This window comes from Citrus clementina, unplaced genomic scaffold, assembly GCF_000493195.1.
Source record: "Citrus clementina cultivar Clemenules unplaced genomic scaffold, Citrus_clementina_v1.0 scaffold_9, whole genome shotgun sequence".
Classification (NCBI taxonomy): Eukaryota; Viridiplantae; Streptophyta; class Magnoliopsida; order Sapindales; family Rutaceae; genus Citrus; species Citrus x clementina.
Genome location: NW_006261964.1, coordinates 7,182,793 through 7,254,497, shown reverse-complemented (window position 1 = coordinate 7,254,497; position 71,705 = coordinate 7,182,793). Strand labels below are relative to the sequence as shown.

The 71,705-nt window shown below is 34.2% G+C and overlaps 7 protein-coding genes and 1 non-coding gene across 9 annotated transcripts; 4 read left to right on the top strand and 4 right to left on the bottom strand.

Annotated features, from left to right (window-relative positions):
- Positions 1-15,869: 15,869 nt before the first annotated feature.
- Positions 15,870-21,537, top strand: LOC18031705 (histone-lysine N-methyltransferase family member SUVH9). Its single transcript, XM_006420328.2, has 2 exons — positions 15,870-18,281; positions 21,062-21,537. Exon 1 carries the CDS (start codon positions 16,204-16,206, stop codon positions 18,211-18,213), a length of 2,010 nt encoding a protein of 669 aa, XP_006420391.1. The 5' UTR covers positions 15,870-16,203; the 3' UTR covers positions 18,214-18,281; positions 21,062-21,537.
- A 176-nt stretch (positions 21,538-21,713) lies between these two features.
- Positions 21,714-24,828, bottom strand: LOC18032341. The gene is made up of 4 exons (XM_006420327.2): positions 24,514-24,828; positions 22,768-22,838; positions 22,317-22,452; positions 21,714-22,094 (listed from the first exon to the last, which is right to left on the bottom strand). The coding sequence occupies exons 1-4, from the start codon at positions 24,686-24,688 to the stop codon at positions 22,009-22,011; spliced, it is 468 nt and encodes a 155-aa protein (XP_006420390.1). The 5' UTR covers positions 24,689-24,828; the 3' UTR covers positions 21,714-22,008.
- A 601-nt stretch (positions 24,829-25,429) lies between these two features.
- LOC18032521 (putative F-box protein At4g17565) lies at positions 25,430-26,695 on the top strand. Its single transcript, XM_006420326.1, has one exon. The coding sequence runs from the start codon at positions 25,430-25,432 to the stop codon at positions 26,693-26,695; it is 1,266 nt and encodes a 421-aa protein (XP_006420389.1).
- A 15,068-nt stretch (positions 26,696-41,763) lies between these two features.
- On the bottom strand, positions 41,764-41,845 carry TRNAS-AGA. Its single transcript has one exon. It is a non-coding gene; the product is annotated as a tRNA-Ser (tRNA).
- A 1,768-nt stretch (positions 41,846-43,613) lies between these two features.
- On the top strand, positions 43,614-49,260 carry LOC18032469 (glutamyl-tRNA(Gln) amidotransferase subunit B, chloroplastic/mitochondrial). Its single transcript, XM_024183806.1, has 9 exons — positions 43,614-43,686; positions 44,177-44,867; positions 45,238-45,447; positions 45,961-46,101; positions 46,211-46,414; positions 46,932-47,129; positions 47,861-47,929; positions 48,236-48,352; positions 48,848-49,260. Exons 2-9 carry the CDS (start codon positions 44,226-44,228, stop codon positions 48,926-48,928), a joined length of 1,662 nt encoding a protein of 553 aa, XP_024039574.1. The 5' UTR covers positions 43,614-43,686; positions 44,177-44,225; the 3' UTR covers positions 48,929-49,260.
- Positions 49,261-49,566: 306 nt separating this feature from the next.
- On the top strand, positions 49,567-50,738 carry LOC18032859. Its single transcript, XM_006420323.2, has 2 exons — positions 49,567-50,266; positions 50,413-50,738. Exons 1-2 carry the CDS (start codon positions 49,830-49,832, stop codon positions 50,576-50,578), a joined length of 603 nt encoding a protein of 200 aa, XP_006420386.1. The 5' UTR covers positions 49,567-49,829; the 3' UTR covers positions 50,579-50,738.
- Positions 50,739-50,815: 77 nt separating this feature from the next.
- On the bottom strand, positions 50,816-53,939 carry LOC18033015. Its single transcript, XM_006420322.2, has 7 exons — positions 53,520-53,939; positions 53,161-53,230; positions 52,919-52,974; positions 52,716-52,791; positions 52,515-52,551; positions 51,385-51,499; positions 50,816-51,303 (listed from the first exon to the last, which is right to left on the bottom strand). The coding sequence occupies exons 1-7, from the start codon at positions 53,804-53,806 to the stop codon at positions 51,060-51,062; spliced, it is 885 nt and encodes a 294-aa protein (XP_006420385.1). The 5' UTR covers positions 53,807-53,939; the 3' UTR covers positions 50,816-51,059.
- A 406-nt stretch (positions 53,940-54,345) lies between these two features.
- LOC18032444 (DNA mismatch repair protein MSH1, mitochondrial) lies at positions 54,346-70,994 on the bottom strand. 2 transcript variants are annotated; one of them, XM_024179135.1, is made up of 22 exons: positions 70,666-70,994; positions 70,048-70,189; positions 69,424-69,521; positions 68,654-68,729; positions 68,258-68,377; positions 67,283-67,330; positions 65,903-65,967; positions 64,600-64,685; positions 63,139-63,303; positions 62,790-62,911; positions 62,567-62,672; positions 62,355-62,430; positions 61,864-61,922; positions 61,675-61,742; positions 61,105-61,278; positions 60,188-60,394; positions 58,142-58,398; positions 57,915-58,058; positions 57,166-57,205; positions 56,139-56,435; positions 55,039-55,764; positions 54,346-54,840 (listed from the first exon to the last, which is right to left on the bottom strand). In XM_024179135.1, the coding sequence occupies exons 1-22, from the start codon at positions 70,785-70,787 to the stop codon at positions 54,613-54,615; spliced, it is 3,426 nt and encodes a 1,141-aa protein (XP_024034903.1). In that variant the 5' UTR covers positions 70,788-70,994; the 3' UTR covers positions 54,346-54,612. The 2 variants fall into 2 exon arrangements, with proteins under 2 accessions (XP_024034903.1, XP_006420379.1); XM_006420316.2 differs by having other exon boundaries at positions 62,790-62,899.
- Between the last annotated feature and the right edge of the window lie 711 nt (positions 70,995-71,705).

Genomic DNA, 71,705 nt, shown 5'->3' with positions numbered 1-71,705 from the left:
CGGCCTTCCATTATAATATGACCAAAAAATGCAATAAAATGTTATAAAATTAATGAAAGATAATGAGTAATGCCCTAGATCCCGTGTTTAAGTCTCAACTACGAGAATGTACATCTATCTAATCACGAGCATGTCTTATTTATCAATACAAAGAGAACTAAACACAACAAATTAACTTGTTAATTTGTATAAACCAATGATAATTTCTCGATTTTTAAAATTTTTGTGGAGTTATGGAAGCTAAATGTGATTTTTGTTCATAAAATATATCATAATAAATAATTTAATTTCCCAAAAAAGATCGGTTTATAAATGAGTTATGGATAATAATAATCACAACGAAGACCGTAGATGTTGTTAGCATAATACCAATACTTTATGCAATAACAGTTTTTGTTAAAGTCTAGTTAATTTTGTTCTATTTTTTTTCATTTGTTGATGTTGATAGGGAATGATCTCGAACTGCTTCCTTCTCTGGTGAGCAGAGCTTTAGAGCACTAAACTTCTCCTTGGCAAACTCTTGCAAACACAACAATTAATCAGGAGACGTCGGTGGTTTTTCTGATGTAAATCTTCCGACGCTTAAGTCAACAATTTAGGCTTACTTAAAAAAAACTATGCCACTGGTCTTATGGCTTTGTTGTAATTTTTATCCCTTAAATCTAAGAAAGTTATCAAAGAAAGCTTAAAAACATAATATTCAAGTGAATTGTTGTACAGATGAGTTCAATGTCTGAGTGTCCAACCTCTTACTGTCATTGAATGTCCCTTTTATAACTTGCCTGGGCGTTCGATCTCCACTACCCCACGTTCACCACTATGTCAAGTGTTTCATCATGAGTGTATTAGCACCATAATCATTGCTAAGTGGGTTTTGTGCCTGAAATCTCTAGAAAGAATGCACGTATCGATAACTGTCATTGACTAAGTCTTTTTGCCCTAGACCCACCAGGATACCTTCTCACATTTTGTCCCACAACCACACCATATAGCTCCCCGCCTACGAGCAAGCGGCTCCTGCACATGGATACCAGACAGCTCCTCGTCATCAAAGAAGCGACCCCTGCTCGGATATATTTGGTCAGGACACTATACACCCAAAACATTTGATGTCAAATTTATTATCTAAATATCAAGCTATATTAGGTTTTTGATTTAGCACCCTCAGCCCGGTAGCCGGAATAATAAAGGGCATAATTAGAATATGCTTTAAACTAAATTTCCATATCCATTGACTCCGTAAAATTTCTTCTTTACGTTGATAAAATTTTAATTTCTGAAAAGAGCAAATTATCAAGATTAAAAAACAAAATATTAAATTTTCCCCTAAAGAGTAAATAATATCCTTGTGTAAAAAGGCCACCGACAAAGCACGACAACATGTCGCCGAGGTCCAAAAATCTGTAATTAGATTTTTCTTTTTCTCCTTCTTGAACCCATGCTTTAAATGTTCCAAATTCATACCGCACTATATGGATGGGTGGAGATATTTCTTCTCTATAATTTGTGTAAACACATCCCACTTTGAAAAAATAAGAAAAAAAAAATTTAAGTATTATATTAAAAACCATATTACTTTTAAAAAAATCATATAAAGAATAAGTTTGAGCAATTATTTAATTAAATCTTTCTTATTTCCTTTTTTTTGGGTGTGTTAAGTCTTTTAGCCCTTTTTTTATATATCTCTATTTTTTAACATAAGTTTAATCTAATTAACCATTTTATCTTTTATACGATAAAATGACCAAATTGTTAAAAAATATCTAAAAACACATGCTAGCTGTAGGTATCTAGTTTATGACCTGTATAATCTAGCACTTGAAAATAATTTTCGATATCTTCATATGTAATTGAAGCACAATAATTTTCGATATCTTTATACATAAACGACAAAAAATGGACACTTCATCAATTAATTAGCTAACCAATATTTGTTGAGAAAATTTTGGTTATTTCCTACGTATACTCTCCTATCATTAAATTATTGATTTTCACATGTTCATTTAGGTAAATTACTCGTAGGATCCAACGAAGAAGAATGTGCGAATTGGGAAGTCAAAAAGTGTGAATTAGGAAGTAAAAAATTCCCTGTATTTATTTAGTGAAAAAGAAATCCAGTAAATGAAGGAAAAGCCGCAAAAGTTAAATTTGACTATTTTATTCTTATTTAATAAAATGACCAATATATTGAAAAACATGCAATGTTTGCATAAAAAAAAAAAAATCATGTATCCTAGACTGATGATTGTTTAATAAGTTGGTCAAACATTGTCTTGTCAATTTCATGGCAGAGCTATTAAGGGAATAGCTATATATTATGTTCGATTCAGTATGGAAGTATAAATTTGCCCTTACTGAATTAATTATTTCATTAATTTAAGTTCAATTTTTTTTAAGAAAAAAAATATCATCTATTTATAATTTTTAGCCCAACTGCCAAATTGAATAGAATTCATTAAACAAATAACCAATCCAGTGGGATCCATTAAACTCGTTAGTAAAATAACAAAATAAATAAATATCTAAAATTATATTTTAGTTTTTCATGATTTGAGCATTTTCCTACCTCTCTTAAAGGCTAATGGTGTGTTTACTTACCAACAATGGGAATGAAAATTTTGGAATCAGAATCAATGACGCGTTTACTTACAAAATTATACTTATTCTGATTTCTATTCTTAATTTCGATTCCAGCCCATACTGATTAGTAAACACACCATAAAAATTTTGATTCCTAACTAAAACATCCTAAAACCTAGAACGCACACAATTGTAAATGTATTAAATATTAACATATAAATATTATAGTATTTCTTTTGATATTTTGAATGTTTTGTTCTTTACTTGCATTTTATTTTAGTAAAAAAAATTTACCCCGTGAATTCGATTTTCCGACCATCTCGCAATGGCACTCAATCCATTTGGGGAAACAGTCAATGCTATATCACGCATTCAGGTTTCTTTGTATACTTTGATATATCTATTTTCTTATGTGATACATTATTCCTGGGCGTTTAGGCAGGAACTCAAGTTGGAGTTGGCATTGCAGCTTTGTTTGGACTAGAGTGCTTCGCGTGTTACATTGCTGGTGAGGTCATATATAGGTTAAGATTTTCAGTCACAGGCTACTACGTTTGAGACTTGAGAGTTGCATCAACAACAGCTTCTAAAGTTGAATTGATGAAACCTTCTCGCCAAAGACTAAATGAAATAGAGGGAAAAGAAACAAAATTCCTGACGGGTATCAGTATTTTATCACAGCATCTGCTAAATCTACCAAATTTTCAATGCCAGACTCACGAGCCAATTCCTTGTCAATCTCTTCAAGAGTCTCGATTTGCTCACTCACAAAACTGGAATTTGAGGAGAAATATTATTAGTTTACTCTCTAGACTATACCTTCAAGCTCATATAAATTACTCAACCAAGCACTTCAGTAAACAATTTTGTACCGGACTGGAATGGCTGGAGGACTCTTCACACTTATCGGTATATTGTATACAAGCTCAACTCGACTCTAACCAAAAAGAAAAAAGAAGAGGAGAAAACTGAACGTTACAAGCAATTTAACGGACAGGGCTGAAGTAGCTTAACCTAGCGTGAGGGAAGACAAGACCAATAAACCCAAAGAGTCTTAGACATCAAATGGCAACTACTCAAACATGCCAAATTCCTTTCTATTGTCTATCTACCCACCCATTCTCTGCTTCAAAGGAACTATGCAAAAGGTGTAGGTTAAGGTTAATTTTATCCCATTCAATCCCCTTGGGTAGGGTTCGAATTCGCGACCTTTTGTTTCCAACACGAGATTTTACTACTTCAATTGGATGGCATCCCAGAAAAACCTGCTTAAAACTGGATAACATAAACTAACAAGCCTAAAATGCTGAAAAATTCACAGCCTTATTTACATGACCAAACATTTTAGAAAAAGTACCAATCTAAGAAAACTTCTTCCTGAAGAAACATTGATCAGTAAGCTTTGTAACTTTTTACCCAAATTCTCTAACCAATCACAATTTCCATACACACACACACACAGGTAACATAAACGCAAAATGCAAACCAACAGATATGCTTGTATACTTAATGCATAATTACTTTGTCTGAACTTCATCACAATAATACATATCGATCAAATACAATATTATTGATTAATTAATAACAAAAATAAACAAATCTATAATAATTCGAAAATAAACATTGAAAGAAAGAAAAAATTAAGCATCAAACATGCATGGTATCCTTGTGTGAGTAGAGCTATTGGCACTCCTCTAAAACTATCATAACCCCTTGTTTTTGGAAAATTATTATTTTAACGGTGATTAAAATTGTCTGAGCTGTGTTTAATATTTATGTACTGCAGTTATTAAACTAAATTTATTGTGGAAAAAAGGTTGTAGTTATAAAATAAAATTAAATAGTGTCTAGTAAATATGAATTTTAAATAATAATTTTAACAAAAATAATAAAAATATTTTGGGAAATTTTTAGCCTACTCCCAAATAAATTGACATTTTGCACCGCGCACCCAAAAAAATTGACGTGTTGCACCGCGCCTCCAATTCCGTTAATTTTTCAGTTATTTCTAATGGCTCCGTCTAATTTTTGATTGAATGACAAAAATGCCCCTCCATATGAAAATTTTTTTTTATCTCATTTAATTTTTTAAGGTTTTTTTATCAATTGCAATAAAAAAATTTTCTTGTTACATTACATTGTCACCACTATTATTTTTCCTTTAATTTTTTTAAGATTTTTATTTCAATTGCAATAAAAAAAATTTCTTGTTACATGTACATTTGTCACCACTATTATTTTTCCTTTAATTTTTTAAAGATTTTTATTTCAATTGCAATAAAGAGAATTCCCATTAAAATTAATTTAAGGAATGAACTTCTAATTTTACCCCTCCATCGTTAAACTTAACTGAGAAAATAACGGAATTGGGGGTGCGGTGCAACACGCCAAATTTGTTGGGGACGCGGTGCAAAATGTCAATTTATTTGGGGGTATGTTAAAAATTTCCCAAATATTTTTAGTTTTTCAATACATAAATGACAAATGTGATTAATTTTTTAACTCCTCTATTGAGTTAAAATCTCGTTTATAATAAGAAAATTATTTAGTCTCAATATTATAACTATAGAGAAATTTTACTTACATTGAGCATTTAGCCCAAGCGAAGAACCTATTTGAGAACAAGCCCAATAATTATGGAGTAGATTTCTGAACTAGTTATTGCTCAGCAGATTTTTATGGTGTGTTACAAATATATGTATTTAAAATTCCAACAAATTGAAGATAATAATATACCCGCAGATGTAAAATCCTAAAAAGTAACATGTCAGTTTTAAATTATAACATTAAAATATAATTTTAAAATGATGATCTACTGAGCATTAGTGTCCACTATATTGTGAGCATTGTACACGTGGCAGAGTTATGTAATTCTCAATAAGTGTTTAAGCTGTGGATTTATGGGATAGCGCCATATGGCATGATCACTGATCATACGGAGAACATTGTCATCCATGCGGATGCAATGGGAAGAATACTGATCTCCTCTTACTTATCCCTGATTGTCTGCATATGCCATCGTCTCCTTCCCGTAGCCTACAAAATTATTTAAGAGGATCTTCATTTCCTCCCTTAATAATAATAAGGGATACCCAATTCTTAAATAATTGATACATTTTTAATTTTTAATTTTTATTTAATCATAATAAAATTAAAAATTAAATAAAAATAAAATTTGACGATATATCTTACATTAACATTAATCCATTACAAAATAAAAATCACCATAATAATTATCTTCGTTAATCTTCATAATCCTCTAATAAAAAAAAAGAAAATTACTTTTATGTCAATAATGAAATAAATGAAATGGATAATCAATATTTGTAATAAAAGTATTTACCTATTGTGCATTTTGCTCCTCTCGTTCTTCCTCAAGAAATGTGGCAAATTGAGGGATAGCCTCAAATTTCAAATCTAAAACAATAAAAATAATATAAGTAATGCAACTTATAAATGAAAATATTAATAATTATATAATATAATTACAATATAAAATAAACTCTTACTGCCATTACAAGCTCGTAGCCAAATTTGACAACACATTAAAGCTTGTTATGGTATTTTACCACTGGTGGTAAAAGCTGATTGAAAAACAACAATTGTAATTGGAATTGCCAAAATATCTCTAGTAATTCATGCCAATACAGGATGCATATGGAAATTTGTTTTCTACTAACTCAAAATATTAAAATCTTTCATCCGTGGTATAACTTTCTCATCCAAATATGAATCTAGTCAATTAGGCCCAAAAGTTTAATAATATAAATATGTGATATTTGTTATTTATACCAATATTTAATATTTTATAGTCTACATTTTATTATTTATTTACTAATAATTTTAAAAATTAAAATGGAGAAATGAGGAGGGGATGAGGATTCTACCTCATCTTCATCCATTCCCTAAATAAGAAACTGGATAAAAAAAAATTGTCATAATTCTTTTCCTGAATAAGAAAATAGATAAAAAATTATCTTTGCATCCTCCCCAAATGGAAAAGATCACCATCCCCGTGGAATTTCTTGTTAGGAAATTGAGTTTCCTCCCAAGATCTCTCCAAGCAATTTATCAAGCAATAAATTAATAAGAAAAATGAAATGGAGAATATATTAATCACATAACACAAGATTTACATGGAAAACTCCAAATCCAGAAAAAAACCACGGCCGTTGTCAAAAAGATAACTAGAGAAAAAATATTCACTATGTGAAAAATTATTACAACCACACTCTCATAAATTTTCTCTCACCCAAGCCCCAGATACACCCAAAATACTAAAATTTCCTAATACTCACTTAATGCTTAACTTGCATTAGATTTTACAACTTTGAATGTTTATCTCTGGGAATGCTTAACTTGCATTAGATTTTACAACTTTGAATGTTTATCTCTGGGATAATTAGAATGAAGGAAGGGCATCTCCTATTTATAGGCAAAAAACTTGCCTAAAAGTCTTCAAGTTTGATCAAATTTGGTGGCTTACCCACCAAATTTGATCAACAAATTTGGTCATGTTCAACCATGGCTTCAACCATGGCTGCTCCCATGGTTCAAGAATGGAGGCTAAAGTCTTTATTTTGACATTCTCCCACTTGGAGATTTAATTGAGAATCAATCAATCTCCACACCACCCTTGTTGTCTTCACCTTTAGTCATAATTCTCAACATAGAGAATTATCATATTCTACCATAAAGAGTATACCACTTAGAATTAATTACCAATTCTAAGAATTTTACATCGGCACATGTCGAAATATCCTGCTGAAATTTATGGTGCAACTTCCATGTTGGCCTTCCTGAAAGTTTGTCAGCCATCGACATAAATTCCACCACACACCCTGCATTAATGCCAACCATGCCTTGTGTGCAAATCTTGTGGACCCACTAGTAGTAACACATCCCCTTTCATGGTACTAGCGGTACACCATGAGGATGTCATCATCATCCATTTTACAAGGGCCCATCGTCTCCCACGATGATGAGAGACTTACCACTAGCAATGCTTTCAGTATCTGATCTGGAGCCACTTGCCGATTCTGCTCCATTTCTACTATGACAATCTCTTTTTAAGTGCCCCGATTGTCCACACCCCCAGCAGACTCTTTTCTTCTTAGATTTATCTTTTTGCCAATTCCCTACAACTGCCAAAGCCGAGACATCTGTAGTTTTAGTACTTTTACCACTCAATCTTCTTTCTTCTGAGAGTAAAGTACTAGTAACTTCTTTAAGATCTATTGTCTCCTTCCCGTACATCAAAGTAGGTAACAAGTGTTTGTCGGAAGTTGGAAGTGACCATAGTAACCTAAGCGCCTTGTCCTTATCTTCAATTTTAACTCCAATGGCTTCTAGTTCTGACACAATACCATTGAGAACACTGAGGTGATCGAAAATTTTTGTACCTTCAGCCATTCGCAGTGTGTGAAATCGCTCCTTCAGGTACAATCGATTTGAGATGCTCTTTGTCTGATACAACTTTTCTAACTTCTCCCAAAGTTCTTTAGCTGTAGGAATTTTTCCTACATTTGCAAGAACATTTTTTGCTAGACACAGTCGTATGGCACTTGCAGCTCAATCATCTAATTCTTCCCAATCTTCATCACTTATACTAGCTTTTCCAGAACCACTACTGAAAGCAGGGGATGGCTTCCCTTTTAATGCCTTGTGTAACCCAGATTGAATCAATACATCTTTGACTTGAACTTGCCACAAGCCAAAGTTAATTCTCCCATCAAATTTTTCTATTTCAAATTTCACCGGACTTGAAAATTTCAATCCTGACATATTTGCTTTGCAGATCAGCTTTTACTTTTCACCACGGACTGTTTGGATTGGCTCCCACTGCTTCACGTGAATAGTACCGTATACGTGAACAGTACCGTATACGTGAACAGTGCCCCGACACCAAAACTTCAATCAATGAATCTGATACCACTGTTAAGAAATTGAGTTTCCTCCCAAGATCTCTCCAAGCAATTTATCAAGTAACAAATTAATAAGAAAAATTAAATGGAGAATATACCAATCACACAACACAATATTTACGTGGAAAACTCTAAATCCGGAGAAAAACCACGGCCGTTGTCAAAAAGACAACCAGAGAAAAAATATTCACTATGTGAAAAATTATTACAACCATACTCTCATAAATTTTCTCTCACCCAAGCCCCAGATACACCCAAAATACTAAAATTTCCTAATACTCACTTAATGCTTAACTTGCATTAGATTTTACAACTTTGAATGTTTATCTCTGGGATAATTAGAATGAAGGAAGGGCATCTCCTATTTATAGGCAAAAAACTTGCCTAAAAGTCTTCAAGTTTGATCAAATTTGGTGGCTTACCCACCAAATTTGATCAACAAATTTGGTCATGTTCAACCATGGCTTCAACCATGGCTGCTCCCATGGTTCAAGAATGGAGGCTAAAGTCTTTACTTTGACATTTCTACCATCCCTACTCATCCACTAGATCATTACTCTATAATTTTATTAAAACTGCTTGAACTCTGTTGGTGAACGCAAGACCTCTTGCCCGGATGTTCTTGAAGAAACCATATGTATTTTCAGAACTTGTGATAAACTGATGGCACCAATAACTTATTTAACAAATTTTTAAAAAGTCAATGCAATTCATTTTTTCTTTAAATAAAATATGAGTTATATTTTAAGATCACTCCCTCGATGTTTCCTATTTCATCACCATTTTACTTCAGTAATTTTTTAAAAACAATTATACCTGTTATAATTATTTGTTAAATCAATTATAATACACTATCATTTGCTCAATTTTTTTTTAATTTTTAGTATATTGTCTAAGGGACTTGGCAGACTCAACAATATTTGACCTCAAACATGTTCTCTATGTTTTTTGATTAAGATTAAACCGACTTTGATCCAATAATCGCAATGGGTAATTATAAGAAACCTCCCCTGAGATTTAGCGTATTCTCAGTTTGATAGATTGTATCAACGTATTCTCAGCCACCTCCCCTGACATCTGTAGACAATTTGTTTGCCCATTTGTTGCTTAATAAAATAACCAAAATACCCATAGGCTGATAAAAAAATTACTTTTTTTACACATATTAAAGAATTGTTGGTAAGTAATTCTAGGTTTGTTTTAGCGCCAAATCAAAGTGATTACATTGAAAATATTTTTAATGTCCTCTCACAACTTCTTTAAAGTGTACTGCTCAGGGATTATAGACCCAACTTTAAGCATTTCTCTGTCAACCACAGCCTCAATGTCTGTGTAAATAAGGCTGAAAAATGGTTCAATGAGAAGGAATTAGTAAATGTTCAAAACATGCAAGATTAGGTTCTGAATAGATTAATTGATATAAGCTCCAGATTGCAACAAAAAAAAAAAATTCACATTTGGCCACTTTGACAGCAAACAAACTATACACTTCAAGCTATCCTCAACATGCAATTCTATCTTTAATATAACTACAATAAAAATGAGCTCAAAACAATTTCTATGCCACTAATCAAACTACTTCTTCGCATTTGATAACCATTACAACCTTCATTTAAAGCATCTTCATTGTTGAAGCTTATTTTGCTTGAATTATAAAGATAAACAACTGCAACAAAGCAATGACTCCAAACCCTATTGTCTAAGCTCACTGCTCCAGTGAGAGAGAATGCAACAATCCATAACATTTTTTCAACCCAAGACACGTCCATACCATGATTAAGATAAAAACCAAAATCAATTATCCCAACAAGTTGTCTCCAATATTCAATTACATCTGTAATTTAACAAAAAGTACCATGAATCCCTGTTCAACAATTAACAAATCTTTCATACCCATTTTCATTCATACACAAGGTAGCATAAAAAATCACGAGCCATATTCAATCAAAATGAAGTAAACATACATTGACAACAACCATTATCTACAACTAACACCAATCGATAGAAAAAAAATCAAAGCAACAAAAACACTCCCAAAAACATTTTGAGACCCATTATTCATATTTTACCAAATTGACTGAATCCATCTAATAAAACTAACATGCACCGTAATAAGTCATTTTCATACCTCATTCGCGGCTCAAGCAAACTGAGGTTGTCAGTGGGTTGACGGTGAAACTCACTACTGGTCGGCATCCTTACACTTGGTGGTCGTGATTCAGCTGTCTCCGATGTTGGCATCTTCGGCTTCGTCATCATTATCTCCAAATTGTGGCACACTTTTTCTGTTAAACCATTGCAGAGAAGACGAAAGAAGATTTGTTTTTCGTAGCTTTGGTTTGAATGAAGAAAGAAGGTGTCCATTTTCATATATATATATTTTTAGTGATAATGTCTGTTGGTTAAACTCTTGCTTCCAATTTTACACAATGGGTATTAAAAAGTTTCACACCAATTCCAGACTCAATGTGATATCTTCACTTTTGTTTGAATTTTTTTATCATTAAAAAATTCTATTACTATATTGCTCTCATCCCAACGTGATATTTTCACTTTTGATTGAAACTTTTTATATTAAAGAGTTCTATTACCATTTTTCCCTTACCAAATCAACTTATACGAAACGGTCTACAGACGTCAGGGGAGGTGGTTGATAATACATTGATACAACCTATCAAACTGAGAATACGCTAAACCTCAAGGGATGTTTCTGATAATTACCCACAATGGCAATTGATTTTATTCTTTTAACATTTTTATTATATTATTAACCCAAAAAGAGAAATTCCCTTTAAGAAATTTGGTATACGATTCTTCCCCTAGTGGGTAATTCCGAATTCAAAAATATTCCCTATCATTTTAATCATTTCAAATTCCCACTTCACTTTCTCCAACAAAGTGGAAGAAAAAGTTACTTTGTCTTGATGTTTGTGCGGGTATTCTTTTTGTTTTAATATGAACACGTGGCAAACTCTATCTTACATGCATGTAAGATACATGTCTCTCACATGAATAGTGTATATGTGGGACCCACACACTATTTATGTGAGAGGCATGTATCTTACATGCATGTAAGATAGAGGATCCCTGAACACGTTATTAAGTCGCATAGCTTAATAGATTTAATTTTAATACACTATAAAATTGTGTGATTTAATAATATTTGAAATTAATTTTCTTAAATCTTACAATTTAAAAGCGTGTATGCATAAAAAAAATAAAGGCATCTGCACTAAAAAAAGACTATATATGTGTATATATATGCACATATACATAATAATTTTCTAAAAATGATATACTTATTTTAACAAAGTGAAAATGCTAGTAAAATATAAAAAACAAATATTTCAATACACTAATAGATAAAAAAAAATACAGTCTCTAGTGTATTGAAATTTATACTTTTTTATATTTTATAATGCGTTTACTTCAGAGAATATAAACGAGGTGGAATAAGAATGGGCTGGAAATAAGAATGTGCTGAAATGGGAATGAGATTCCAATGTTTACTTGGCAAAAATAAATGGGAATGAGAATGTGTTGGAATGCCATTGATGTGTTTACTTGACAAAATAAATGAGAATGGGGAATGAAAATGAGAATCAATTTATCAAAATACCCATAGTATTTAATAATGTAATTTTCATTAACTAGATAAATGTATAAATATTATTATAAAAATGATATTAATTAAAAAAATAAAATTAATAATAATAATAAATGTTAATAATGATAATATCAATAATAATAGTAATAACAATAATTAATAATAACTAAAATAATAAAGTTAATAAAATTTAATAATAATAATAATAATAATAATGACATTTAAAATAATAAAATTAATTGTGATTTGAACGAGGGTAATTCAAAAAATATGAAAAAATTAAAAGGATACAAAAGTCAGTTCAGGGAATGAGAATCCCCATTCCCAACCTCCCATAGGAATGAGATTCTCATTCGTTATTCACAAATTATGTGGAACTTATTCATTTTATTCTCATTCCCAAATTACATTTTACTAAATAAATATGGATTTCATTCTCATTTCTTCAGTCTCATTCCTTAAATTCTCAAGTAAACACACTATTAGTATACGTCCTTACTTTTAACAAAGTGAGAATGTCCTTACTAGAGAAAACTCTCTCTCTCCCCCTTATATATACATTATCCTTCTTTAGTAAAAACATTCTCACTTTATTAGAGTGAAGATACACACTAGAATATAAAAAAATACAGATTTCAATGCATTACATACTATATTGTTTTGTTTGTTAATGTATCAAAATAATATTTTTTTAAATTTTTTTACTAGCATCCTCACTAGAGAATGATTATATATATATGTGTGTGTATCATTTAAAATAATTTATTTTGAATTAGAATTAACAAACAACAAAATCTACTCAATAAATTAGGTCCAGTTCATTGATATAACATAAAATTATAACAAGATTGGATACTTGGATAGCTTCCATGAATGTTATTTACGAGATTTTTTTTGGGATAACACAATATTACTGTTGCTTAGTCTTTTTTAGATTAAAAATTAGGCAGTCTCATTTTTTTTTTAAAAAAAATTAACATAAAAATTCAACGTAAACTTTAAGAACTTTGATGTCCATGGAGTTGGGGTCAACGGCTCGTAGGTTTCTTAATTTCTCACCATGTTTCATAAATTAAACCCTATCTAGGAGTAAACTCAGCATTCAGGATTCATCATGATAAGATAGGAATTTCAGAGGGCGGCCAATTTCGAGTTTATTATATGTACAAATCGTTATTCAAAAATTTTGTTAATATATTGTTTTTTGACAGTCTTTTCAGTCCATAAAAATATAAAAAATACATGAAATATATTTATATACAAAAGAATCTGGTGGTTATTTTGGAGTTACAAAATTGCAATCAAGTTGTATTGCAAACAAAACATGTATTTTAATATATTATTATTTTTTGTTTATCAAGGCATTAGAATTCGTGATTTTTGTCTTATACCTTTGTCATATTTTCAAATAACAGGAAATTGATTATATATATAAATAGGGGTTGGTTGGGTTTGATTTAAAATTTTGACTTTAAATCAAGATTTTTTTTCTCTCCATTCACATAGTTAAAAATAGTGTATAAGTTTTCAGCTATCGATTTTGTTGAAAAATTAAGTTTTAATCTGGGTAAAAGCTTGTTTAGTCCCTATATTATGAGGTTAGTGTCCATTTAGTCCCTGTATTTTTAAAAACACCTCAAAACGTCCCTGCTACTAAATATTGACACTTATGCCATTATTTTTTATTATTTTTAACTTGCTTTTACAATATTACATTTTTACAAATAATGTTTCCTTTTTTGTATATTAATAAAACATTAAATTATCAAATTAACTCAAAAATAAATAAAACCAAAAAAGGTAAATATTAATTTTGTGGAAGCTTCACGTATGTCTAAAAAATTAATATCGTAAAAAATTACATTATCAATTTTTGTAGAAAAATTAATATTTTAACTCAAGAGTGTGTTCCACAAAAATTAATATATATATATTTATTTTATTTTATTTTTTGGTGTTAAACTGGTAATTTATTTTTTTCTTTTTAATAATGTCTAAAAAAATTATTATAATAGGGTTATTTTTTTCTTTTTAATAATGTCTAAAAAATTATTATAATAGGGCAATATTATAAAAATAAGTTAAAAGGAACAAAAGATAATGGCAAAAGTGTCAATAATTTAATGGTAGGGATGATTTGAGGTATTTTTAAAAATATAGGGACTAAACGGGCACTAACTTCAAAATATAGGGACTAAACGAGCTTTTACCCTTTTAATCTTAATTAAAAAAAATTAAGTCAAGGGAAATCTACCCCATGATATATCAATTTTCACTAATTTCCTACTCGCTGTTTTAAAAAAATAAATTTAACTTTGCTCCACTTAAGGCTGTTCCCCCAAGACCCTAACCCTAACCTTTAAGAATTTAAACGTGTTACACTTTCATTGGGAAAAGCCATGCACCGTTCCTTAAAATATTATGACCTCAAATTTTTAGACCCCGGGGCAGAGATCAAATAAACATGATTACGTTTTGTTTTCATGATCATCCGAGCCTGAGCAGGAATAAAGATACAACGGTTGATGTTTAATGGATGAGATAATTTTTTTTTAATAAATAGGAGATTAATTTTCTTCAATTCTTATTCCCAATCTATTTCTCAAAGATAAATAAAGTTGGGGTTTGTAGGGACCATTTTTAGTGGAGTAATATTAGTTATTTGTTTAAAATATGAGATAGAGAATTAGAATGGGATAAAATTAATCTTAAATATATTTAATTAGTATCATATTCTCATTCAATGAAATTACGATATGTTTTATGTTTTTTATGATTAGGGTTAGAGTTATGTGAATATCGCTTTTAATAGAGTAAAGTTAGGTTAATTAATCAAAAATAATATTGGACATCTCAAATTTTATCTTATCTTCAATAAATAAATAAAATCAATTTAACTCTGCTCCACTAGAAGTGGGTCCCACATGACGTTAACCCTAATCACCAAAGATTATTTAAACATATCGTAATTTTTTTAGATGAGTGTACACAGTATTAATTTACTTGTGGTCCACACAAGGTCACAAGCGTAATTATGATATACACAAAAAGTATGACATGTCATGATTTTATTAAAAGAATGAAAGTGTTATTAATAAAAAAATATATAATTTTAATGTTTTTATTAATATTTTGTCATATATACATTTATAATAATATATAAAAATATAAAAATATGGTTTTATTAATCTTCTAATTAAAATACATTAACAACCAACTTTACTTATCGTCAACACAAGGTCACAAGCGTAATTATAATATGCACAAAAAGTATGAAATGTCATGATTTCATTAAAAAAATGTATGCGTTATTAATAAAAAAAATATAATTTTAATGATTTTATTAATCTTTTGTCATATGTGCATTTATAATAATATATAGTTGAGATTTAATTATTTTTATATTTTTATCTGACATGTATGATGCGGCCATCTTTTCTCAAAAAGATCAATCCACCTTTTTCAACCAATGGCAATGGGTCCCCATTTGATCTTAACCCTAATTATATCATATATGAAAAATATAGACATGTCATGATATTATTGAATGAATTTATGCATTATTAATTAAAAAAATATTGATAAATTTTTTTCTACTTATACAGTGATATGATATAATTAAAAAAATTATATTGGTAAAATTTTTTTCGCTTACATATGATATAATTAGACGAGAGAAACGTGTGGACCCCACACAACACCCCCACACATACGACACCTTACTTACCCCATGACCCATCCGAACGTTTGCACCGGACATCACTTTCAGAACTCCTCCTGCCGTCAATTGATCTCTCCGCCTCCCGAAACTCCCACCCAGCACAGAATCTATTCTTGCCATCTATCCAACGAGAAGCACAGAAGGACATTTACGTCATTTCCTTTCACAGAAGAGGGAAAAAAAAAATTTCATTTTCTAACGTCCTACTCCTTTACTTCTTACTCTTTTGAAAAACAATCCTTTTTGTCTCTTCAAAACCACCATGAAAGGCTTAAGCTCCTGAACAGCTTCACCGTCAAAACCCAAAAGGAATCCCCATTTCCCATGCAATCTCCGCCCAACTGACTGAAAAGTTTCAATCCTTGAGCAAAATGGGTTCGATTGTTCCGTTTCAAGACCTCAATCTGATGCCGTCACCTAGTGCCGCCGCCAGCACCGCTGCCAGCACCGCCGCAGCGGCCACCCTGCCTCTGCTAACCCCCAAAATCGAGCCCAAAACCGAGCCATTCGACGAACCAGTCCCGACCCATCAGCTCGAACCGGGGCAAAACACCCCAGAATCGCTTCTTTCCGAATCTGCCCCTGGTTTCTTCTCTAATTCCGAAAATACCCCCGAATCTCAGCCCCCCGATCGGGACAACGTCTACTCCGAATTCTACCGCATTTCCGAGCTCTTCCGTACGGCTTTTGCTAAGAGGTTGCGTAAATATGGCGACGTTGATGTGTTGGACCCAGACTCTCGCGCTATCGTAACTGTGAATCATCAGGATGCCCAGTTATCAAACGCTGTAGTTCCGCGTATAAAACCGATGAAACGATCCGGTGAGCTCGTTCGCGTTACTGATTTGAGCGCCGAAGACGAGAGGTATTTCCGGGACGTTGTGAGAAGAACGAGAATGCTTTATGATTCCTTGCGCGTTTTTGCAGTGTACGAAGAGGAAAAGAGAAGAGGAATTGGACAGGGGAGGCGGGCGCGTGGCGATTTGACAGCCTCTTCGGTGATGAAAGAACGGCAACTGTGGCTGAATCGCGATAAAAGAATCGTGGGCTCGATCCCAGGTGTTCAAATCGGTGACGTGTTCTTTTTTAGAATGGAATTGCTTGTTGTTGGATTACATGGACATTCTCAAGCTGGGATTGATTACTTGCCCGGAAGCCAGAGCGCAAATGGGGAGCCAATTGCAACGAGTATTATTGTTTCTGGTGGTTATGAGGACGATGAAGATGCTGGGGATGTTCTTATATACACGGGACATGGTGGTCAAGATAAGTTGAGTAGGCAATGTGAACATCAGAAGCTTGAAGGAGGGAATCTGGCTATGGAAAGGAGTATGCATTATGGGATTGAGGTAAGAGTTATAAGAGGTTTTAGATATCAAGGTAGTGTTAGTAGTAAGGTTTATGTTTATGACGGTCTGTATAAGATTCATGATTGTTGGTTTGATGTGGGTAAGTCTGGTTTTGGTGTTTACAAGTATAAATTGTTGAGAATTGAGGGACAACCAGAAATGGGTAGTGCGATTTTGAGGTTTGCAGATAGTCTTAGGACTAAGCCGTTATCAGTGAGACCAAAAGGTTATCTCAGTCTTGATATATCAGGAAAGAAGGAGAATGTGCCAGTTCTTTTGTTTAATGATATTGATGGTGATTATGAACCATTGTACTATGAGTATCTTGTGAGGACTGTTTTTCCGCCCTTTGTGTTTACTCAAGGGAGTAATGGCGCTGGTTGTGATTGTGTTTCGGGTTGTACTGATCGTTGCTTTTGTGCTGTGAAGAATGGCGGTGAGTTTGCTTATGATCATAATGGGTATCTCCTGAGAGGAAAGCCAGTAATATTCGAATGTGGAGCATTTTGTCAGTGTCCACCAACTTGTCGTAATCGTGTTTCTCAAAGGGGGTTGAGAAATAGATTGGAAGTGTTTAGGTCGAGGGAGACAGGCTGGGGAGTAAGATCTTTGGACTTGATACATGCTGGTGCTTTTATATGTGAATATGCAGGAGTTGTTTTAACAATGGAGCAAGCCCAAATTTTCTCAATGAATGGTGATTCTCTGATTTATCCCAATCGGTTTTCTGCAAGATGGGGGGAGTGGGGGGATCTTTCTCAGGTATTTTCTGATTATATGCGCCCTTCTCATCCCTCAATACCACCTTTGGATTTTGCCATGGATGTTTCAAGAATGAGAAACGTCGCGTGTTATATAAGTCACAGTCCAACTCCTAATGTGATGGTACAATTTGTGTTGTATGATCACAATAATTTGATGTTCCCTCACCTTATGCTTTTTGCACTGGAGAATATCCCTCCTTTGAGGGAGCTTAGTATTGATTATGGGGTGGCTGATGAATGGTCAGGGAAGCTTGCTATTTGCAACTAAATACTTAGTGGACGTGTTGTAATTTTTTTATGTCACACAACTCGATGTTAAGACCATGAGGCGTTGAGGTAAACTCAAATTCCTATCCCCTAATTTATAGAAGTATTTATATCTATTTTTAGTCATATTGACTTGCACCTCTTTTCATTTCTGTTTAAATATCGTATTCATTGATATATTTTGTTTGCATTATCATTGTTGTAATTCTGTATGAGCTCTGTTATGTGTCGCTGGTAGTGAATTATTCACTGTGCAAGTTTACAAAAAGTTAATGTTATCTTGCGAAGACCCTTAATAAAAAGTGACAAATTTTGTTGGTGCTGAGACTTATTTTCCGTGCAACTCCCTGCAATAGTCATCAGAATTTTATTATCAAGTGTATTCAGGAGGCTGGAACCTACAGAATAAACATACAATGTATTTTATTTGGCTATTTTTGTGTAACCTTTTTTAGACATTCTAGTGTAATTGAATCAGATCTGTGTTCTATTCTTCCTCTCATATGTGGTTATGTCTGTATGGATTTATGTGTTGCTTTATTCATGGCTATGTTATCATGTGAATGGTCTTAGGAATGTGATGAATATTGCCTTTGCATCAAGGCCCATTTGTCATGCAATGGGCCTTGTGGACTCAGGTAAACTTAAATTGCTGATTGCATCTATGGCACTAAATGTTTAGATACAAGAATAACGGGCTCTTAACACTGAACCTTACTACTTTAACCGAATAAGTAAAACAAGGATGACAGTTAAAGCATGCAAATTTCGTTTGATAATACCCAGAATTTCCACATGGATATATCGGGGGTTCATTATTCCTGTTGAATTGCATATTCTACGGATTATTGGTCTTTTGTCTTTGAAAGAATGTTGGTGACGTCTTCTTTTGGAAACTGCTGCTTTATTCTGGAGCAGATTGACATACCTTAGTTAAATCTGCCATTTCTAGAGTGTATGACTTTATGAGCATTTTGTGTATATATGCATATGCTTGTGGGCTTAGTGATGTGTGTGTGTGTGTGTGTGTGTGTGTGTGTGTGTGTGTGTTGGTGCAACACTGACTAAATATACACAGGTAGATGTGATGTTGAAGAATTGAACGCTCTGAATCTATTTAATTATAGGACTTCTGATATATGAGAATGAATTTTGCAGCTGATTCAATTGTTACTTCATGTAAATGAATGTGGAATTTCTTTCTGAAATATAGAAATACAATCACCATGCAATAAAGGCAGCGGTTCGTGCATTGCCTCATTTTAGTACTTATGCTATAACATTGCAAGTGTTAACTGTGCTAGTTGCCTGCATGGTTTAACATTTATGGCTCATTAAGGGGAAAGAAAAATCACGTGCTTAGATGTTTAGATGCTAATTTTCATTTAAAAAATAAACAAAATGATTTTTGTAACTCATCATTAGGTATGCTGTGCACAGAAAGCATGATAGATACATTATTTCTTGATGGATCTTTAGCATTTCTTGAAATAGGCAAGTGTATAACATTTAGCCTTTGTATATTTGAAAATAGGATGTTAAGCTTGTTATATCACAAATGTCTAATTTGCCCTGTAGCAGAGATATTGTAGGGAGTGAGAGAACAAATAATTGTACTCTGAATAAAAGTAGCTTTTTGTCATTTAAAATATAAGGCTGAGCTTGTTATGTTGCAGGATTATTTATTGACATTTAAATTTTGACCAATATTGTTGCCATAATTTCTTGACTTCTGCAACTGTGAAGAAATGTGTCTTTTAACATGCCATAAGTGTAGTGAGAAAGCGAATGAGAAAATGCTAACATGTAAATTAGAATGACTACTATTTGGCTCAATCCATGTGGGGGGAGAGAGAGAGAGAGATAGAGATGAGAGAGTGTTGGATTCCATATTGATAGTCTTTGCTATATTTGTTATGTATCTTTTATCAGTAAACAAATGCTTGGATTTGTCCGAAAGTCATGGCAGAGGAAGACTGTAGTTTTATTGATTGATGGTAGTGAAAGTGGAGGCAAGTGAGTTGATGGAAGTCTTTTGGAATGCTCTTAGGCTTATCAAGGCAGTCGCTGATGTTGGAAATTTGATGATGTTATTTCTCTTGAAGCCAAGTTTGATATTTCTTAATGCACAAAAGATGAAATTTTATGAAGTCTTCTAAATGAAAGTGCATTATGCTTCGTAGTTGGCTGGCTTGAATCATAGGGCACTTGCACACAACTAGCTCTGTGTGCATCATTCTGATTGTACACTTTTTGATATAGGAAACTGAGTTTGTTCTTTAAATTGGATATAGGAAACTGAGTTTGTTTCTTTAAAGTGTGCAGTTTAATATTTCCAAAAGGGGCATAAATAATTGAGTGCACTTTATTAAGTTGGGCTGCTTAAGTTTAATAATATATTTCAAGTTTATTTATTGTATGCTTCAGTATTAATTTTGGATATGAAAGCCACGAGGAAATGGTAATCACTTTGCATCTGCTCTGGACTCAGCTTTAAGTTGATGCATTTATCATTGCTTGGTCAGCAAGTTGTTATTGGTTGCTGGATTTGTCTTATAGTTGTGTGGTTTGATTGTGGAGCTACTGGATGGTTATTTTGTTAATTTAGCTGTGTCAATTGTTTATTGTGCTGTTACTAGTAATGTATTTATAAAGCATGGTTTCTGATGAATGTGAAAACTCATGCCCTGTCAATTGCTTTTTGTGCTGTTAGTAATAATGTATTTATGAAGCATGGTTTCTTATGAATGTCAAAACTCATTGTCCCTCTATCCAGTATTGTGATTGCATGCTGTAGAGATTATGACTAATGATTATCTGTATTAAAGTGCTGCAATTATCTTTTACAGATGAAAATCAGATAACTCAGAGCACAAAAGTATTTTTTTGGAAGCATGTTGGTGGAATTTTTGGGTCCTTGTCTTTTTCTTCAAAGGTAGACGCTGCAAATATGATTATGGTTTAGATTGTGGATTTAGCTTTGACCCATCTGCACTGCCGTCCCTCTCTCATTTTCCTGCCATGAGTAGATAGTACTGAAGATTCATCACTGGGGGTAAATGGGAAAATGAGTGACTGTAATTCCTGGCAAGTGAAAAAAGTAACGGAAATTACTGCACTGACTTTTGCAGACTTGTAGTTTTAGGAAGAAGTCGATGTTTGCATTATAGGTTCTGTAAGCTTTGTATCTTTGACCTTGTACTAATATTTTGTAAATATTGACTTGAATTTGGTCAAGCTTGTACAGAAACTTTATCAGGGCATGTAGATATGGATCAACCTATTCCCGTCATTTCCTATCCTTTTGAATGAATATTTTTCTCTTTTAAGTCATTGAATTTAGTGGTTGATTTGTATCAAAAAGAAACTAGGAATATTATGTCCTCCGCGTACCTCAAAACTTGGCTGTATCTACACCCCATAAAATGAAATTGAGCTATTAACATAAAAAAAATTTCAAAGCTTGTGTGGGGAATTAAAAAGTTCAGAATCAGAGGTAAATAATGCAAGTTACTTATCTGTCAGCCATCCACCCATAGGCCACAGAAAAGTTACATAATAAACATTTGCTTGTACATTATGAAGACAAGGTATAATGTACAGAATATATATTCAAAGGATAGAAACTCTTATTTTGTTATTATATCGGTATTGCTATAACTTAACCGTTACATGCTTAGAGATTTTTTTCCCCTTCATATAGTCATATATGGTCACAATGTTTAATGCATCCAGCATCCAATATTTCATAATATGAACTGCAAGTCCGCAACACTAATTTTGGCCGCAAAAGACATCACGCTTGAGAGGTGGTGGTTCCATTTTTCTCCAGTTCTCGCTGCCTGGCTCGTTCCATCTTCCTTTTCCGCCATTCTTCCAGAGCTGAAAAATGTTATACATATTAGTAAAATCACATTTCACTACACGTCAATCCTGAATATGCCGGGAAGAAAAACAGTTGGAAATGTAGAAATAACTAGCTAAAACATTTCATTTTTTTCATTCTCGGTGAAAAAGGCTGTCCTGTGCTCAAATCCTGGTCTATTGGTTTTTAAGATTTGCATATTAGTAATAAATCTGAAGGGGAAAAGAAGTTTCGGGCACCTTTTATGCTGGCAGCATCATTGGCAGACCGTAAATCCTTTAACCTTTTGGAAAGATCAACTGCTGCTGTTTGTTTTATATCCTTCTGTACGACTGTTTTTGGTTCTTGATATGCCTCTTGCTGGATTTCCCTTACCTAAAATAATAGGGAAAAGGTTCAACTTTGATGCTAAAATGTTTCGCAATCTCTCACATAGTCACAAGTGCTATCCAACTTCAAATGGGTAGATGTGAGTGATGTACCAATAATGAAAAGAAAAACAGAAAAAAAGGGGAAAAAAATGAAAAAAAGAACTTGGTACTTCTACACATGTAGCAGCACTTCAGTTCAAGCAGCACCACTTGTGTTTTTTAAGCATTTTCACTTTTATAGGAGGTTTAAGCAAATTTGTTACTAAATATATAGTGAAATTTAAGCAAATATCAAGACTTAAGCAAATATCAAGTGTACTCTTTTTATCAGCTCCAGCGGTTGCATGGCGAGGCGCAATTCTTCAGATTCCTTGATATACTTGAGGTGAACTGCATTCAATTGTTATATAAAATGCTCCAGTTAATAGACAAGCCAGCTATCATCAATCAAAAATGCATTCACAAACAAAGGCAAAGCACACTAAATATCTTCTGGCATGATCCCGGCAATGGTAAACAAAAATGGGAATAACATATTCAGATTTGAGAGAAAAAACACAGTCCCACACACTACAGATCAGGCCTTTGACCTAACAGACACAAGAAATACTTCACCCACAATCCCCTAAAGAAGACACCACTCTCAGAACAGTGCACATCCCCAAGCCCCCAAAATGGATACCTAATTAGTAGATTTTACCACAACAGAACCCATCTATCTTAATCCTGAAATTAATAAAAAATGAATTGGAGACTTTAAATGTGTTTATAGGTCGGATAAACAAGAACTGGACCAACAATAATTATTTGGAGACATCAAACTGATATAGAAGATTTTAACCCGCATAACAGATGCTTCCATCTTTACTTTAGACCAAAACTTGATTGGAAAGCAAGAATGAATCGATTTGAATTTAATTCTGAGAAAATAACCTCATTCAATTTGTGTTAAATCACCAAACTCTAGCATTTTGAAGGTGCCTCCTCAATTAACATATCTTATCAAACTCTGGCTTTTACACAGCAGTCAGCATTATTAGTTTTAATCCATTTGATTCCATCGGAACTAGATAAGGACATTACCAGCGTTGGTCTCTCTTCAGCTGAATTCAACGTTAAAAGAATAATATGAATTTGCACTTAACACTTAAGTGATAAATTTTCACTATACAAAAAAGAAGACAGCAAACTGACCAAGCAAACAAAAAGAAAATCCATATTCAAGTGTAAATTCTTTCTGAAATAATAAGAATGCAGAAGTCAGGAGGAAGCTAATTTCCCGAACTAAAATCCAAATTCTTAAGGCTTATCAACATTGCGTATATGTACTTTATCCAGTTCTTAAAAGTGGGACTTAATTAGCTTGAAGATGACATTTGGACAAACACCAAAATGATAGTCAGAAATTCATCTCCCACATGTAAATATATGATGCACATTAAAATCTAAAAGATTAATACAAAATAGGACTATATATAATTTAAAGAACAATTTCAAACCAAGTTTCTGAAAGCATTCAGATAGGAAGGCCAAGAAAGGATGAAAGAGATCGCTTGAGTAACATTGAATCCTACCCAGTTTCTAAGATCAACCATTCCATGTACATATAGCTGCATAGCATGAACCAAATCATATGTTCTGCCCAAAAAACCAAGGACCAAAATTCTGTAACCCGTCTTACTCATACCCAATAAATTAAGATACAGTCAACACAAGAAGTCATCAAATCGCAAATTAAGACCCCAAATAAAGTAGAAGTGACCCAACAGCAAAAAAATAAAAAATAAAAAAAAATTACCTGTCACAGATGCTGTTCAGTTAAAAACAATATCCATAATCATTCAATACCCAAACAATCCAGAATCGACAACAAACCCACATATCGATAAATGATCATTAATTCCAAGAATAAAAATGAAAATTACCCAGAAAATAAAAACACAAAATAAACTGGATTTAGCAAAAGATTCAACGTAACCAGCACAACTACCCAATACCCACTTGATATTTTCAGTTCTTTTTTAATAAAAACAACTCAGATTTTTCAAAGAGAAGGAGGACATACCTGAACTGAGCTGGTTCGAGGAGAGCTTATCGCGAGAAGAGGAAGACGAAGAAGAAGAAAGGAAGCCATGAAGCAAGAAAAGAACAGCCATCACATTCAAAATGGTAACCAAAATTGTAGCGTTCTTGAAAGACAATCTCACTCTCCATGATTGTTGTATCTCCATAGCATGCATTAGGATTAGATCAGCTTATGAAGGCTTGTGTCTACCGGCCGTGAAAGTCGCAATTTTTCAATCACCCAAATCCAAGGAACAAAAAAGTTTGTCATTGGTTGGACATTTTAAATGAAAAAGCAATAGCAAGTCAACAACTTGAACCGTGTTTTGTCCGAACTCCTAACTCACTTTGAACTCAACGTTTCAACTAATAAAAGTTACTGTGAATCTTTTGGCTGTAAAATAAAATAAATTTATCTTTTAACCGTACTTTGCATTTTGCAAGGTGGCATACTTACATTAGCTGTAACTTACAGCCCACTGAAAATTAGGTTGAGAAGATTTTCACAACTCCTGTGAGTGCATGTATACAACAATTAGAGATATAAAAAAACTATTTTTTGGGTGATTGTGTTACAGCTGTTGTAATATAGCAAGGTCGCATACGGTTTTGTATTTTTTGGGTGGTTGTATGCAAATCCTTGTCATAACAGGAAAGGCCTTAAACAATTTCTACTTAATTTCTAAATTAACTTTAAGCCTTTTAGTTAATTAATTTCCCCTTCTCCAACAAGTTAATGCCAAATCCTAATTGGTTTCTAGTACTTTTTGGAAAGCCACTTACGTTGCCGAACAAGGAAATAAGCTGCAACTCCATAATTATAGCTCATTAATAAACCTCCCTTTATTTTCCATTCATCGCTCTCTGCAAAAATTAGCGCTCTACACACACAGTTTCGTCATTCAAGCTTGTAATTAATGGATTGTGTGAAGAGAAGAAGATGTGACTCTACACCAGCACCGTCATCAAAGTGGGCAGACATTCCCAGTGAAATCTTGGACTCAATCTTTGAGCACTTGTCTTTGCGGGATGTCATTGCTGCTGAATCTGTCTGTACTCGATGGTTTTCATCGGCGAAGTATTTTATCACCTTCAAGTCTCAGTCACAATCTCCTCAATGTCCTCTGCTACTGCTTTTTCCTCAAGAAGATGAAAATGGTCTTGAGAATGTGCCTGAAGAGTTTATTGAGAGTGCTTGCATTGGTTCTTCACATGGTTGGCTTATTTTCTTGGATAAAAGAGGTGCTCCTCTGCTCTTTAACCCTCATCTGCGGATTCATATACAGCTTCCTTATATCGGTTCTCTTCTTGGTGTACTCAACATCGGGAAATCTCGAGAATACGGATGCTACATCACATATGATTGTCAGGAGAATCCAATTGGTTATGTGAAGAATTTGCGTGAAAACCTCATACACAAGGCAATTATTTCATCAGACCCTCTCGGCATCAAAAACTTCGGAGCCGTTGTCATTTACGGTTATGGAAACAAGCTTGCTTACTGCAAGAATGGAGATGATTCTTGGACTGATCTTGATGGTAAGCACAAGCCTTATGAAGACATCATATGCAGCAAAAATCGGCTTTGTGCACTTGGCAGCAATGCTTCTGTGGAAGAATGGGATTTTGATGGATGGAATAAGCCAGTTAAAAGAGTGGAGATTGAGATTAATTTTCCGGAGAAGTCAAGGAAGTTTTGGAGTAAATTTGGAGATCTTTATACTGCCAGATTGTACTTGGTGGAGTCAATAATGGGGGATATTATGCTTGTAGTGCGATTTGTGGGAGAGCTGGTTAACGGTGATGATCAGCCCGTTCATGAACATGACTTGTTGACTGAAGAAGACACACACCCTTTGGTGTGTCCATACAAAACCCTAGCATTTCATGTGTATAAACTCGATTTGAATGAGAAGTGTTGGGTGGAAGTGCATTCATTGGGCGATCAGTCGCTGTTTTTGGGTGGAAATCATTCAATCTCAGTCTTGGCTGATAAAGGATACATAAAGAATTCAATCTATTTTACTGACGATTACTGGTATCGAATGGATGAAGATTATCTTTATGGAGGCCACGATATGGGAGTTTTCAGCTTGGATAATGGAAGGGCTGAATTATTTTCTTATTGTCATCAGCTCAAGATTCAGCCATCACCTTGTTGGGTGAATCCAAGTCCATGGTAGATGAAGATTTTCAATTACCAGCATTACGTAGTTATTAGTTATGTATTGTTGTTTTCTCTTCTGTATACATTACTGAAAATTGTTACACTATTTAAATCAAATTCAGTTGTTTGAAGAGACAGTGAAATAAAATCATATGGGTTATTATATTGTCATGTTCTCTTTATTTGCTTTCCTTTTTGTTAGTTCAAATTACACGTGTTTGTGAATTATGGTAATATAGCTAGTTTAGTTGTCAACTTGCCATCCTGGTTCTTTGAAGTGTGAGTGAATAAACTTAATTTGAAGACTGCCCTTATAAAGAAGACTGGCTGCTTGATAAATGTTGCCCAAAACGAGTGGCTATATGGGTCCTGTTACATATACATCTGCTGAATCATCGTGACAAAAAAAAATTGTGACAAAAAAAATTTACTAAATATCCTTGATGAGTCATTAAAAGTTTGTTGCTATTTGGTCTATAGGAGACTGTGTTATTATCTGGAGCATTGATCAAAGCTGTGTAGCATGCACATATGCAGTAACAAAAAGAGATTGGATGTCATTTTTATTCACAGTATCTTGGAATGCAAGCAAATGTTTCTTGCTTCTTAGGGTTACCACGTAATGTCATGTTCCCAGATAATCTGATACAATAGCCAGTGGCTTCTCAAGTTCAAGTTCTACACATATGTATAAACGGATTGCATCAGAAGTAACTAAAGATAAATACGCAATCATGGACATCCACAGACATGAGAAATTGAGAATCACCTTTCTCCAACCGTGACCAATAAATTCATTGGCCACTATGGAGTTCAAAGCTATAACATATTTTATGAATGATTAGAATGTCTCAGAAAATTCCTGGACTTGTAGCAAACTAGCAAAATTGAGGCGTCTCTTTATGTGCCCAATATTGCTATTGTTCTTTCTTTAATGTCACCCAGAACATATTTTTTTGTCAAGATTCAATTTGTTCAAACAAGTTACAACAGCGACCTCTTTTGAGATTTATCAGCAATTTTGAAAATTATATGCTATTTTCGTGTTTTCTCTTTATTTGCTATCCCTATATGTAGCTTAGTACTCAACTTATCATCTTGATTCCTAAAATATAGCAAACATGAATACTTGACAAATTTGTCCCAAGTTTCCAAAGAAAAGCATATTACTTTATTTAATAATAGTAATATTAAACTTGATGTACTACTCTGTAAGAAAATGAAATTGAACATAATATGTAGTATAAAAACCTTTGTGTGTTCAATTACACACTCAATTCTTGCTTTTTATTCGAAGGCCATGCCCAGCTGTTCTAAATTTCTGATTTGAATGGATCATGCAGTTCCTTCAGTGGGATAAATATAAGTTGATGGTGAGAATATTAACATTGATGTGTGCTTCATTTGCGGCAAGTCTTTGTCCCAGCCGTAGACTTAGAGCTGACAAAACGGGTTGTCGGATTGTGTTTGTGTCGTGTCGTATTAAATTTAGTTTAACTCGAATACAATCCATTTAATAATTGTATCAAAATATTGAGACCTAAACCCGACATAAAAAATAAACGGAGTACTCAATAATCTATTTAATATCTATTTATTTAACAAATATTACGCACACACAAACATATACACACCCCAAAATATTAAACATTTACACTATTAAAGTTTTAATTATATATCTATCAATATCATAAAATACATATGTGTACCAATATTTTACATACTTACATTATTAAAATTCTAAATCTATATAAAAATTTTATAAATAAGACACTAAGTATATATCTATCATTAAAAAAAAAATTAAAAAGAGAGAATCATGTCCAATATTTGATTTTTAGTGACAATAACCTATAAATTAATTTAAAAAGAAAAATATAATCGTGTCATTGGTAAAGTAAATGGGTTAAGAACTTTAACCTGACACGAAAAAAAATTTTGTTGGCTCAGACCCAGCTTATTTAATAATTGTGTCAAATTTAATGACTCATACCCATTTATTCGTGTCGTGTTCGTGTCGAGTAATCGGGTCATGTCAAATTTTGCCAACTCTAGTTGTAGTCTTTTAATTTCAATGTAGCATAGAATGAATAAAATGCCTGAAGGGCCAGCTAAACTGTTAAAAGCAAATTCTTCTCAAGCAAATAATCAAGCATTTCACCATCCATTGCAAATATAAGAGTTGGGGTTAGCAGCATATATAGATACAAGATGTTAAAAATAACTAAAGCAACCAAGCATTGATTCATATGATGAAAAAAATTCCATTACAGAAGAAGCTAATTTTCTAAGGAATTTAATCCGAACAGTGTTACTTACACCACACTGCGTGTGCGTTAAAAAAGATAGTCCATAATAAGGACCAAATACAACAATATTAACAGAAATTAAGATGAGAAAAGAAGTGAAACTAAGCATCAACACATTGAAGACATAACAGGAGCTGCTATCATATTCATGTTTTAAATTTTTCTGCTAGAGTTATGGACAGAATGTTATTAGAAAACTAGAAAAGTAACTATTTTTTGAAGTATCTACCTGCTTGACATGTATGCAGTAACTAACTAACTACACTTCTAAGTTCTAGGCAACTTTCCTCCAAGAAATTACAGAACAAAGCTTCTGAGTCTCAACATGTCGAAACATCCATAATGTCAAACCATGCTTATCCGTGAGTCCATTGTCTTGGTGAAATTTAGTCCAGCCACTAGTAAGAACATAATATTTGTCGGCCCAAACCTTGAAGCTCATTGTGTATGCGTTTCCATCCAAATCATATGTAGTCACCTGGATGCCTTCCTTCAGAGTCTGACACTCGCCCTCATTCAAAAATGGCACCAAAAATTCCAAGACACTGGCTCTGTTCATTAACAGCCTGCACTGACTAGCATTCAAATCAGTATTTTTCAAATTCTTCTGCATAGGCTTGCTGCATCTTCCAATTACGCCCCTCAAGTTCTGCACTAGTGGAGGAATATCTGGCGGCTTGTACTCGTCGTCGAGTGCTGAGTTCGCGGATGAGTTTTGTGCAATAACACTTGCAGCTTCTCGGACTGAATTACCAGGATAGGTGGTTTTTAATTTATGCAAAGTAGCCTTTGCTTTGTTGTCCAATCTCGTATTCTTTATGCAGGTTAAAGCTAAAGCAGCAGCTCCCAGCTCTTTCAACTCTTCAGGATAGTTATTGTTGCTCTTCTCCTTAGAGCTCATGATTATATTATTACTCTTTTGCGGATTGCTGATTAATTAGAGCTCATGATTATATTATTACTCTTTTGCGGATTGCTGATTAATCTGATACATATGTAAAATTTCCAAATTACGTAAGCATAACATAATGCACCACTAAAGTTGATTTATATATCAGATTCACACAATCCTATTGTTGGGATAAGAAATCTTTTGGTGAAAACCATCACCTATAATATAGGAATATTTATTTTGTATCACTAAGAATTAATAACAAAATTATACAAAAACGTACCTGAATTTATAACGCTGAATTGCTTTATAAGATTGTGCAATTGGCCTTCTAGATCTACAGGTTCTCCTAGAAAATTCTTTAAGTTTCTCACTACTCTCTCTATCTGATGATAGGATAAAAAGATATGTGTGACTGGGGATTATAAACACTTATATAGACAATGTTTTCTTGTTGTCATTAGGTATTCCTAATTCTGCCCATTATAAAATTAGAATATTATTGAGTTCCTACACATTAAAAGCTCACACCCTATTAGATATATTTAAGCCCATAATATTGAAAGCCTTAATAGATCACTTTTAATTGGGCTTAACATTATATGACATTTTGCAACACATAATTATTCACATATAAGCCCAACGTTGGATTAATGATTTAACAATATTGGATTAAAAAATCCAACACCCATTTCAAATACCAATTAAATTTCATAGAAAATAGTTAATTCCTTTAAAGAAGAACTAGAGACGTGCATGGTTTCTTTAATTGAGTGCTTATGCTTTGCAACGATAAAGGAGTGTAAAAATCTTATGAACAAGTACTCAAAAGACACCAACACTGTTTTTATATCTAAATCTGAATAGACTGGAACTAGTTTGAATTCTGAATAGATCTGAATGTTTGAATCTGAATAATATGTTTGTTTTTTTTTTTTGAATATTTGAAAATAAGTATTAAGTGTTTTTTTTAACTTAAAAACTGAAAATATGTATTTTTACATTTCTGTCCATATTAAATTTGAATGTCAAATAAATAATATACTAAATACCATAATATTTTAACATTTATAAGTAAAACTACATTCAAGTGAATACATAATGATTTTGGAATTTTAATATATAAAATACCATAAATTTCAAATTTTATCACTAACTCTCAATAATATAAGGAAAAAAAACTAATAAGATGCTTGAAATAGTTGATTTGCCATTTCATCTTGAAGTTGTCGCATGTAATTTTGATCTTCAATACTTGAAGAGTTGATAGCATTAGTTGTTTGATTTTGATTGCCGCGAGCACTTTCTAGCTCAACTTCATCATTTTCATATTGAGCAAATAATGCATCATCCACTGATATTTTTTTAAGAAAATTATGAATTACCATGCATGCCATCACTATTTTCTCCGTGTATCAAAAGAGTATGGTGCCATCCTTTTTAGAATTGGAAAATGAGCCTTTAGCACACCAAAAGTACGTTCAATAACATTTCTCAGTTTAGCATGGGCATGATTGAATATTTCCTCCCTTCCTCTAGCTCGACCACCACTACGAAAGTCACATAAGCAATAACGCACATGATGATATGGTGCCATGAAACCTCTAGTATGTGAATATGCTGCATCAACTAAATAGTATTTATCTAGAAAAAAATTTTCAACATGAGTGACTAATAAAATATAATATTATAAATTATAATGATTAAATTGGTAAAATAATTAATAATGGCATACCAGGTGGTGGAATAGAAAAATTATTTCTTCAATTACGAATGGTTTCAATTAAGACCCTTGAATCATGTGCAGTTCCTTCCCATCCAACAACATACCTAAATATCATGTCAACATCACAAATGGTCATTACATTTTGAAAGCATTCTCCCTTACTGCAACCTTTATATGGCACTTGTTTATCAGTTAGAATACATGCATGAATAAGAGTTCCATCAATTGCACCAACTGAATCCTGCATATTAGTAATTAAATTATTTCAATAATCAAAACAAAAAGTTTTATTCTTCAAAATATTAGTTTACACAAAGTTTTATACCTTAAACATTTGCCTTAATCGAGTATTACAGATGCCTCTTGAATTATCTGTAAATGACGGAGGAGTGATCATTTCTTTCGAAAACTTCATCATTGTTGTTAGTACTTCATGAAAATACCTATGCGTTGTATGACCTGAGTGCTGGAATCTAATTTTAATAAACCAATTTCGAAGATTATGGCTAATTGTAAATAAGAACATAGCCATTTTCTCTTCAACAGTTAAATGCTTACTATTAGAAAGCCATCCTTTTTCTTTGAACAATTGACATAGAGATATGAACCCATTCTTATCCATCCACATAAGATCATAGCATATTGTTGGTGATCCATTTAAAAGTTCTTGAATGTAAAGAGAACTTGTTAGAGATGATGTAGATACTCGTAGGCTTTTGGTGGACCCTTTCAATAATTTGTTTACGATCATAATCAATCGTTTCTATAATATTCTTTTAACCTCAATCTTTATGTCAACTTCTTTGTCAGTCATAGACATATCTATTATACAAAATAAATAAACAAATATATTTTATATATGTAGCATCTAAAGAAGAACATTTAATATTAATTGAATGTTGGACATACCCGTTGTTAAAATCCAATGTATTGCTTAGGCCACAATTTATTTGTGATAGGATATAACAACTTGACCTTATAAACAAATTTATAAGAAATGGCAAGGACAAAAAAAAGTTAAAAAAAAAACCATATATAAGCAACGTAAACCACACTTTGAGCAGCAAGATATTCATTAAATATTCAAATAACCAAAACACACGATTCACTACACAAACCAAAAGTTTAACACTGACCCCAATCAAAATGTTGACTCATTGCAAAAACGAAAATCTATATAATCCAAAAATTCCATAATGACACCAAATAAAACATTGACAAATGAACTAGGAAAAAGACATTAAGGCCCTTTCGGTAAACTACAAATCCATCCAATTCGTTCTTCATCATACTCCATGCCCATCCATAGTTCTTGGTACTCTCTCTTATTGCAGAGTGCATTAGTAACCACATAATACATGGGATTGTCATAAGTTAGCAACTTTCCCAAATTTGGCATGCATTGAGTAATTGAAGGTCATTTATCATCAATCTTTTCTAATACAGCCACCAATTTGTTGATATCTTCATGAGTTTCTTCCGATTTACTTTTCTTTTTGTTTCTTTTTACACCTTTGTATGTCATCGGGAAGTGGTGCATCCACATTGGTGTATGAATTCATTGTTTTGACCTCACAATCATTATCTTTCTAAGTTAATTGGAGTTTCAATAGCATTGATGATATATTTCTCATTTCTGGTATCCTTTCCATTCTAGAACTCCAATTATAAGCTCCAGCTGCTACTATAGATGATAAATCTATGAAATGAGAGTTATTATGGCAATTATAGACTTAAATCAAGACTATTTAGAGAGTAAATTATGTATTTCTATTGCATTTTTGTTACATTTTGCATAAATAATCATTTTAGTCAATCTCAATAAGTTTTGCTCGATTTAAAGTAATTTATGCTCAAATTGTGTGCATAATTGTAGGTTTCCAGAAACTTATAATTCATGGAAGGAATGTTATGCAATAGGCTTGCAAAAATAAGGAAAGAACATGGCTACAAAAGAGTTGAAACAAATTTGGAACAATCCAGTTGCTGTAGCAACCATTGCTATTGCTGTAGCAATCTTGAAACAACGACAGAGAAAATTCTACGCGGAATAACTGCAGAATTGCGGTCTGCAGTTTCCTAATCTGACTTATGCGCGTCCTAGGGTTCTGTTTACCCTAATTTTCTACTATAAAAGAAGCACACATCATAAAGAAAAGAGAGAGCCGTCACCCAAGGAGAAAAACACAAAGAAACAAAAGAAAAACAAGATTCAAGAGAGAGATTAAGGGTTGCACAAGAGGAGAATTTGCAGAAATCAATTGGGAGCTCAATCATTCTTATTCTTCTCTTGCTTTCTTGTTTTCTATTTATTTATAGGGATGTTTCATGGCTGAAACTTTGTTCTTTATTTTTCTTTTACAAACCATGAACTAAATTTATTTGTGGTTGAGTGATAAATAATATTGATAGTTTATTGACTGAATATATGTATTGCTGCATGTTTGCTGTAGCAGTTTGTTTTGATAGTATTTATTTTATTCATTATTTCGGTTGATCACCCATTTAATGATACAAGTTAGGAGAGAGCAGCAAAATGGCCTATCTTAGTGGAACATATCAGAACAATACTTGATCTTAAATTGAGTTTCCCGGATTGAGTTTTGCTTGAGTCCCAAAAGGGCCATGCTTGATTTAAGATTAGTGATGAACTAGACATAGGGATTCACCTTGTAGGGTAAATAGAACCTAAGCGTGTAATGTTATATCTTATGTTGGCATAACAATTGATCACTGTTAGGTTACATATAAATATAAGATATCCAACATGCGACGGCTGAGGATACATAAGGATTCTGCCCAGTGCTATAGCAGATGCTGCAGCAACCGAGCCAAACATTAGAAAAATAGTCAAGACCATTAATAGAGTTTATTTACTCAACTACTATATATATTCCCATTAGTTTTATCCTTGAGTTTGACGTGATAATTTACTTTGTTGCATTTTATTTATTGTGCTTTTATTTTAATTAGTATAATAGTTTCACCAATTGTTTTATTTTATTTTAGCACAAAAATCTGCACTGTTAAGATTGTTGTAGCAAGTCTGATAACATCAATCCCTATGGAGACGATCTTGAATACTCATCACTTTATTACTTGTTGTATACACTTGCACATTGACACCAATATTATTAGTATTTATACACCAACAATAGATGAGAACAATTTAATCACTAAAGGTCTATTGCGAAATTGTTTAGCTTTTGGATATTTCTGTTCAATCAAAACATAATAATTGATTATATTTATATTGTAAAAATTTTAAATAATTCACTTAAATAAAAGAAAAAAATATGTTACCTTCAAGTATTCTTCCCATCTTTTAAATGGCCAATCAAAAGTACGAGTTGTAGAATTGTAACCATGTCTTGTTGCCATTGTTAATTTCAGCCATGTGAGGTACTGCCTTTCATATAATCCCATCCATTTTTTAGTTGTTTCGGGGTAATAGATTTTCCCGTCAATATTTTCAGTTACTAAGAAATCGTGTTCCAAGCAGTAGGCTTCAAGGTTGCCCCATATTCTATTTCCATTGTTTGCTTCACGCATGCAAAGATCAATAAAATATTTCCTATAAGTAGGATCAATCCAATTCGCTCTTTCCCCTTGTAACAACATCTATGAGAAAATTCCACAAAAAACAATCAAATGGAACTGATACGTGCTGGTGTGCATGGGGATTGCATGCATGCCTTCAGACCATCAGACCACGTATGGAAATGCATGGGACGTATGAAAATGCATGGGATTGCATGCACGTCTTCAACTTTAAAGCGGGAGGAGAGTGAGTGGAAGATTTGGTCATCATCAAGACTCGGTCAAGTTTGTTAGACCTTAGTGGTTCTGTTGAATAATCTCGAGTGCTGATTTTGCGGCACCAGTTAGTTATTTTCTAGATTATCTGCTACTGTTATTCTATTTTCTAGCGTAAGTGTTTAGTTCAGAGACTATATATATGTGTAGCTCATGGAATAAAGGGATAATAAGTTTAAGCTTTTGACATCACTTCCTCTCGTCTTTCTTTCTCAACTCTAGCTTATTTGTTAACTACAAATTAAACATATCAGTGGTATCAGAGCAAGTTAGATCATGGATACTCGCGGCAAAACTAATGTTGAATTCCGCAACGAAGTTAGTGAAATTATAGCCCGCCATGAGTCAAGCTTTGATCAAGTTAATGCCACCTTGCAAACGGTCTTAACAGAGCTTCAAGGCCTTCGAGTATCACGTAGCTCAAACACTATCAATGCTGAAACCAATTCCTTTGCCCCTGCAGAATCCTCACAAAACTGAAACCAACCAAGCCCTTCTCTCCATGGTCCAACTACTGACAGGACCCATCACCATATAAATTTGTCGTTTCCAAAGTTTAACGGTGAAGACCCAAGTGGCTGGATCTACAGAGCAGAACAATACTTTGACTTCAAAGATATTGCCCCTGATCAACAAGTTCAACTAGCCTCTTTCCATTTAGAGGGAATTGCCTTACAATGGCAGAGATGGTTGATGAAGTTTCGTGGACCTTTAAGTTGGGAGGAGTTCACCAAGGCAGTCCTGCTCCGTTTCGGCCCGACCGACTACGAGGACCCGTCTGAAGCTTTGTCTCGCCTCAAACAGACTACAACAGTAGCAGCCTACCAAGAAGCCTTCGAAAAGCTCTCCCATCAGATCGATGGCTTACCTCAACATTTTCTCGTTGGCTGTTTTGTTGCAGGACTTCGAGATGACGTTCGCTTAGACGTTAAGATCAAACAACCTCGAACCTTGGTAGACGCCATAGGAGTCGCTCGGCTCGTTGAGGAACGGAACTTATTGCAAAGAAAGGCTCGCACGTCCTATCCTTTCCAAACAACCACAGTGATGCCTAGGACGATGCCAAATACAACAGCTAGCATGCTAGGACTTCCGCCCACCCAAAAAAATCAGAACTCTAGTAATACACCAATCTCCTTTCGACGAATCACCAACCAAGAGGCACGCGAACGCAGAGAGAAGGGATTATGCTACTACTGTGATGAAAAATTCGTGCCAGGACATCGTTGTGAGCGGCCACAACTATTTATGATAGAAGACTCTCCCCAATTTAACTGTACTAATGATGAAGACGCTCAACACGTACCAGAGCATTATGAAGTTATACCAGAAGTCTCTTTTCATGCCATTGCAGGTACGACACATCCTCAAACCATTCGTGTCCAAGGCAAACTGAAGAATAAGGATGTTACGGTTTTAATAGATGGGGGAAGTACTCATAATTTCACTGATCAAGCTATTGTCTCCAAGTTTGGGCTACCCGTGGTTTGTGACAAGAAGCTTCAGGTCATGGTTGCAAACCGAGAACAGATAGAGTGTGCAGGACAGTGCTAGGGACTCACTCTCACAGTTCAAGGTCATCCTATCACCGCAGATTATTTCATCCTACCAGTTGCAGCATGTCAATTAGTATTGGGTGTTCAATGGCTTGAAACTCTTAGGCCTATCGAGACGGACTACAAGAAATTGACAATGACCTTTAGAAAGAGAGAAGGCATCCATACCTTCCAAGGAATGGAACGAGCGGGCATGGAGGCTCTCACTGGTAAAGAATTTCTCAATTTACAAGGCACTGGTTTTTTCTTTCAAATTATGCCTGCTAACAACAATAAAAAATTGAATGAATATCCACCTGACCTCATATGCCTCCTAAATGAATTTTGTCATGTATTTCAACCACCTTCTGGCTTACCACCAAAACGGACACATGATCATCAAATTCCCTTAGAGCCAAATACAAAACCAGTGAGTGTAAGGCCATACCGATATCCCTACTACCAAAAAAATGAAATCGAAAAAATGGTTAAAGAGCTCCTACAAGCAGGATTGGTTCGACCTAGTAGCAATCCTTTTTTATCTCCAGTTCTATTAGTTAAGAAGGCAGATGGGTCTTGGCGATTTTGCGTGGATTACAGAGCACTTAACACTATTACAGTCAAAGATAAATATCCAATCCCAGTCATAGATGAACTCTTAGATGAACTCCACGGCGCCAAATTCTTCTCAAAGTTGGATTTACGAGCAGGTTACCACCAAATCCGTGTGAAGGAGGAGGATGTTTCAAAGATAGCCTTTCGTACACACGAGGGACATTACGAGTTTCTTGTGATGCCATTTGGACTTACCAATGCTCCTGCAACCTTTCAGAGTCTCATGAACGATCTTTTTCGTCCATATCTTCGGAGGTTCATACTTGTTTTTTTTTTACGACATATTGGTGTATTCTAGAACTTGGGAAGATCACCTCTCGCATCTTCGTCAAGTTTTAGATATTTTATCAACTAACAGCTTGTTTGCCAAAGAGTCAAAGTGTCAATTTGGAGTTTTGCAGGTTGAGTATTTGGGTCATATCATCTCTGAAAAGGGTGTGGCTGTTGATCCTGTTAAAATACAAACAGTCATTGATTGGCCTACGCCAACGACGATGAAGGGGGTTCGTGGATTTCTTGGGTTGGCTGGATATTACCGGAAGTTTATTCGCAATTTTGGGTGTATAGCAGCTCATTTGACCAGGCTCTTAACTAAAGAGGGCTTCCATTGGAATAAGGATGCAGTAGCGGCTTTTGATCAATTAAAAACAGCATTGACTTCTCCACCTGTTTTGCGTCTACCGGATTTTTCCCAACGTTTTGTGATCGAGTGTGATGCAAGTGGGATTGGAATTGGAGCCATCCTCTCTCAACAAAACAGACCAGTAGCTTATTTTAGTGAGGCCTTAAAAGGTTCTGCTTTGGCGTTGTCCACATATAAAAAAAAGATGCTTGCTATCGTTAAATCAATCCGTAAATGGCGACCGTATTTACTCGGGAAACCATTTACCATTCGAACTGACAAAAAAAGTATCAAATATCTGTTGGAACAGCGGATCACAACACCAGCACAAACTCGATGGCTACTTAAGATCCTTGGGTATGATTACGAAATTGAATATAAAAGGGGGGCTGAGAATCAGGGTGCAAATTCATTATCTTGACTGGTGGAGTTTTTAGCAATTTCGTTACCCCATGCAAATTGGTGGCCAGTTCTTCAACGGGAGGTACAGCAGGACACGTTTTATGAAGGCCTATCTCGGAGGAGCTCGTCTCAGTCTAACCAATTGTTATAGAGAGATGGAGTTTGGTTCAAACGTGATAGAGTTTACTTGAGTTCCACTTCCTCACTGATTCCTCAGAGAATCTCCGACTGTCATGCATCTCCTGTAGGTGGGCATTTTGGTTACCATAAAACTCTTGTTCGTATCAAGCGTAGTTTTTTATGGCCCAACATGAGGCGGACGGTGAAAGAATTCTTGCAACATTGTGACATCTGCCAAAGATATAAAGTAGACAATATGAGGCCCGCCGGACTATTACAACCGCTACCCATTCCGCAACAAATGTGGACTGACGTTTCCATGGATTTCATAGAAGGGTTACCTTCTTCTAATGGGTACACCGTCATCATGGTGGTCGTGGATCGATTAACGAAGTATGCCCATTTTGTGCCCTTAAAGCACCCTTTTACTGCTATAATTGTAGCCAAGGCATTTGTTAGCAATGTGGTTCGTCTACACGGTATTCCCACTTCGATTGTTAGTGACCGAGATAAGGTATTTATCAGTTCGTTTTGGCGTAATCTGTTTCAACTGCAAGGGACCAAGTTATGCATGAGTTCTAGTTATCACCCACAATCTGATGGCCAAACCGAGGTGGTCAATCGCACCTTGGAACAGTATCTACGCTGTTTTACAGGCGATCAGCCACGCAAGTGGCTGGAATGGATCCCCTGGGCTGAGTTCAGCTATAATACAGCCATTCATTCTTCCACCAAACTATCGCCCTTTGAAGCTGTCTATGGCATTCTGCCCCCAAGCTTATTAGCATATGTATCGGGTACTTCGCGGGTCCAAGCAGTGGATGAATACTTGCGAGACAGGGATTCTATTTTGCGTGAGTTACGGCAGAACCTTTTCCGGGCTCGGGACCGTATGAAATCTCAAGCGGACCAGCATCGACGAGAAGTAAACTTCCACGTGGGGGATTATGTGTATTTAAAGTTACAGCCGTATTGGCAGACATCAGTGGCCTTTCGTGGCTCCATGAAGCTTGCTGCACGTTATTTTGGTCCATATCAAATCATTGAAAAGGTGGGCTCGGTTGCTTATAAGTTGGCTCTTCCGCTTAGTTCTCAAATCCATAATGTTTTTCATGTTAGTCTACTACGTAAGCATTTGGGATCAATACCACTTGCTTCTCCCCGACTTCCTCCAGTGTTAGAAACTTCAACACTTCTTCCACAGCCTAAGGCTATCTTGGATCGGCGTGTGATACGTAAAGGTAATTATCGCCCAAAACCTCAGATATTGGTTAAATGGGCTGGTGCGCCAGTGGAGGATGCCACCTGGGAAACTGAGTGGCGTTTTGCCAAGACATACCCTGATTTCATCCTTGAGGACAAGGATATTGTGAGTGGGGGGGAATGATACGTGCTGGTGTGCATGGGGATTGCATGCATGCCTTCAGACCATCAGACCACGTATGGAAATGCATGGGACGTATGGAAATGCATGGGATTGCATGCACGTCTTCAACTTTAAAGCGGGAGGAGAGTGAGTGGAAGATTTGGTCATCATCAAGACTCGGTCAAGTTTGTTAGACCTTAGTGGTTCCGTTGAATAATCTCGAGTGCTGATTTTGCGGCACCAGTTAGTTATTTTCTAGATTATCTGCTACTGTTATTCTATTTTCTAGCGTAAGTGTTTAGTTCAGAGACTATATATATTTGTAGCTCATGGAATAAAGGGATAATAAGTTTAAGCTTTTGACATCACTTCCTCTCGTCTTTCTTTCTCAACTCTAGCTTATTTGTTAACTACAAATTAAACATATCAGGAACCAATTGTGGACTATTAATTTTAGCGATTCTTAATTTCCGCCATTGTTAATTTCATTCAAAGAGATTGGAAAATTCATAACCACCTAAGATAGGTCTATTAAAACTACTTTAACCAATTACAAAAAAAAAAACATGCAATGTCATAGCTGCATTCAGTCAATTGATCATACACAACATCATCGTCAGATTAACAAAATATTTCAATAAAAAAGAAAAATGAAATCAAATAGCTGAGCAAACATTCTCCCAAAATGATCATCGTTAGATTAACAAAATATTTCAATAAAAATAAGTTTTGAACAAGTCATATGAATAGAACAATATCCAAAAGGCATAACAAAGTTTGTCAGATCCAAAAAGGGTAGCAAAGCTGGTTGATTAGTATATAAGTGAATGTTGGAAAATGTAATTGAAAAGATAAAAAAAAAAAGGCCCAAGTCAAATGCTTGCCTGGCGAGAAATTAATGGGAGATTCAAGAACTAGATGAGAGAAGCAAAGTGAGGAGGAATTCTATGACGGTTGAAAAGAAATAAAGATGAGATTATATGGGTGAGTTTTGGGATACGCATGAAAAATAAATTATAAAGTATGTATATTTTTGACATTAGAAAGTTACTGACTTAATTCAGATTTCTCCATTCAATAAAAAGCTAAAAAAATTAGTTCATTTTATTAAGTTAAAATTATTTGAAAAGCCCTATTAAATTATAAAAGCAAACACCTCTAATTAATTTAATTAATTAAATTAAGTGACTTTAAGTCATTAAGTTAAAAAATAAATACCACCAAAATTTCAGTTAAGTATATAAACAATGTAACAAACAAATCAAGCAGATAAAGCTATTAACTAGAATTAATGGGTTATTTAAAAAAAATACCTCAATGTACTAGGTCCCCTGCACAATCTATTTAGTACAAGTATATTTCATACAAATAAAGGCTTGAGCCATACATATATAGAGAGAGAGAGAGTAATTATTTAGTGGGTGATAATGGTTATCTTATTATGAGCAATAATGTTATATGGTGTTGTCTAGTTTAAACACTAATTATGAGGAGTTATAGAATTCTGTCTCCTACTGTTCTGTCACTGCACTTACTTGACCATCTTTATATATATATTTGTGCGTAAAAATTAATACCTCAGCATGCATTATCCCAACCGATTAAGGTAACCCTGAAATCGTTGCCGAAAAAGATAATTACTGCAACACAAATAAACAATCATGAAAAGAACAATACTGCACGTGAGCGGCAGGATTCGAACCTGCGCGGGCAGAGCCCACATGATTTCTAGTCATGCCCGATAACCACTCCGGCACGCCCACTTGATGCGTTGTATCAGCGCCTGTTAAAATATATACCTTTTTAATTATTTATTTATATTCGGGGGAAATCATCATTGAGGAGTAACAGACATATCATATAGTTTGGGGAGGGGAAAAAGAAAAAAAAAAAAAAAAGAAACATTGAATTGTTCCAGTTGCTGCAATTTTCTCATTAACTTAAATTACATTAATCAATTATGAAGCTTCGACTACAGTACTTGAAGCGTATTGTATCACATACTATATAGACATGGTTATTGATTTTTATTGGCTTTTTAATCATTTGACGTGTTTATAGTATATTATAAGAGTATTGTAATCAAACCCCAAATTTGATTTTTAAGTAGCTAAACCAAGGGTATAATTATGATGGGTCAATTGGAGACGCTTTAATATTAATCCTATCCCATAAATATGGGTGGAGCTAAATATATATATTAAAACATTAATGAGAAATGAGTATATGTCATTGTGGGTAGAAAAAATTAGGTTGAGGTGATAGAATAGTCCGACTAAAACTCTTATACATGGTAGAGTAGTAAGTCGCAATGGGGCCGGCTCAATTATATTTTTGACTTTAGGCAAATGATTTTAATTAGTTCTTCCTAAAATATGAGGTAAAAAAATCAATTCTTTCAACATTCTAAAATGTAAAATTATTAAATAAAATTCTATCCTACTATTGCTAATTCATGAATTTTTAATTCAATTATTACATTTTCACTTACTGTTTCTTCACTCAAATTACATCTTTTTTGCTACTCATTTTTCAAATTAAACTAATTTTTCTATTCTTCTATTTTTTAAAATTTTTTGATACAGTTTTATTTCAAATATAGATAAAACAAGCACACAGAAAAATAATAATAATAATAGTAGATGAACAAAAGAATGTATTAAAAAAGAAATAAGAACAAATAAATAACATAACTAATTAAGAGAATAATAAAAAGATAAAATCTAGAACTTGAGATAAAATCATAAATTAACTTTATTTTTATATTTATTGTATGAGGATTTGAGCAATAACTAATAACTATGGAGAATAGAGAAAATTGTTAGATTTGTTTTGCTCTTAAGTAGAAAGCAGAGGAAACAGGAATTTCTCGCTCTCTCTCTCTCTTTCTCTCTCAAGAACCAACAACATATAGTGTCTTGGTTTTTGGAGAAAAAATTTAATGAATAAGTAATAAAATGTGGGGCTTTTATAGAGGTTTAAAATGAATATCAACTTTTTAATTATAACATATTAATTCTAACAATAAAATAGAGAATTTATAGGATTGAAACTATTAATTTATAGGTTTTGTATGAATTAAAGCTATTAAGTATTATATTAAATAGACTTTATAGAAATTTGATAGTTTATTTAAAAAAAGAGAATTATAAAATAATAATAATTTAAATAAATAACAATAACTTTAAAATTTTATTTTTTTTATTTATAAAATAATCGTCTCATATGACCTTTGTATATAATAGGGCACTAGACGACTACCTAAATTATCTAGAGGTGGAACCGTTGTTGGGCCCCAATGCTGAAGTATTCAGACAATTCTACACAAGTTTCTCTCGTGTACAAATGAAATAGTCCTCGTACATTGTGATATATGTCTAGATCTTAATAATTAAAAAAGAAAAATAAGCGGAATCTTGATACAATAAATGACCATATGTATCTTTATTTGTGATTTCATCACAAATCAGGGATCCTTCTGTTATTATCACCTTTTATCAATTTTATCTTACCCCTCTTTAGCTTCTCATGGTTATCAATTATGTATGACTGTTGGAAGGCTGTTAAGCCTCCCTTCGTTTGAGTCAATTCGCTGCTCAAGCAGGTAACATATTCATTACTTCTCTTTTCTACTTACATATTTTCATTCTGCAAATTCACAAGCTTTCTTCTTTCTAATTCCAATTCCATTTTTGTTTATATTGTATCATTTTGTTATATTGTAAGTTGTAACACAAACAAATTTTGCTTGTTTTCTTTATTAAAAAAAACAATTGATTGTTTTAGTTTTTCACTTGAATTCACACTTTTTCCCCCTTTGTGTGCTTACGGTTCAAAATTATTCCTTTATATATGTATGTCAGAGCTCGCAAGTCAGAGCTCGCAAGCACAAACTTTCTGGGTTTACTTCAAAATGTCTCATTTGTATGATTTTAATTGGTTTTCAAGTTTTAGGCATGAAAATATCATCTGGGTTTACTACTTTCCACTCGCATTGATTAAACTTTATGTAGTTTTGTGGTTTTGTTTACATGTTTTATGGTTTCTCCATTGTATTATTAGCTTGCTGATGGCATTTTTTTTATGCTATGCAGAGCAGCCTTCTATTGTCTGATTTTTTATTTGGAGTGAATTATCGATAACATGGCTTCCTTCTTGTTTAGAACCATACAAAGCCACTCTTTCTTGCTATGCCCGACTACATTACTTAGAAGAAACAATGGCGCTTTTTATTGTTCAATGAAAAGCACACATACCCAAACAGCCACGCAAGAAAAACAACAACCACCCCCAAAAATCAAAAGTTCCCCACAAGGTAACCAGGCCAAAACCAGAACACTTGATAGAATCAGTAAAGAATATGAAGCGATTATTGGTATAGAAACCCATGTCCAACTCTCCACACTCACCAAGGCCTTTTGTACTTGCCCTTACAATTATGGCGCGCAACCAAACACTAGTGTCTGCCCCATTTGCATGGGTTTGCCCGGCGCCTTGCCGGTAGTCAACTCGAAAGTGGTTGAGTTTGCAGTGAAATTAGGCCTTGCTTTGAATTGCAAGTTGTCTTTCAATTCAAAGTTTGATAGGAAGCAGTACTTTTATCCAGATCTTCCAAAGGGTTACCAAATATCTCAGTTTGATATCCCAATTGCCACCGGTGGTTACTTAGATGTGGATCTTCCCGTTGAGTATGGTGGTGGACATAGGAGGTTTGGCATTACTAGAGTTCACATGGAAGAAGATGCAGGGAAGCTTCTTCATGCTGACGATGGAGAATACTCACAGGAAATTACTTTTCCCATCATGTTACATTGGTTTTCAGCTCTGCTTACGTTGCTGTATCTGTATTTATTTATTTTTTGAATCTTTTTCTGAGCTGCTATTTGTTTCTTCCCTCATGTTATTGCTATTATAGTTGATTCTGAAACATTGTGTACTATTTGTATGATATATTAATTGAAAGTCATAAATGCACTTGTTCAGTGATAAAGCATTTTAATTCTGTCTAGATGCTTTTATCAATAGCTGTTAAATAAAAGTTGGCGGTTTCTGTCAGTTTGTTTTTCCCTCGTACCAAGGCATAACAATGTAGGGCTTAAATAGATAACCATTGTTACATCATGGCCTTGTTGACACTGTTAGTTATGCCCTGCAGGTTGATTTAAATAGAGCTGGGGTGCCATTGCTCGAGATTGTTTCAGAACCTGATATGAGAACTGGGCTTGAAGCTGCAGAATATGCTGCTGAATTACAAAGGTTGGTTCGGTATTTGGGAGTGAGCAATGGCAATATGCAAGAAGGTTCACTCCGCTGCGATGTAAATGTCTCAATTCGACCTGTTGGGCAATCAAAATTTGGAACAAAGGTTAATAAGTTCCCTTTTTACTTGCACTTCAGTTTATTATGGACAAACTAATTATGATCCAGTGCTTTCTGTCAGTTTTTTGAAAATAAGAAATTGAACATGTGAAATGCTTTGAGTAAATATTATGAGATGTATGAATGTATGATTGAGAAATCTTACATTGATATGGAATTTTTTTTTTTATATGATGATTTACATATACCTGTTCTTTCTATTTAAGATTTCATGAATGTTATGGAAAAATATTCTCACTGTGATAAATTATAGGTTGTATAAGATCTTCACAAATTCAGTTTTAGTTTTTTTTTTTTTAATTTTTTTTCCCAAACGTTTAGATACTACTTAGCCAACTTTTTAAGGAAAATAACATAAGTGATCTGAACTTCAAAGTGGAAGTAGTCATTATATTGAAGTTCTGTTTTTAATCTATGATCTGTTGTACTACTAATATGAAAAACACAGTATGTGTACATTTTGGCTACTGAAAAATTTGACTATGTTATGCACTTGCAGGTTGAGATAAAGAATTTGAACTCATTTTCGTCGATTAACAGGGCCATTGATTTTGAGATAGCACGGCAGGCACTTCTCTATAGCCAAGGCAAAGCTGATCAAATTGTTCAGGAAACTCGTCTTTGGGAAGAAGGCTCTCAGGTTATAATTATTGCATCTTATTTCACTATAATGATACCTTTAAATAATAAGGTTCATTTTCCCACTTCATGACTACTTAGATGCTCTGTAAACCTCTTACACTGTTTAGAAAACTGTTACGATGAGGAAAAAGGAAGGTCTTGCTGATTACCGTTACTTCCCAGAGCCTGATCTTCCAGAAGTTATTCTAAATAAGGAATATGTTGATAGCATTCAGAGCTCTTTGCCAGAACTTCCAGAAATGAAGCGACGGAGATATGAGGAAATGGGCTTAAGCATGCAGGATGTCCTTTTCCTTGCAAATGACATAAATGTAAGTTTGAACCGCGGTCTTGTTTGATTATCCTTTAGCTAAAATGGATTTTATTGCTGCCATTGGCATCAGGAAATTCAATGGTTCATGCATTTGGCAATACAACTACAAAGAGGAAAATGTACCATTTTTATTGCTCTCTTTAATTAGAATGATGATTTATACGTTGTAACCTATGTTTGTTCTTTATGTTCCTATGAAATGAATTTTTCCTCTATTCTTCATGAAATATTAACTGTACTAGATTTTCTCTTTATTCAGCAATTATACGTGGTGAGTTTTGAGGGCCCAGCGTGTGCCTGATTATCTCTTACTTGAAATGCGTGTGCTTAAATTATTTAAGTCTGTGGCTGTGCTTGGAGATGTTATCTGATAAATTTTACTTCTAGAAAGGCCTGAATGTGTAATCTGCAAATTTCTTCTCATTAACAGTATATTGGGTAATTTTATTGCTTCATATGCTTTTCATAATGGCTGACCAAAGATGGTTTTTCCGTTTTCTGAATGAATGTTTCAGGTTGCACGGTTTTTTGATGCAACCATTGGAAAAGGTGCTGATGTGAAGCTGGCTGCCAATTGGATAATGGGTGACATTGCTGCCCACATGAAAAATGAAAAATTGACTATAAATGAGATCAAACTTAGTGCTGCAGAGCTCGCTGAGCTGATAGCTTCTATAAAAGGAGCAACTATTAGTGGGAAGATTGGAAAAGAGGTAAAAGCTTGCTTCTGTTGCTGTTGCTATTTATACTTAAACTTCTTTTGTAACGTAGTATTTTATCTGATCACTTTGATTGAAGGTTGTCCTTTAGGCTTTAGGTATTATTGTCTGAAGTCCAATGTGTTTAATCCCTATCGATGCTTTATTTTCATTCTTTGTTCTCTGGTTCGATTGTGGTAGCTAAATGAGCTTTTGAAACTTAAATTTCATGCTCTTTATTTTCATTTTCAGCTGTCACATTTGTGTGAAAGTTTCACTGGCTACTTTTCTTCCACTCCCTTCCCTCACGTTTGTTCAATCATGGAAGAATAATCAGTGGATAAAGCACATTAAATTGGGAGCTTTTTAGTTTATGATTGTAATAGCCATTCGGCTATTGTTATAAATTGTTATAAATACTAATTGTTACTAAACTACTAATTGTTATAAATTGTTAAAATAGCCATTCGGCTACTGTCGCCAACACCAGGTTTTAGACTTTCCATCTCTATATCTGATGATACAAAATGAGTTATATGGGGTATTTGGACCTTATGATGGTTTATGTACTGGCCTAAGGTTAATTATTGTCTCTGGGAAGGGAAGTTCGGTAAGTGAAATTCTTCTTTTCCATTTGTTACTGTGTTAGTTTAAGTGCTAAAAGTGAGAAATACCTTTATAATTAATTACTACCAATTTTTTTCCCTGGATATATGGTTATTTATTTTCTGCCATGCTATTTGCAGATACTGTTTGAGTTGATGGCCAAAGGTGGAACTGTCAATGGCATTATTAAAGAGAAGGATCTGGTTCAGGCAAGTTATACACTTTTATGCTAGAGCTTGTTTAAGCATAATAATTAAAATTGGTTAAGCAGGTCGCTCCATATTTGAACTGGTTCATTTAAATAATGGAAAAACCTGAATGATTTAAAGAGGCCATTTCTTTTAATTTTATGCATCTAAAAGTTGGAGCATCTTCATTAACTTATGTGATATGCAAGTGATGGTTTCTACTGTAAATTCGAAAAAGAAAAAATTTAAAAGATGATCAACATGGCAGGCACATTATGACTTGTAGGGATATGGGTGCAAAGTTCTCACAAGTTTTGAACATTGCAGATAGTAGATCCATCTGAGATTGAAAAAATGGTAGATAAAGTGTTCTCAGAGAATCCAAAGCAGCTGGAGCAATACCGAGGGGGCAAAACTAAGCTACAAGGTTTTTTTGCTGGTCAGGTATGACAAGTGTTGCAATTTTGATATTGGCCATTTTATTAATCTAGAATATACACATTAGAGCTCTCAGTTCATCTTATCACGAGCTCACTCTTATTTTGGTAACTCATTCAAATTTCAAGATGGGCCATACATTACAATATTATGATTTATAAAGGATCTTGCATATTAAATTATTCTTGTGAAGATTACATGCATTCACAAAAAGCAGCTAGCAATTCTGAACTAAACTTCAATTGACCAAAAATTTGGGCATTTTTTAGTTCACCTTCTTTACACTGAAATTTGTCTGAAAATCTTTAAAAATAAATGTTATGCTAATGTGTATTTAATGGTTTATTGTCAAATTTTTCTAAAATATAGGAGAGCTCGTTGCATGTACATTGAGTGCATTTTCATTGACTAACTCTTTTGTATGCATGCCTTTCCTTGATTATGTTTTTACGAGCTTTTCTGCTTGAGTGAGACAATCCTAAACATTATGGCTGCAAGCAGGTAATGAAAATATCAAAAGGCAAGGCAAATCCAGGGCTGCTGAACAAGATCCTTTTAGAGAAATTAAATGCGAAAAGCTGAATGTTTTGGTCAGACGGAATCTTGTGATAATGTGCCATTTCATATCGCATCGCATCATCAAATCTGATTTTCCTGGGTCTACCCACTTATCGAGTGATATTTGCCTACTCGAGGGTAGCCGCTGCTGCCTCTGTATCATAAAGAGTTTTGCATTATATTCTGTCTACATGAGTGGAATCTGGATTTTGTGTCTCCTCCACTGACTGTTTACAAAGCTTGACAGCATCTTGTAGGTTTACTTGTACCATACACAATTGATTTGGCCAGATAGAGCTAGCAATTCTGTCATTCAACAGAAAGTTGTATTATATTCTTGTATGTTTCATTTCAATTATAATTAAGATTTAAATGATTAATAAATGGAATGTCCAATTTCTTATAAAAAATCTTGTATGGTTCCATATGATACGGTGATTTTGCTTGCTTTATGATTAGGCATTAGGAATAGGTTAGAAAAGTTTATCTGGGTATATACATATATTTTCTGCTCTATTTGGGTTGAAAATTCGATAGCTTTAATCATGATAAAACAGTATTAGATAATATATAATCAATTTTGTAGGAGAAAAGTAAAAAAAAAAAAAAAAAAGATCATTTGGCATGTAGCAAATTTAGATTGGCATTGACCAAGTCTCATGAAACCCACGTGTATTTCTCAAATTTAGCATATAACTCTCCATCCCAAATATAGCACAAACCCACAAATCTTTGTCTGTGAATCACAAAACGAAAGCTAACAATCTGTAAACAGTTTTAACTTCCCGGATAAACGCAAAACAAGATGAACATCTCATATTGCAAGCCAATTTTCCAACCCCAACTCAAAAACCTCTGTGCCTAGGTGGTGGCAGTTTCATCCGGTGGCAGCGGCCATTGGTGGTAGTAGCTGCCGCCGGCAGATATGGAAGCCGGAACCCCACAATCAAGGAAAGTAATGGTGATAGCAGATCCAACCCGGGAATCAGCTGGTGCACTGCAATATGCACTTTCCCATGTATTGCTCGAGGAGGATGAATTGGTTCTGCTTCATGTTGACACACCAAATTCCTGGAAAAATCCTTTTATTACCTTCCTCAGAAAACCGAGCAATTCTCAATATACCACCCCAGCTTCCTTGTCGTCCTCTTCTGAAGGAGCAGCTGCCCCAGGAGGAGAGGATTTTCTTGAAGAAATGAAGCAAGCATGTGAGGTTGCTAAACCAAAGCTGCGCGTGCACGTAGAAAAAGTGCATACGGAATCCGGTAACAAGGCTGCTATTATTCTTTCCCAGTCAACAGCGCATGGAGTTGATCTTCTTATTATAGGGCAGCGACGAAGTCTCTCCAATGCAATATTAGGGTGAGTTTGAGGAGCTATCTCCAAGTTCCTTGGGTTGCAAGTTATTTTAAACATGATTATTGCAAATGTTCAATTCACAAGACAATTGCGCATAAGTATCAGATTTCTCAATGCATAACCTGTTACTTATTTCCTGTTTGTAACAGATATAGACGGGCGGGAGGGTCGTTGAGAGGGTCAAAGGGGGTGGATACGGCAGAATATTTGATCCAGAATAGCAAGTGCAATTGCGTTGGAGTTCAGCGAAAAGGTCAAAATGCAGGATATCTTCTCAATACTAAAACCTACAGAAATTTCTGGCTCCTGGCATAAGATTAAGAACTCGAGAAGTTAATATCTTTGATATTAATTCTACTGTTAATTTGCTCTTTGTGCTTCATGATTTGTCAATTTTTTGGTCATGACAACATATGCAGAGCAATTTGTGATTGTCCTTTTCTCTTCAATTAGCTATAAAGTGTTTTCCCATTCATGTTTTTCTTCATTGTCAGTGCATAATATAATAGTAAGTATTTTTGACCGTCTAGGTTTCTTTAGAACCAACAAATGAAACTATGATAGCAACATATGCCATAGTGACTACAGCATTAAATATATTGCCACTAAAGAAATGAAGCATTCTTACAAAACCCAGAATAATACAAACTGTAAGACATAAAACAAAGGCCTTTGGCATATTCGATGTGCGTATTTTGAAAGTTTTTGTGAAATACCGCCCATAAAAAATAAGGGCACAAGAAGCTGCGGTTCCCTATTATAGGACATTTGCTTTTTCTACAGAATCTATCAAAATTTAGAGTTCATCATGCATGGGTCGCTGTAATGGAACCTCCATGTTTGGAGCTGCATTGTCACGATAAACCTGGGCCAAATTCACACCATCTTCAGCAGCTCCAGGTCTGATCTCTGGTTGTCTAGCCATACCAGCTTTTATTGCAGCAGTAACCTGCCTCTGCAACTTCAATAGCCCAATACGCTTTGAAACCACATAGAGAACAGCACAAGAGAACAAGATCAATCCTAATACAAGTATCACCCTGCCCAAAAATTAAACTAGCATGAGGTGTGGTAAAGCAATTCAATTATTCATAATTAAATAAGATGCTATTCGGTTAAACCGGTCAATAATATCCTGACGCTGCATTGTAGAGAGCAGGTTTCGGGTTCTCATCAACAATGACCGATGACCCTTGTATTCACTTTCAGCCTTCCGTAATACTCCCGTAGATTCATCTGCAAACCCAAAAAATGTGTAATTAGATTAAGCTCCTCCAGACCCATGTCATCAAACAACTGCAGGATAGTCCCATCTGAATTGGCAAGACAGCATCTTAGTTTATTTTTCATACAATCATGGTTGATTTCATTGACATGTAGTAATTCAGATATTGGCTTCCTAAAGGAAAGCATCTGCCAACTCCAAACTGTTCCTAGTGGCATTGCTCATAAATCCAATCCGCAAGCCCATTGTTGTCTACCTTAAGCACTGACAGGAAGCTCAAATTTTGTCCATAAGAAACTCAATTCTGGCAACAAACTATAAGACCTTTCTGTCATTATGTGAAGAAAAAAAATTTCCCAAAGAAAGAAGAAAATCCCATGTTTGCATTCGGTTATGGTATCAAAGCTAAGGCTAGAAATCCCAGATTCTCTAGTTCTTAAAGAACCCAGAATAAGTCCAAGGCAGCATACAATTGGAACTAGAATTCTTAGAGATTAAACATGAACGACATATGCATGAAATGACCACCAGAACTGATCCAACAAACAAGGCTATCAATTAGAATCACATGCATTCCTGCCAAATCAATGAATCCTTACGAAAATTACGTAAGATAACTAATCCTGACAACTCAACAAGGAAGTCAGTCTGGTCTCAGATACCAAGCTGGTTCATCGCAAATATGCATATACTTCAAAAAGCAAATTTGCATAATTAACAAACTGACAAACAAAGCTAACACCCTAACTTTTGACACAGGTCGGGAACAGAATATTTCCAACTCTTCTGGTTATGTCACATTCATAAATAGAATCTACTTGTCTAGCATAGTCCATTGACAACTTAAAGTTCAACTGTGCATTGTTGAAAGGATGATGAAGTGGTAATTTGTAACACATACTTCAATGTTCCTTTTTTCCCTTTGATTCTTTTTAATGTGTTCAAAGAACACTGTAAGTAAAATTCAACCTAGTGCTACGCAAAGTAAAAGAAATAATGATGACAAACAGATTACATATGACCTACCAAAAGTCATGAGAGTGCTTGCATTTCTTTCCACCTCCTATACATGCAAAGAAGCACAATAATGGAACAAAATAAGTAGACTGTTGAATTATAGTCAAATGAGATAAATAGACAGAAGAAGCAAGAAAGACACGCAAGCAAATACTGAGGGATAAAAGTGCACATATGAGCACAAGCACAAACACAAACAAGCAAACATACCTGAACCATCAGTTGACGAGTACGGCGGAGGCTCTCTGTGATGCTTTCTGCAGCAGATGTCATTCCAGCCTTTGTTCTAAAACAACAAGACAAAATTTAACAGATGTTGTACATGCTAAATAAGAGAAACGCACTTCAAGAAACTTGGGACTGATATGAATGGCTTCATCACTGACATCTATACTTTAGAAAGTGACACATACTGTAAATTACGCCTGCGGATTGTGGACTCTTCTCCACCACCCAAAAGAAGCTCTCTCTACAACATACAATCATGTAAAAACATCACATGATTGTCAATTTGTTTCTTGAAAACAATCACAAGCGTAATCAGCTTTACAACTGTTGTGTCAAAATAGAGGAAATAATAACATACCATGAATAATAATACCTCTTCTTACAACATATTCAATTTAAAAATTCCTTGGTTAACACAAATCATTACCTCTTCCTGGGCAGCTTTCCTCATATTAGCTTTTGCTTGCAAGTTAGCATTTCTCAGACTCAACCGCAAACTGATTACCAACACAAAAAATAATTGTTATCAAAAGATATATAATTCCAAACAAAAGACATGAATATATGATCCACAAAGGAAATCTAGATTTATATTTTCCTTCATTTTCTCACCAACCAAACAGAATCACAAAATTATGCAATAGAGGAACGGAATATGGAAATTTTAGAACTTTTAAGGAGTCATATGTTTTCCTTCATTTTCTCAGCAGCCAAACAGACATGACACATTTAAATTATAAATCAAACACAAGCACGTGTATAGAGAGAGATTGAAAATACAATTACTTGTTGCATTCTTTCTTCCAAGATGGAAGCAGTGACTGGGCAGACTGAACTTGATCGGAAGTGGGCAGCTGCGGGGCGAGAAGATCGAGCTTCAAATGCAACGAATTAAGCAAATTCAAGCCATCTTGAGCGAGTCCGTTCAATCTTTGTAACGAATTCGAACTCTTCTCTTTCTCTTCTCTTGATTTCCCGTAATTTTCAATCGCCTTTATGTGCTCCTGAGTTTTCGCATACGCTTCGTCCCACTCTTTCTTAGCTTTCTCCACCGCCTCCACCACTTCGTCCATATTTCTGTTGTTCGGTTGATGAGAAAGTGAAGGAAAATTCGCTGAGATGATGTTCCGGGAAAGAAAAGTTAGTTAATGTTCTTCTTCTAGAGGCATTTACTTCCAAAGTCCAGAAATTATAACAATAAACAGTACATTTTGACGAATATCCTCCCAACAAACAAACGAAGTTACTACTTTACCCTTTTCTCCCAACACATTAACTTATGTAGAAGAAAATTGGTGAAATTGTTCATAGTTCTCTAATATTAATTTATAATGGTATTATAAATTCAGGAGTTGATTAATAATATAGCTGAAATAAGTTGGGAAATATGCAAATAAAGTTAAGGGGAAAGGAAGGATCATTGTATTATTAGAAATGAGAAAGCTCTCAATTTTGGGATAAAATTCACTGCCTATCTATAATAGTTCTTGACCAGTCAAACATTGCCACCATTTTAAGTCATATGGCATAATTACGTAGCTCGTGACTTTTACACAGATTCCATAGCTTAGCTTAGTTACCTAGCAAATTTGCCATACAGTATGAAAGACGCGAGCACTCATTTAGATATATTCTATTGAACCAAAAAATGGATCCATTGCTTGTACATATCAATGAACAACAAAACAATTTTGCTTTCTATGTCAAAAGCATAAGCAACAGATAACTGCAAATGATGGAGCTGATATAAAAAACAAAATTGCCGCACCAACTGCTACTAGGATTCTTTGAATTGTCATTTTACATACATATACATAAGATGGAGCACAGCTAATTTATTTATCTTCAATGAAAGGTTTGGATCGACGCTATCGATTCATTAAGGAACAGTCAAAGTTTCCACTGGTCGGCTGGAAGTGCCAAAATTCCTGTGCTTGCCATCGGCAATGTTGGCCAGCAGAAAGCCTTGACTATAGAGCTGATTGATAAGCAGAGTTTCTATTTGGCATGCGATGCTCTTCCCGGGGACTACAAAATAAAGGAAAGAGGCACTCTGCATCCCTTCTTTTCCACGATGGGCACGGATTCGGCCATCAAGATCATCAGTCTAGCAACCGGAAGAGTAATGGCAAAAAAGGTAAATAGAGGGTTTCAATTCAATATCAAGAGACAGTTCAATTTACTGCAATGAAGAAAGACTTGAGCAAACCTACACTGCCATTAAATGATGCAATGTATCTCTATGTAAATTAAAAAAACATTTTGATTCTACTTATAATAAAAGGACGAGTTGCCAAGAGAGAACCTGTCCAACATATAGTTTCTTATCAGGTCTTAGCATCACATAGACGCATGAGGCACCTATAATTGATGGAGGCGGCTGCTCCCTGGCAGCAATCATGACACAATTTACCCCTGCAAGCTCTGAAGTTTCCTGTTTACTGAGCTCAGTCAACTTCTTCTGACAAATTACATTGATTGCCCTTTCAATTTCCTTCCGTGAGACTTCCATCTTCATCTTTGACTCGATCTCATGATGGACAGATCCCACCCTAGTCTTACTCAAATTGGGGTGGGCTTCATCTGACCCATCAGTTTTTGGTGCAGAGTGAAATCGTCCATTTGCATCAATTCTTTTTGAAGAATTATCTTTCACATAAACTGACATATAAAGGTCTTCAGCTCTTTGAATTATTGTCTCAGGTACTCCTTCTCTTTTAGCTGTTTGAAACGCAAGGCTCTCTCTACAGATCCCATCTACTAACTTCCAAGTTGGTACTGTTTGTCCATCCAGGTACTCTGTTCCCATTGCTTTATATACAGCGTTCTTAATTTTAAGCGGCAAAGAAAAAATACCATGCAAGTGAGTGGACACAATTCCCAGACAACCAATGTTATCAAGTGTCTCAATGATACTACCAGCAATACAAGTCCCTTTTGCTGTTTCTGTTCCTCGGCAAATTTCATCTATGAGTACAAGGCTTCTAGAAGTGGTTGCAGTGACAATTGACCGTATTTCTGACATTTCTACCTGAACCATTAAAACGGAATTATTTGCATATTACTTGATAACACTCCTATCGAAGATAATTCCAACATACAAAAAATTGCTTGTTCAAAGTAAAAACTTAAGGTACTGAGCAACATGTGCAACTTAATGGAGATAACCTTTTGCAGCAAATACTGAAATTAAGAGAATGCAGACATATAAGATCCACAGAAAATTAATACATTACGCTTTTCCACCAGATTTGAGATGAGAGGTGAAGTGCAATGTGTAAATTGTAGTACTCAACATTTCTCACCTGCACCAGTTACTACTACCATGCCTCACAAGATCATGGCTAAGCTCGATCTATCATGGCATGAGCAAACTTACAACCTCAGTACAAGGAACCAGAATACCTGAAATGAGCTTTTCCCGTCAGCAGGGCTATCATAGGATTTCATGTGAAGCATGATAGCATCAAAGTAAGGAATTGAGGCTGACTCTGCAGGCACCATAAGACCACATATGCCAAGTAACGAAGCAGCACAAATTGATCTAAGTAAACTAGATTTACCACCCCCATTTGGACCAGTCAGGAGAAATAATGACTGCATATCAACTGTATTATGTACAGCACTGCCTTCTGCTGCATCAAACCAATATGGTGATAGACCATTCATCTTCAAGCAATCAGCACCATCTAATTCTATATCCTGCATTCAGAAATTTAAATATGAGACACCGTCGATGTGTACTAACAGAATGAGGATTATTAAACAAATCTATTATGGATTTCTTTTACAGAGGATTCAGATACCACTTTCATAAGATCAGATTCAAATATTTCAATGTTCAAAAGACAATATAGCAAAATATTCATAGCTTAAGGCACAGATTTCAGTTGAAAACTTCAATTCATACAGGAACAATTTCAAAAAGTACACTCTAGCTGTCAATCTATCTTCATTTAAATGCCACCTATTTCAGAAGATTTTCCCCAAGCCGAGCAAAGAAATTGCAAATTCTTTTATCTAGTTTAATCTTCACAAATACCAACTCTTCTAGTATTGTATAAGAAAAAAGGTTTTATAATATTTCACAGACAAACTAAATTCAACAAACAAGACATCTTTGCTGCTACTCTGCAGGCTGCATCAGTAATTTCAAAGTATAACTATGAAGATATGAGATTAATAGATTTGCATTACTTCCCCATTTATCATCAAATCATATTTAATATTACAACGTCTTCACAGTAAGCTCCCTCCATTAAATATGATAACCACTGAAAGATTGGAATAAAAAATATATATCACATATTCAAAATCATCACAATTTATGTAAAAGATAATATTTGCACAATAATGTCCCAGCCAACATGATTACAATGCCCCAGAGGGAAGAACACTATTGAAGAACATAATTCAACTTGCAGAATTCTACCTTAAGAGCAGGAAAAACCCATTTCCTTCTTCTGCCTTCACTGTAAGATATCAATGAAGTCAAAATTAGAAATAGTTGGCAAGCATAGCAAGTAGAGGTAAGAAGAAGACGTACGGTTAAAACCAACAATCTTACCAATGATGTAGACAGGAGATGCGCATACAAGTACCATAAAAAAAAAAAAGAGAGAATTTCTTTTCACAAATTATCAGCCAATAAGTGGGTGAGCACTGGTGAGGGATTCAGGCATGCAAAGACATTCCAGAGCACCGTATATGTGAGTATCGATGTTCATTTAAAAGTGCATAAGATATCTTCTTAAGAAATCTAATAATGAAAACATATGATGGAATGACATAGATGTGGTGATTCATAATTACAAAAAATACCATTTTAAGCTAGTTCAATAGGCTGATATAGTTTGAAGGTATTAACAAGTTTGGAGATTCAATTAGAACAGTTCCTAAATTGAATAGATGAGAATATTAGACAAACATAAAGCCAACCTACCTGAACTGAGTTCCTACCTTAATATAAAAGTGATCACTATACATTAAACTTCAACTTCACTAAGCTCGCAATAGAATACTAAAACATTAGCATGATGCAATAAAAACAAATGCATCAATAATTTAGAAATATCTGTTGAGCTAGCTAAATCACCCATTAAGCTGTAATTTTAACAATAGTAAATGTAAATCCAATAGTGAAGATTGCATAACGTTAATTCAGGAAAACATGTAACAAACCTCACATGCGCGAATAATGCCTTCCCAATAACAAGCAGCATTGAAGCAAAGACAAGGATATTAATTTTGGTTTGCAACTCTGATGAAAGTCCTCTCAACAATTCCAAGACTTTTGCTTTTGCCTTGGCACCTGCCTCATGATACCTGCAACAGAGGTAAAATATTTTATAACTTATCACTCTGTAATAAAGCTACTATTTTAACAGAGGATCACAGAAAAAAAATACCTCTCCAAAGCTTCTTCAACCTTCAACGTGCTAAACCATTCTTCCCCAACCTTTCTTCCTTTAGAATCTACAGCAGGCTTAAGCTGTTTAATTTGTTCCTCTCCAGGAGTACTAGCCCATACTGTTGGTCTAAATTTCTTTCCCTTAAACCAAACAGCTTCATGCTCTCGAGCATATAATATTTCTCCCTTTGGACCACCAAGAGGGGCTGTTGTAGCTTTTATTCTTGATATGATAGGTAGAAAATCCTCTGTAACCTAATACCAAAACATATAAGAGGATGTAATTAAAAAAAATTGGGGAAAAACTCTTTAAAACAGAAAAAAAGCAAATAGATGACTTGCATATCTACGCATGTGTTGACTAAGGCAAGAAGTTATTATAAACAAAAATATAACATATATAGCAGAGTCATCCATAATTCAAGGGTTTGCTGGCATCACCATTAAACTTAGGCTCCATCTGGTATTGCAGTTAAAGAGCTGTGACTTTATAAAGTGTTTGGTAAACACTTGCAGCTGTGATTTAGAAGCTATGATGATTTTGTCCAAAGTTGTTTGATGAAAAACCTATAATACCTTTATCAAAATTATTATTTAGAAGTCATATTAACCAAACACTACAAACTTTTATTTCATAGCAACTACGACCTAAAAGCCACAATGCCCCAATACCAAATGGAGCCTTATACAAAAGGTTAGAAATGGAGCAACATCATCAAATGAAGATGACTAGATTAGCTTTTGTAAATTAATTTAGTAACCTGCTTTAGGGAAGCACACCACATTCACATGTGGCAATAGTGAATCGTAGGATTAGGCTGGAACACACAAAATTTTATGCTTCCCTAAATTGCTTGAGTATTAGGGTTGGCAGAAAGAATTGAATCCCAATCAAGATTTGGTATCCCGTATAGAATGATATGGAATGCAGTACATGTTTAAAAAACCGATTGAAAATTTATATGGATATGAGATTAAATTTTATCCAAATTAAAAAGTCAAGAGGTTCAATTTGGGAAAGCCCAAACCCAATAGCTGTCTTCAATCTTGATACAGCCCAATCATTTAGCATTTTATTATTTATATTTTTTAATATCATTAATTAATTAATTTTTTTGATAACCCAGAAAGTACACACCCAAGCCATAGGTCCACTTCATCCATGCCCTAAACTAGAGGGTCAGTCAGGCGCTCGAACCCTATGATCTATGAGACAACAAAGGGTGAAATTTTTGAACTTACCAAAAAGATTGAACCTAAGACCTCGATACAGCCAAGCATTAGATCCTTAAACTCACCAAAAAGACCAAACCTAAGACCTCGATACAGCCAAGCATTAGATCCCAAGGCCTCAACCAACTAGGCTGCCCCTTTGGGGCATTTCATTAATTTATTTTAATTAAAAAAATTAAAAATCAGATTCTAAACTACAATTTTGAGATTCGTGACCAAATCTAAATATCCAAACTGAAAAACTATAATATGAAAAATTTATAGTGTTGTAACTTTTATCAAGGATTTGAGGTGGAGCTGCTGTGTTATGGTGGTGTATTGCTGATGATGGAGCTGCTGTGCAGTGGTGGTTTTCTGCCAGTGGTAGAGCTGATGTGTATGCCAACTGTCTCACCAACTCTTTTGAAAATAGCACATTTTCTCAGGGGGAAAAAAAAATTCTAAAATATGAAATCATGTCTAATGGCATGTCTGGTTTGAAGAAATGAAAGGAGAAGAGAAGAGGGGAAAGAAATAAGGCGAAAATAGATAAATTCTATGTCAAACCACACAATGAAATTGAGATTGATCCTCTTTTGCCCTCATTTTCTTTCCCTCTCTCTCCTTTCCATTCCTCTCCTCCCCTCCCATTTCTTCCAACCAAGCATTCACTATAGTTTTCATAAAAAAATTGAACTTAACCGCAAATTTTATTGCTTTCTAAACAATTCATAAATTTATGTGCTAAACTAGGTTATGGTTGTATCCCAGTTTAGAGTTAAAAAATAAACACTGATAATAATGGGAGAAAAGTAGCGTCCTATAGACTTACTGCTAATGATAAGGCCTCAGCAGCCATTTCAACTTCTGCAATTTCTGGCTCTATGTGGATCCTCTTCACACGACCTTTCCATGTTGACTCCATATCCTCAAAAAATTCACTTGGAATGTTATCATAGGAACATATCTTTTGATCACTTTCACCATCAAGAGAGATCATTTCACCAATTCTGACAGATGCCAACCTGCATTCCTCAACCTGAAGAAAACAAAGACAATATCAATGACATGCAAAGACAATGGAACATGGCAGAATCTTTTAAGAAACATGGAAAAATTATGACTGCAACCTTTTAGAATCATGTCTTAGAAGGATCACAAACAATATAAATTCAAACTTCACAGCAACAATCTCTAGAGGCATAGAGATACGAGAAAATTCTAAAGAATCCTTTGATTTCTGAATCCAACACTATAAAGTATAATTGATGCTTCGAATTTGTTAGATTCTTATCTCATCCATATTAACATCCCATTTTACAGTCAGAAAAACTTAGGGGTACTCCCCCAGGTAACCATTTTTTGGGAATATAACATATCAACTCCTCCTGGGGAGGACCTTACTAGGGTAATGTACCTTAACCCCTGAAGAAAAGTGTCCAGGGGAGAAGAGGAAGGGGTAAGAATCCAACTCTCAAAACACAAAAATCAAATTTCAATCCACTGTTGATGTTTAACTGATTTCAAGCCTTCCCAGTGCCAATTCTTATGATCACAATGATCATTTTTATTTATTTATTGTCAATTACCAAGAAAAAGAAAGGCTGCATTTAGTCAAGTCTCTGAAATATATTAACATACAAAAGGTGTTTGCATTTTTTTTAATAATTAACTATGAGTATTTGTATTACTAAATAATGAGTATTTGCATAATTACATACAAAAGATATAAAACATGTTATTACTTACTAATGTCTCAAAGTCAATTTTCAACCCTGTCACAACCCATGTAGGATCCATCAATAGTTCCAGAATTTCATTAAGCTCAGAATTTCCATACATGTGCAAGATCTCATCAAGTACATTTTTTATTCTACAGAACTCAATATGATTGGCCTCCCGCAGTTCTAGTAGCTTCACAAGCTGCACGACATAGAAAACTTGGATCAGATACACAAGTACAAATAACAAAGAAAAAAATGCTAAAATGTTAAGTTCAGAAAGAATGATTGCGGTACAAATTGCTTCGATGTGATAAGTACAATTGTATTGAGTATGTTCCATCCATGGAGAATAAAAAATATTATGGCCAAAATCAAGAGCATTTAATCTACCATCAGTTTGTAAAATTGTCTTAAACACCATCCAACAAATTATGACAGAATTCCATGAGTGGTCAAGCATATGATATTACGATAATAGCAAAATGTCAATAGAAAAAAAAAACAAATAGGAAAGAAGAGCAGTCAAAAAGACAAGAATTATATCACATGCAAAGTAATTTTTATAGCAAATATTTACAGAGTAAATTAACCTAACCTTAGCAGGGGCAACACACGTAAACTCTGGAATCGAGCATGTGACCTTACTCATGAGTTTGCATATTGCTGCATGAAGACTACGACTTAGATACTTTAGGAAAACTTAATGCCGGATAAAGGCATACCAAGAAGACTGTGATTCTATGCTCTAATTTGGCAAAGATGCGAATTGCATATCACAACTCACCCTGAATTGTTGATGCAATCTCATAAGCTGGAGGATTGAGAAGAAGATCTCTCACATACCTAAGAAATAAAATATAAACAACCTCATCAGGAAAACATTATTCCTACTGCCGCAGAAGTTAATATCAGTAACCTGCTTTACTATGCTTACCAATCTGGTATTAAATTACTAAAGTTTCACAGGAATTAGGATCAAAACAAAGTTGAAAGTATCAAATTATCTACTCAACTTAGAATCTCTTAGCTGGCCTAGAACCAGGTAAAGTGAAACTAGAAGCATTCCATTTCCTGTATACCTCTAAATAATTTAATATTCTTATCCAGTCCAACACAAACATACTGGACATGCTCCTAGTGTTTATTGTGAGGTCACCACTACTGAAAACCCAATGCATAAAACTTAAGGAAAATTAATAATTAATATACAAATCACAACATGGTACATTAATAATTTTTCTCAAGGTATAAGATAACAAACATAAAGTTTCTTACAATATAGGTAGACCGGAGCAATTTGATGGAAGCAACACCTTTAACAAACAAGGTATTCCCTCAGTTGGTATGGCACCTAGAAGCGTGAAGCAAGCAAAGTAATAAATATTACATCACATTTCTCAGTATAAGATGACTAATCATGTAAGAAAACTTTAAATTATTATTTTTGTTTTTTGGGGGAAAGGAAAATTTAGATGAGTTAAACTGACCAATTTGTGTCGCAGTTCCTAGATGTAAAGGACGGGGCCTGTTTTCATAAGACACTGTGACATTTCTAAATGTGACTTCATTTTCAAGACCATAAAGTTCTTTCACCTACAAAAATGTTGAATAATAATGTAACATCAGATGAATATGCATTCTTTTTAAGCAATATGGCAATAAAAAAGGACAGTCTAAAGTGTGAATGAACTCATTTGAGATGATGTGTGCCTTTAACAAAAGCTCAATCACAGGATCTCCTTCAAACCATTCAAAATGTCTGGCAATGCATTCTCCCCACAACAGGCCACCCTCACCATATTCTCCCCAGCGAGAAGTTCCTGCAATCATAGCTGTACTATGTTTACAAGTTGAATGCATGATTTGGCATCAACAAAAGCACTGAAACAATTTATAGGTCAGATAACACGAGAATGGCTGCATGTCATTACGAAAAACCCAAATAGAAGGTTCAGTAATTCATCACTGCAATGTAAGCATTTTTCTCTTTGATAAAATTGACAATTTCAAAACAAGTGCACAACCAATGATGTATGGAAAAATAGAAGAGAATGCAAACCTGAGGTATTTTGTCTCAACGAGGTGTGGAGAAACAGATGATGATACCGAGAGGTCCGAAGCTTCGTGACCAAAGCATCTTCCGTCAAACCATCCTCTAATGAGTATGTCTTCATAGTCTCCAAGATTGATATTATGCAATAGCCCTTTGCAGAACGAGATACTCCTGAAAGTCTCATGATAGTTTTTCAGTAAGTAGTAGAACTTTGTTAATAGTATCCAATTATAGGGGTGGGCATGGGTTGGGTTGGATAGGATTTGTGAAAACCCAACTCAACCCATTATTAAATGGGTTGTGATAAAATCAACCCAACCCAATTAAATAAACATGTTCAATCCAATCCAACCCAACCCTTAAATCATCAGGTTGGGTTGAAGACTTGAAGTTAAATTAAAATTAAAAATAAATAAAGAAAAAGATATGAAAGTTGAAATGAAATTTATTGAAATCAAATATAAATATATTATATTATGAAAATTCTATTCACTGTCTAGTATTTGATAAAGAAAACTAGAAAAATATAGAATGAATAAATCAAAAAAGTCCCTAAGTTGATAGAGAATTGAGATTTGAGAGAGTGATTTTAGTTTTAGAGTTAAGAGTGTAGAGTAGAAGATACAAGAATAAAATAGTCTCTTTTATAAAAGAAAAAAAAAAGGATAAAAAATAGATTAGCCGTTTCAACTTTTAGGATTTTGCAATTGAGAATTATCTTATTTTATTATTATCATTATTATTTATGCGGGTTTGATTGGGTTAGATGGGTTCATCATAATTAACACAACCCAACCCAATTGTTAATTGGGTTTGAAAAAATTGACCCAATTAACTCATAATAACTCATCCAACCCGTCAAAATTAAATTGGATTGGATTGGGTTGGTTGGGTCCGTCGGGTTGGATTTGGTTTGCCCACCCCTACCCAACATAAAAGCACTCAATTGCATGCAAAGGTTAAGTGCATAACAAAGCATGAGATGAGAAGACATACTTATGAACTATAATAACAGCATATAAACAGATCAATTATACTTTGTACAACACTCCCCCCCCCCACCCCCAAAAAAAAACCCAAATGAGAGTGAGAGAGAGAAGGAGAGAAAGAAAAAAGAATAAGGAAGAAAGATTTCCAATTATGAAGAAAAGTAAGCTATTTCAAACGGAAAAATATGTAATCAACAGAAGCAGGGTGAAAACAACTGTATAGTACGGAGATTTTGAAAATTCAGTAACTAAAAGTAACCTATGCTGATCCCCAAAAATAATAATAATAATAAAAAACTATAACTAATCTTAACCTAAAAAAATTAAAACTTATTTGAATGCATAATGGAAGAAGATTCCTTAACATTCTACCCTAAACATTGACTTCCAGAAGTCATGGCCACATATAACAAAACTCAAAAAAATTATTTTCGAAATAACAAACTACTTGATATAGCAACATGCAATATGGTCATACCAATAACAGGCATCGGCTCTGGGAAGTCCAAATCATGATCAATCCCAACAAGTCCAAATACGTAAGGACTACCTGGATGTGCATGCCTAGACACTTAAGAACAAGTCAGAACGAGATATGCATGTCAAAAATTGTCAGGAGAAACAGTTAAAAACAAAAAAGCTGTAATTGACCAAAAAACAATCATTTGTAACTCAAGCAATTTTGCTCTTTCTCCAAATCAAAAAACAGCCTCAAAAAGATTAAAGAATTTTGGCACAATTGACAAGCTGCAGCTAGTGTGAGCAAGAAGCAACTACCACTAATATCATAAACCAGTCTAGAAAGGATAAAGTTGCTGATCACTGACAAGCTTACCTGCTAAGCCGTTCATCCTAAAACTATATTATAAATCTTACTGTCTAAGTTGGATTTGACCAAAATCATGTCAAAATAGAAGACAATGGAAATCCTATTTGAATTTGAGAAATATTATCTAGCTGTTTAAAAGAAAATTCTAATCACTGGTACGGCAACCATAACAACCTTCACTTCCTAGCCAAAATATTAAATAAAAAATATTCTTTTAAAAGGTAAGCATCCCTGAGCGGAAGAAGGAAATCTGATACACATTGGCAAATATTTTACAGGAGAAATATTTTATTTTTGGGGAAGTCTAAACTTCAGTAATCCATAATATATACCCTGCTATCTTACTCATTCTTTTCTTCAGAACTGGAATTGCAATAAAACTAATACTGCAGTTGACTTAGAAGCAGCATCAACTGAAAAGAATAAACTGGTGATTCCCAAACCATATTCAGATGTTAATCCATTTCTAATTATAGCCAATCCAATCCCACTGCATAAAGTAGCATCTCTTAAACCTTACATCCTATATGGGCATAAAAGCAGAACATGCTCCTGGGTGTGGAGACAACTTTCCTATGTTCAGTGCACTTAAAACAAAATTTGTCAATGAATCAATTTCGGAAAATGAACCAGCATATTAAAATGAACGGAAAGGCACCTCATACTATCACTATGTGTTTATTTTTATATAAGTGCCAGGTAATTATCACCTATCAATTAGGCAAGTCAGTACAGGCAGAACATTTAAAATGTTTTAAAATTTTGAAATGAAAATTACTCTATCTTGATTTCTGATTTTTTAAATAAAGCTGTAATTTTTTACCAAAATTTGAAGAAAATAGAATTATAGAAATAGAAAATATAGGTGAAAACTGCATATAAACACTTGTATTCTATATTAGACCCGAAATTAAGAAAAATCATAAGTGCTGAGCCATTATTATGTGATTACCCAGATATAAAACGACTTTTACGAGAACGAGCTTGTGTTGGACCCTGAACTTCCTCCACTATGCACTGCAAAGACCAACATACAACCATTGAACAAAAATGTCAGATAGAAGAATTAATGCTTTGATGTATCTACAAAAGGCAAGCTATCAATAAGAGAAAAATAATGGTTGAAGAATAAATTAGTTTCCAATGAAAGCATAAACAAAGCATGGATAATAATTTGAAACTTTTTGTGAAATACAACTTGAAAAACTAACTCACTCTAGAATGAAAGCATGATTTTCAAAAGATTGGGAAAATTGCAGTAGATAAAAACTTTGAGTCTTAGACCCAAATCCTACATAGATACAACGAACATTTGACCTATGAGGAAGTTTCTTTCAAAGGTTTACATTTCTGCTTCGTTTATTCATGGATAGAAACAAATGAGGGACTCACCAGACTTCTAAAGTAATCATCACTAGACACAGGTCCTGCCGAATGAAGGTCTTAAGACACAGAATCCAGATATGTTCTGACCTTAGGCACTTTTACATCAAATGCGGTTCTGAAGACTCAATCCTAGAAGCCACATGCTAGAATGAGATGCTTAGCACGATACCAAACAAGGGTCATTATGACAGCATTTGGAATTTTAGGAAGCATCACGAGACTAAAATATCTCAACAAACATTTTATCTTTTTTTGGGTACCAAAATAGTAGCCACATCTGAAATGGCATTTAACCCACTACATAACAACAATAGAGTAGAGGCGTTAATACTCAGATTTCTTCCTGGATAAGAAATCTTTCCAGGTTACATTATTGTGACAATTAAATGGAAAAAGAAAAAGTAATTCAAACATTTTGCCTACAAGAGTTTCTATTGATCCCTTTGCCATTATGTAGAGATAGCTATTTTTTGTTTCATCTCTATAATTAAGGAATTTGATCGTAGCAAATAATGCCACCCCATGCCATATTCAAAAGGAACTTATTAGTGACGTTTTGCATCAGTAAGGGGGAGCAGCTTTCACCAATTTTCCCCCTCTTTTTCAACAGAATGTTAGGGCTTCAAAGAGGAAGGGATTCATAAGTTTCTATTAACCCAATATAAGGACCATATCCAGAGCAAGAGCCCTTGAAGTCCAACTAGGGACAGTACTTCACTTGTCAGAACCAGGGACACATGGATCCAGGAAGCCAAGCTCAAGAACAGCATAGTACTGGCAGGAGCTAATATCACTCAGAGAATCCAATTTCCGAAAGTGTGGTTATGTCCATCACTACTTTATAAATTTTATATTAATTAGTACGAACGTACGGATGTGAATGAACCCAGACAAACACCCCCACATACTTACAGAATCATAACATCATTATAATCACTACACTCACCACTGAATAACCATTTCGTGTCAGGTCATCCAAAGTTTGTCGAAGGTTCTGCAAAAGAATGTCATAAAAGATTAAACAGCATCGACTATAAAAGGAATAAGGAAATAAAAGTTTGTACTCGATCACATCAAAGATGATAATACAAAGAGGGAAAACATCTTTCCTTTAAAAGAAAGAAAAAAAGGGAACCAGAAAGAATTATTGACAAAGAAAACTATGATACAAAAGTGAACAAGGGGTTTATGAAGTCTATGAGCAAACAACAGTACAGTACAAAATCTCTAAGCCCCCCAGACCACTCACTATAACAGATCAGAAATGCACCAAGGGAGAAAAAGAAAAACATGATGCTAACTCAAAAGTAAAAAATTAAACCAAAAATGTCTTGAAAATCCTTCCAGACTGAAGCCTACTGACATCTTAGAAATTTACAGTCCCAACTGATTATTTTTCTTGGACCACAGTCATTAATTAAACAAAATGTCTATCAGAGAAAACTAATGAAAATAAAATGAGTCATTTCCCAGGACAGAAACTGAGACACAGGGACTTAAAAAAAAAATTAACAAAACTAATAAAATAGTTGCTTGAGTTTTTGAGAATCAAGACCACAGCTCAAATTAACATAGAACAAATGTCAGCACAGCTTCATGTCGAAAGACCATAACATGCCATGCACTGTTAAAATTACATATTGCCCACTCTTAAAACAACTTTGTAAGAAGCACTTATCACAGAGTGTACAAGATGAAACTCCCATTCCCTAAACTGTGCAGCATAAAATATCTTCGTCATAACAGTATTATTATACGCAAAATTAATCCAAAAAATGCTAATAAATATAGGGATTTTTCTTCTCTCTTTAAATCAGGAAAGAACAAGGCAATTCATTATATTTGTGAAAAACTCATGGTGAATGTTAATATGAACACAAAGAAACAAACAATAACATGAAATGAAGAATAAGTCTAATACCACAACAGGGCAGCCAGCTTTTGGGATACTTTCTGGACGCAAACCACCAAATGGATTCAAACCCGCATATTCAACAAGAATACAAGCATCTATTCCAATGGCTTCATAAAAATCTCCAACCTGTGCATAGAACAGTTAGCAGCACTAATCATTTGGTACAAACAAACTTGCTTAATCCATGACAACTATGAAAATACAAAAATTTACAGATAGATCCCTCTCAACCAGAAAGAAGAGGAAGAATGAGAGGAAAAGGAATACATCTACATAGACGATAGCATAGTGAAGCAAAAATATGTAATTTTCAGAGATGCAACAGAAAATCACAATCATTTGGTGTACAAACCACTATATACAACTCAACAACAGCAGACTGTAGAAAATAAATAAACATACTCTGCAAAGCAAAACTTCACGTGGAAACTTTGACTTGAACTGCAGCATCTCCCAATTTAGTGTTCCTTCTTTGAGACTGCAAATAACACAATTCACTAAGATGTTACTGTATTTAGGAAAGGAAAACATCACGCCTTCCAAAGAGAAGAAATCATGGTTTTCACCTCTAGAAAATTTCACTGGCGACCAACTTGCTCATCACATGAGTTTGCATATTTCACATACTAACCCAATTTAAGCAAAGATTAATCATGCAAGTTGGGAAAGAGTACAACAAAACAATGATCCACTACATACGTGAGGAGAAAAAAATGAAATAACACCAAACTCCCCTGATAAACAAGGCCCGTAGCACCAATTCTATGCGTCAGTTCAATTTTGAACATTTCCTTGTCATCTTTCAAAGATCAACATAGAGAAGATTACAAGATGATAATAATAGCACCACTAAATCAAACATATTTCAAGACTTGCCCCAACCCCAGCCACAACCAGCTCGGTTAAAATTGATCCATTCCAATCATCAAGATTACAACTTAATTTTTCTCCAAAGAATTTCACCCATATTATGATTAGATTTGTAGGTTAAGACTTGCATTACATTCAACATGTCTTGAGTTCAGAAATAGCAAAAGTCTTCTACCTCCACCATACAAAGCAGAAAGTATCTCCACTTTGGGTATTTTTTTTTTTTTCTTGTCTTTTTTATCTCAATAGGCAAAATGCAAAGAAAATAGTAATAAGTAAACTTCCAAATCATAGAAGCTAACCTCCCATTTTTCAAGTTAACATCCAAGCCAAGCAAATTGGAATATTTGAGCCTATTGACCAAATGGAGAGTGGAAGGCTTACGGCACATCTGCAGCCTCTACAATGACAAACCAAAAGAAAAATAAGGTCATTTCTATTTCTTAGGTTGAAGAATGAAATAAAATTTAACCGAGCGACCAAAGTTAATCTATTCAACATTAAATTAAAAAATTGAAAAATCAATAATAAATAATATTAGAAAAGGTAGATCCATCCATGCTAAAAATTGATCATGGAAAAATATTTCATAAGTAAAAATGAGAATAGCAATGAAAAACTCATACAAGTAGCCCCTAAGATTGTAATCTAACTTCCCCTTATACACTTTTCAAGTTATATTACGGGTTTTAGAGTTCCGAATAAGACAGCCATTACAGTAGTAATAACCACTACATTACATTGAAGCCATCGGTATAGCCAAACAACGAAATCAACATTCCACCATAATTGAGATTCCATTACAGTCATGGTTACATCAATCTCGCTATATAATAACATATTACACAAGAAAATTTATTCTTGAATAAAAAATTTAACAAAAGTATCAAAGCCTATTGATGAAAGAACATAAAAAAGCATTTCACCTCCTGCCACCACATAATGTGGGAAAGATCTTTATCACTCAGAATATTATTATTTGATCCTTTGACTTTCTTGGAAGATTTTGTAATTCCTCTCAAACTCCTCCGGTCTTTGAAACAATAAGCCTGCCCAAACCGTCTGGTCCTGCAGTAAATAAATATATATATGTTCACAATTACATACGGAAAATTTTCGCACATACAGAATGCAACAATCATAACATAAGAAGTTAAAACTTGACATATCTTAGTCTGTGTCTAGAGGTTTTTCCGTATAAAGTGGCCTTGAACAAAAACTACACGAGCACCATAAAATGCCTAGTGCTTCTCCGTAAAACGTTTCCATAACTTTCTCAATCCAAAATGTGTCATCCACTATGCACTTCTCCATAACAGCACTTGGAAAAGTTCTTATCACAATGCAAATAAACACTTCCAAACAAACCATTAACAGACGTGGATAATTTTATTAATCGTTAAAAAAACCAAAAAAATTGTGTTAATTTTGTTTTCCAAATGCCATGTCAATATAAACAAACTTAGTTTATTTGATTAATAATAATAAATAAATAAAAAACAAAAACCAAAAATTATACAGAGAGAGGGGTGAGGGGACATTACAGAAGCAGAGTAGAGGGTCGAAATGGGGAGTAATTGCGAAGAGGGGAACGAAGGAAAACGGAGGAGAGAGAACGAAGCTTGGGGAACGAAACGACGGCGTTTCTGGTTGCTAGCCAGTACATGGCGAAAGTTGTAATAGTGAGTTAGTTTCCAATTTTTCTTCTTCAGCGGAGAAATTTTTTAATTTGAACAATAAATAACGAATTCAACATTTCTAGGGTTTCTGTTAATAAGCGGTGTTTGGGTGATTGATTGAGACTCTCTTCCCGCCAGAAGAGAACAGACAAAGTGTTTTTCTTTTTCAACTTTTTGTCTTCACAGTGAGAGATTGATAGAAAGTGAAAAGACAAGCGAAGTGGATTATTAATTATTTTCGGATGAGATATTGTCCGCTCGTCTCGCGATATTTTTGTCTTTTTCTCTATTTTGTTATACAATAAGGTCCCTAAACTTTTAATTTCTCAAGTGAAGAAAATGTTTTTCCATAAGGATCAGATAGGTCCCTACTTCCTTTCGGAATGACTGAAATACTCTTTGTTCTTCTTTCATTTAGAACTAGGAATCGAACTCAACAGTTACTCGGCTGCACAAAATACAAAAGAGGACGCATCCAACAAGCTCCACAAACAATAAGTGAGAGGTATGTGAAAAAAATTTCTAAACATTTTGCAATATAAAATTGTCTAAACATTTAAATAATGGCATAACGCCTCTTTCAGGACACAAATTTTTGCACAAAATTTCTAACACTTTAATCATAATCAATGGTCGAAAATAATGCTGATCTGAATTTATTTTTAAAAAAATATTTAAAATGGACCCCAGCAAATTATTTTTAATAATTCTTTCCATTCTATTTTTCTTCATTTTCTCAACACTGTCCTTTTTTTTCTTTTCTATTTGTTGTTGGTGAAAAACCTTTCGGATAAGATTAGATAGTTTGGAGTAGCAATGAGTATTTTACCCAACCTGAAAAATTTTGGGTTCGGGTCGAGATTGAAACCCGATCGAGTTATGATCGGGTCCGAAAAACCGATCGG

Excerpts from the sequence above, each read along its gene's own strand:
- LOC18033015 (XM_006420322.2), bottom strand. The coding sequence starts at position 53,806 with ATGGACGAAGTGGTGGAGGCGGTGGAGAAAGCTAAGAAAGAGTGGGAC. Across the intron at positions 53,231-53,519 it reads TGGAAGAAAGAATGCAACAA|TTTGCGGTTGAGTCTGAGAA; the intron begins GTAATTGTATTT and ends GTTGGTAATCAG. Across the intron at positions 51,304-51,384 it reads CGTCAGGATATTATTGACCG|GGTGATACTTGTATTAGGAT; the intron begins GTTTAACCGAAT and ends ATTTTTGGGCAG.
- LOC18032341 (XM_006420327.2), bottom strand. The coding sequence starts at position 24,688 with ATGCATGCTATGGAGATACAACAATCATGGAGAGTGAGATTGTCTTTC. Across the intron at positions 22,839-24,513 it reads CTCGAACCAGCTCAGTTCAG|TTCACCTCAAGTATATCAAG; the intron begins GTATGTCCTCCT and ends AATTGAATGCAG. Across the intron at positions 22,095-22,316 it reads TGATGCTGCCAGCATAAAAG|CTCTGGAAGAATGGCGGAAA; the intron begins GTGCCCGAAACT and ends AACATTTTTCAG.
- LOC18032521 (XM_006420326.1), top strand. The coding sequence starts at position 25,430 with ATGGATTGTGTGAAGAGAAGAAGATGTGACTCTACACCAGCACCGTCA.
- LOC18032469 (XM_024183806.1), top strand. The coding sequence starts at position 44,226 with ATGGCTTCCTTCTTGTTTAGAACCATACAAAGCCACTCTTTCTTGCTA. Across the intron at positions 44,868-45,237 it reads ACGATGGAGAATACTCACAG|GTTGATTTAAATAGAGCTGG; the intron begins GAAATTACTTTT and ends TATGCCCTGCAG. Across the intron at positions 46,102-46,210 it reads TTTGGGAAGAAGGCTCTCAG|AAAACTGTTACGATGAGGAA; the intron begins GTTATAATTATT and ends TACACTGTTTAG.
- LOC18032859 (XM_006420323.2), top strand. The coding sequence starts at position 49,830 with ATGGAAGCCGGAACCCCACAATCAAGGAAAGTAATGGTGATAGCAGAT. Across the intron at positions 50,267-50,412 it reads CTCTCCAATGCAATATTAGG|ATATAGACGGGCGGGAGGGT; the intron begins GTGAGTTTGAGG and ends TGTTTGTAACAG.
- LOC18031705 (XM_006420328.2), top strand. The coding sequence starts at position 16,204 with ATGGGTTCGATTGTTCCGTTTCAAGACCTCAATCTGATGCCGTCACCT.
- LOC18032444 (XM_024179135.1), bottom strand. The coding sequence starts at position 70,787 with ATGTACTGGCTAGCAACCAGAAACGCCGTCGTTTCGTTCCCCAAGCTT. Across the intron at positions 61,923-62,354 it reads TGCTCCGGTCTACCTATATT|GTATGTGAGAGATCTTCTTC; the intron begins GTAAGAAACTTT and ends TTTATTTCTTAG. Across the intron at positions 55,765-56,138 it reads ACGGGAAAAGCTCATTTCAG|GTAGAAATGTCAGAAATACG; the intron begins GTATTCTGGTTC and ends TTAATGGTTCAG.